The 72,089-nt window shown below is 30.6% G+C and overlaps 1 protein-coding gene across 1 annotated transcript; it reads left to right on the forward strand.

Moving 5' to 3' along the window:
- The first annotated feature begins 2,716 nt into the window (after nt 1-2,716).
- LOC148308695 (uncharacterized) lies at nt 2,717-54,725 on the forward strand. The gene is made up of 8 exons (XM_088261255.1): nt 2,717-2,720; nt 6,815-6,862; nt 7,816-7,889; nt 12,406-12,611; nt 16,361-16,388; nt 19,878-19,962; nt 48,171-48,368; nt 54,383-54,725. The coding sequence occupies exons 1-8, from the start codon at nt 2,717-2,719 to the stop codon at nt 54,622-54,624; spliced, it is 885 nt and encodes a 294-aa protein (XP_088117381.1). The 3' UTR covers nt 54,625-54,725.
- The last annotated feature ends 17,364 nt before the right edge of the window (nt 54,726-72,089 follow it).

A 72,089-nucleotide genomic window follows, 5' to 3' on the forward strand; every position in this document is an offset into this window, starting at 1 on the left:
ATCATAATATTTTCAAAGACACTTTCCGGTGTTAGAAACATGTGTGTAAATAACTAAAGTAATGCCGATCAAAGTGTCCCCGTGTGACATAAAGTATACTCAAACCACGGTAAAAGCTCGCAAACTTATGAAACTGCTGTGGGGTGAAATAAATAAAATAAATAAAGCCCTTGAAGTTTTCAACATCATTATAGTTTGAAGAATGAAAGTTCATAGCTAGTTCTGAATTACTTTCATCCAAGTTCCGGTGGAAGTTCAGTCTACTTTTAAAACGATTTATTTTATTTTCTTCGTAGTTTTTAAATTATAATAATAAAAAAGGGACAGCTTGTATGATTTTCTTCTTCTTCTTTATCCTATTTTCGCCTCTTAAGTGGAGCATATCGTAGTCATACAGGAGAAAGTTACCAAGTGCATTGTTTTACAAAAACGTGATCATTGGCTAGTTGATATCTTACTAGCTTAATATTGCCCTGAAAAAATCCCAAAGGATTTTAAACTTGGATGTATAGTATATTGACTTCATTGGTGTTTATTTTCTTGCCAAGCAAAAGTGACTTAAATTGCCCTCCTGAACATTTTACGTTTTGGTAGTTGGTCACTTTCTCCTGTACGACTACGATATGGTCAGTACGAACCGTCTCAAAGCTTTCAAGACACTCCATAGATAAATAAATTGCAAGGACAAATAATGAGTGATTGCACATAAACCGCAAGCTCTCGCGTTGAAAAACTACAAAAAATTCCGAATTTTGGGGGAACGAAGAACAGTTTACACACATTGGCATTTTAAAAATCTAAAATTTAACCATAATTTATACTGTCTCATTTTTATATATTTTTTGCAACTAATTCATAAAAAAATTGTAAAACTTCTTATAAATAATTCGTTTGTTACAACAAAATGAATCAATCCAATATTTACAGACAATTCACACTTCCATTCATATATATTATATGTGAGTTCTCGGCAGCATCTTTGGTTGAGTGAGCTTTTTATTTAGCAGAGACCCTCTTTAAACATATTTTAGATTCTTTTCAAATTATTGGACATACTAGGAGACGGCCGAAAACATATTTTTAAATTTTGATAAACCTTTCAATTTGACCAGTTCATTTATTAATTTTTTTTAGTGTGTTCAAATAATTTTAATTGTATACATATTTATAAAACGGTGTATATAAGTGCATGCGTTTGTGTCTTATTAAATAACTAATTATATTAGAGACACCGGAGTCGATGAAGACATTTATAGGAATAGAAATCCCCTATCTAACTAAATCATTTCTAACGGGTGAAATAACACGACCAAACTCTACAACATTTCCCTGGATGGCTATATCAAATAATACACTTTTACACCCAGAGTGTCGACTTAAGGGATTAAGGGGTTTATGTAATAATGTCTTGTGGATATGTTTTTCCATATAAAATGTAATATATTTTCACAAATATAAATCTCATCAATTCATTTTGATAATACGTTTAATCAACAACTGCGAGTTATTCTTTGTAATTTAATACACATAATCTCATCGCGGCATTTAACGGTAAATGTCAAAGAAAACAAATCCAATGTCAGATTAAACCGAAAGCCGAGTTTGGACAACAACAACAACAACAAAAAATCTGATATTTCAAGTTTAGCATTGTGTCAGCTGGGCGACTCCAGGCCGGTTCAATTGTAAACTTTTGATATTTGGCCCCGCTTTGTTCGGAGTAATCCGGAAGTTTTGGTTGACTGTAATTTTGACAAAGAGCGTGGCTGAGAGGCGTGTGAAAGAGAGGAAATATTAATCTGGGTGGGAGTGAGGGAGATAGTGTAGTCGACTGGTCCATTCATGGGTCTCTGGATCGATATAGCGGACTCTCTTTTGGGAGAAAAACTGTGGCTCGCGGTGGGTTATTTAGTTTTTCCACTAACGTCTCATTGAATGCAATACACCATATAAAAAAATCTTGAGAGATTTGTACGACTCCCATTAACGATTAAAGATACATTTTTTTCATGAATACTTTTGATCATACCGTGTTAATAAATTTTTTCCCGATATTAATAATATTTTGGGTATTTATAATATTTTGAGTGAGTCCAAACTTTTGGTTTTTCTACAAATTTAGTTATTGAGTTATTTTTAAATTTTGGCGTCTCAACGTAAATGTAGAAGAATATGGAAGTTTGAGTATTTACAGGGTTTATGACTTGTAATAGGCTGTTTAAGTGATCACTTTATACACGTGTAATATGCACTATTCTACCTTATTGACAACTACACTTCTTAATTATTTTGAACCCAAATATAAACAGACATGAGTATGTTATTATATAACAATGATATGCATAAGTTTATGTCTAGTTTTGAGTACATTTGGTATTTTCTGTTGTTGTACTAGCATTGGTTTTTTTATTAAATATTTTTATTGCTTGCCTCCTGAAACACTTGGATATAATAAAAAGCAATGCAATGTTTGTTTATGTGTCGCATATTTTCAAAATCAGCCAGATCCATGTAAGTCGATTTTACAAAAAATGCAAAATTCTCCGGCAAAATTTATGTTTTAAAGATATGTCTATCTTTAGATAAAATAATATGAAATAGAGAATTTTACCATTTTTTTAAGAAAAATTTTCAGTATTAAAAAAAAACACGAGATTTAAACTGACAGTGAGGTCATTTTAATTTTTGACCTATCCCCTCTCTCTGATTGGTCGATATGGGTCAGAAGGCAAGTTCCATGAATATAGCGGAATTTGAAATACAACGCTGTTTTTAAGTATTTTTTAGCAGAATCTTCAAGTATTTAAATATTTTAAACAATAGAACCCACAATTGGCATTCCGATAGAGTTTTTATTTCAAAATCTTATAAAATTGGATCTGGCGGATTTTGAAAGTAGGGTTCTTATGTTTGTAACTTTTGTGTTTTTATATCTAAACCATAATTTAAAAAAATATGTTGCTATTATTAATCTTGGGTAGAATGGTAAATGTTTCACGTGTAAAAAGTGTCCACTTAAACCAGACCATCACTCGTATTAACCCAGACTTCCATGTTCTTCTTCGTCTATGTTTAGATGTCAAAATTTCAAAATAACTCCCAAGCGGAGAATTCCAGATATGTGTAAAGGATTTGGACACACCTAAAATGTTGCAGCTTTTATTTTATCTGACCATTGACCGGATTTTGTCCTTGCTGACATCGCGAGCCTGATGATGTCGGTAACTACGAAACCCGGTCACTGGATGAATAAAATAAATTTGGAAAAAAAAACTTTATAAAATTGTTCTCAATATTACTAATATTTAAAGCATTTACTTTGTGGTTATTATATTTGTGGTCATTTTTACTTTTTTTTACAAAAATGTTAGTAATATCAGTAAATAACCACATACATACAGCATGCATACCTAGTGCATGTTTGATCTCGGCTCGTAACGCAAGGTTGTGCTGCAACCTTTAGTGCATGTTGGTCTTTGGGTTGACCAAAAATCGCATGTGTTAAACATTTTGTGTAGTTTTAAAAGTGTAAATAGTGCTATGGTAGTATAGTATTGTATTGTTCGCATGCTGTGGTAGTGATTGTCCTGACGAAGAGACGGGTACGCCTCGAAACCGGTAGACATAAAAATCTTTGTGAGTGGTTATGTACTAATGTTACCAATAATTTTGTAAAAAAATAATAGGTATATAAGAGTAGTAGCCGTTTTGTTACATAAAATGCAGTGCTACCAATAAATGTCCGTACAAAACTAATATAATGAAATACTCGTATACAATATGGATAACAAGTTTTCAGGACACCCTATACCGTATTTAAAATATTGAAATCCACTCAAACTATTCGCAGCCCAAATAAATAAAAAGTTTTGAAACTCGTGAGTAGCACGCATTTTCGGTTAAATTTTCAAAATTTTGTGGATGTTCAAAATTTGAATTTCAAATCGCGGCCTTCCGATTGAGGGGGGAGGTTCAAATCTCAAATTCAAATTCGGATATTCTAATTGTTGAAAGTTTGATCCTTAATGACGTTCAGTTTTCTTCTAAGGTGAACTTGAATGTCAACAAATGCCTAAATAAATCAACATTTATTACTTAGCTTATGAATTACTTATTTTTCAACGGGTTTACATCGATCATCCAAAAATCCATTTTATATTTTACGCAAGTACTTTATATGTGTGGAATTTCAAAACTAAAAAACCAAATTTCACAAACTTTGAATTTGGTATTCTAAGTATGTAATATGATTAATATCACTGATGTTTTCAACAATAAACTCTCATTATCTACAGATAGTAGACAATTTATGTGATTACGTTAAGGAATATGGAGCATATGTCGCTTACTCCTTTCAACAACGTCATTTATCAAAACACTTGATTTTTCAGGAGATTGTTTGTAAAGTTTAATAATATAATAAAATGTATTCAAAATAAATAGTAAGCCACTAATTGAACTTTTTACTGTGCTACAGATCTTTTTAGGTAAAACCTAAAAGTTTTTTCTTCATTTGAAAAATATTAAGTACTTATATTTAAAAAAATAATTAAACAATACTTTTACAATGATTAAAGAAAACACTTGTTTTTTACCACTTGAGTTTTATTATAGACTACATGTTTCAGAAGTTAATCTTCCAACATTCAGGTTTGTATAATAACTAAAATTTTAGTTATTATACAGACCTGAATGATGGAAGTTTAACTTCTGAAACATGTAGTCTATAATAAAACTCAAGTGGTAAAAAACAAGTGTTTTCTTTAATCATTGTAACATGTCTTACCACAAAGTTAATGCCGAAACAATAAATAAAATAATACTTTTTCTTCAAAATGCAAAAACAACGCTTTCTACCCTGTAGCGGGTAAATATTAAGTTAAAAATATGCCGCTTTTGCTGGGATTAGTACATTTTCTGATCATTTCGAAAACATGCACAAATGAAAATGGACAATTTTTGATGTATGACGTTGTTGAAAGAAGTGAGCGATGTGTATGCAAAGTAAAAGCACACAATATTTTGAGTGTCCAATTTTGGTTCATAAATCTGGGTTTATCCACGTCACATTCATAGTTAAACGATGCATGTGGATAAAAATGTTTAATAACCACCCTGTATATTTTTCATCCCATATCATGAAACCTACCCTTCACTAATGTATTCTGTAACGCGTGTATTAATTTGTAATTTTAATGAGGAGATCGCTATGTTCAAACTCACTTGTTCAAAATGTAGTTAAATTTAACTTACAGCTTCCGCGAGATAATTCAAATTCTCAAACTCCGGATTAAAGTTCAAACTAGATTGAAAGAAACGTAACGCGGCAAATTATTTTTCTGTGAACCAATACTTGTGGTTTTCATCATACACATTTAGGCATTGTAACGGGCGGTTAAAGGTTAAATTTTGACTTGGCCCGTGCCATGCTGACATGTATGTTAAGATGAGTAGGGTCTGTCGACACCCCTAATTCCTTAACCCGTTATAATTTCATGTAAAACTTCTACCCTTATTAAACTATGTAAAATTTCAAGTCGGTAGAAAGGGATGTGCCTTCAAGGATACCCAACGATAATTTCATATCATTATACGGTATATATATATATATATATATATATATATATATATATATATATATATATATATATATATATATATATATATATATATATATATATATATATATATATATATATATATATATATATATATATATATATATATATATATATATATATATATATATATATATATATATATATATATATATATATATACAAATGTACATAAACAAACACGCATACATTTATATAAACATAGCTTTTATACATACAATTTTTAATTTTTTGTGGAGACCTATCTAACCGTCGTATACGTCTTGTCGGTTGAGTTATTTCAACATGTATTTATTTATTGATTTAATAAAATTACAATAAGATATTATGTTCAAATTTATATGCTAGACTATTCATGAATTTGCTATATACTTTAAACATATCTTAATTAAGACTTTATAGAGACTTGGACTCATTGTTTATTGTTTATACTTATGAATGATATAATTATATTATTTCGAGAAATAAAAATACTTTGTGTTCTGATCCACTCACATTTTATTAACCAACTAGTTTCGGCAACAACCTGTTGCCCTCTTCAGGGTTTCATTTATTACTAGTATATAGTAATAAATGAAACCCTGAAGAGGGCAACAGGTTGTTGCCGAAACTAGTTAGTTAATAAAAATGTGAGTGGATCAGAACACAAAGTATTTTTATTTCTCGAAATAATATATCAATATGATCCACAAAGTTAATGCTTTCAATATTAAAAAAAAAATGATATAATTGTTTTTTGTATTATTTAAACTCTGTATGTTTTTTTTTATTAACATGTATGGAAGGCATTTTGTTCAATTTTTGGAATAATAAAATTATTTTTTTTTAAATTTATACATTTTTTACAATATTAACTTTCGAGTATTCCTGTATTTTGCCTTTGCTCCATATTCAAGTTTGCCCTAAAAATGCTCGGAAATATGTATTGAAGTGTTCTACTTCCACATTTATTGTTCACTCTTGGGACCATCAACCCTTTGTGTGGGTAAAGCGGGTATCAAACTGGATATAGGATATTTTCCTTACTATGTCAAATTTCAACAGGATTTGTTAAACGCCTATTGCTGTGGGTAAATCCTAGTTAATCCCGAATTATCCCGACAAAACATTAAAAATCCTATCCACGAGTATAAAATTATAATTCTATATCATGTTTTAATATATAAAGCTAATGCTATGTCTGGTTTTTGTTTCAGAACACGGTGGAGCACAAATCAAAGGGGGTTACATGTTGCGATATAAAAGTGAGCTTTAATTTATCTATATAAAAAGTCTTAATTTGAAAATCAAACACTTGTTCAAATAAAAACATTCTCAATCTTACATTGATAGGTGCTGTGAACTCAAATTAATCATATATTTAGGAGTTCCAAAAATTTAAGTGGTGTTATTTCAATTTTAATTTTTCAATTTATTCAGTAAAATCAACAGACTAAATTAACATATAAAATTAGCTTAAAATAGGTACATTATAAATAGTATTAACAAAAAAAATGAAGTAAACAAGAGCACTCTTGTTAAAGATGTAGAAGAATCCCGCTTTGGAATACCTCCTCAGACACATGGAATAGATCAGTTGTAAATCATGGGTAGAATGGTAATGTCGCACGTCTGAAAGTGATCACTTTTCAATAAATTGTTATTATATGAAATGATTTTTTTTATATAAACTATATTTTTTTTTGTATACATAAATAAAATATTTTTGCAGTGACCCACCAAGTCACCTTGTGTGTCTTGTCAGTGGAGTTCTTTTAAATAGGTTTTTTTTAACTGTTTTTTTTAATTATAATCTAAAAAAAAATATTTTTTATTATTATTTGAAACGTAGTTTTTTTACATAAACTGTATTTTGTTTTTTAAATGTTAACATATTCAAAATATTTTTGCAGAGACCCACCAAGCCACCTTGTGTGTCTTGTCAATGGAATTCTTTTAAATACGTTTTTTTTTTTTAACCTAATATATAGACAAAAATGAAATAAAATAAAAATAAAAATAATTCCATTTTACAATTTTCATAGAATCGACTCTTGTTCATTTAAGCATTCCTTTGTTCCATATTTTATTTTGATCTCTTACCTCCGTCGGCAAAAAATTAAAAATTAAAGTAAGTGAATCAAAGAAATGTCTGTCCAAATCATTTAGCATGGTTTTTGATGTAAAATAATACCATCATATGTTTATTTTTTTGCAGAAAGACTGTTTTGGGGCACATGGTCTGAAGAGTGGGTTGTACTCTACGATGATTCCACAATGGCGTGGTTTAAGGTTTGTAACATCATCTCACCTCTTCTCCACAGGGGTAGGCAGAGAGAAAAAACGCCACACCACTCTGTCTTTGCAAACACTCTTCGCCTCCGCCACATTAATGCATCTCCTCATGCATTCCCACATATTTTTACCCACCTCGACCTGACTACGTCCAAGTATTCGAAACACATAATCATGCCAAGTTTTCTTTAGTCTTCCTTTGATTCTATTTCCAAATAAAATTTGCTTGATATTTTTTTCAACTGTTGTTTTATACTCATTTGTTCTACATGTTCAAACTTTCTCAACACTCTTATGTTAATTAAATCGATAATGCTCTTCTCAACCTTGCATTCTTTCCCTATTTCACCTTTCGAAAACCTATCAAATGTTCACATTTCATCCTTCTTTTTCCTACCCATGTTCTACTTTGAAAAACAAAAGGGTTAGTACCAAGACTCCGTTGTATACTGCCAGTTAAGATTCTACCTTTTAGATTTTATTCGCTATTAATTTTCTACTTATCAATTACTACTCTTGCTTTATTTTATTTTTCATTCCGAATAAAGAAGAGAAAAAACTTATAACAAAAAATAACCGTAGATAATGCCGCGAACTCACTCACGAAGTGAATTGAACCTGTGAATTATATGAAAATATGGTATATCCGAGTTCCAAAAATTTGGATTGTGTGGTAGTCAATCATGGGTAGAATGACGGATGTTATACCTTGTTAAATATTACTTAAACCAGCCTTTGACGGGTTGTAGGCCCTGTAATTAACCAGACCTTCATATTCTTTTTTATATGTGATGATATTTTGAAATTGAATTACAATTGTTTGCCATGAAAGAAACGTTTTTTACTGGCATTTCACGCCTTTGAAAAATACATTTTAAAATATAATTTAATGCTTTAAAGCTAGGTAAATATTTTTTAGCTTTTAAATTATTCAAAACGTCTTTTCGACGAACATACCTCAAAAGAGAACTAAAACCCTCCTCACACTCGGTTCTCATTTGTGAGCAAAAAAGACCCACCTACAATTGAATTAAGAGGCCAGTCTACGCAGAGCGTTCATTTTATATTTATTTTACCTTTTGAAAAAAGTTTTTCGACTGTAAAAAATAGTAACGGAAAAATGACTCAGAGTATAATAGTGTCTAAAAAGCACATAAAAAAGATATTTACAATTTATTATTTATTATTTTTGATTTTTTTTATCATGTCCGCCTCCGTAGCGTAATGATCAGCACTCTCAGCTACCGTTCTGGAGGTCCCGGGTTCGATTCCCAGGGGGAGGTCAATTATACATATGTAAGTGATTTTTTCACTCTAATATTTTTTCGAAATGATAATAATTAAATAATGTTATAATATTAAAATATTATTTCATTCAATATTACCAAATTTACCTGAAGCGGGGGGCTGATCATCTTTCTTTCATGTGTTAATGATCAAGATAACACTGCGTTTATATGATGCTGTGCCCTATGCACCATTGGGTGTGGATAAGGGGTTGAAGAAGAATAATTTATCATTTATTATTTATTATGTTTGATTTATTTTGTATTATTTATTATTTATTATAAATTAATTTTAACTTTAATTATTTATTTTTAATAGTTAAATGTTTATCATTTATGTATTGTTTATTATTAATTTATTTTTATTTATCAAACACAAGATTATTCACGCTATGAAAGATATATTAATAATTTAAGTTTCTAAACTTGAGATGAAAGATCTATCTATCCCGGGGGTTAGGACTGGTGTTTGACTGGCTTAAGTGATCACTTTATCTAATAAACTAATTCTTTTGCAAAACAGCTTTTAGACAAAATAAATGATTTCAGTTAAATGATAAATCGTGTTTTGATTTTTATTAACAACATGAGTTTTATGTTCTTTCCACTTTGAAATAAAATATTATTTATTATTGTTGTTTTTATGAAGCTGAATTCAAGGTTTAGGGTAGATATACAATTTTTTTATTTATTTATTTATTCTCTCGTAAATTCATTATATGGACATAGCTAAAAGCGTTCTAATGAAAAGAAAATGAGATATAATTTTTGGTATTCATAAATTATCTCAGACACTCGAAGCGTTTGGGAGTTTTCAGTAATTCTTAAGGGTAGAAGAGAAAGGTTTTAATATGGCGAAATAAAATAATTTTTCAATAAATAAGAAAGGTGTGATATAAGTTATGTTTTATAAGCAAACCTACAAAATAATATAGTTGCGTTTGCAGAAAAAATATTTTCAAGAGACCAGTCTAGTCTTGAGATTTTTTTGCATATTTTTATTTTTAAGGGATTTTGATTTTCTAAAGACACGAAATTTACAGGTCTTAAGTTTCATGAATACACAGACCTCAAAATATATATTATTTATTAAAAATATGTTTCTTTGGAGTGTGGTTAGTTTTAGAATGTTTTAATTTATTCATGATATACATACTTTATATATATTTTGTTATGTAATTTATTGATTTGGCATTAATTTTGTAAAATAATTTTGAAGAAAAATTTCAACTAAACGTTTAGTAGAAAGTGTTTTAGTATTAATCAGGCTTGGTAAAGAAGCAGTTAGCTTCGAAACCGGTAGACATTATAATTAAGTTATATAGTGATTTTAAAACAAAGTTACATTTTAATTAAAATTCTTTTATTTATTGTATTTAAATCATTTCTGGGTCTCTTCGAAACAAGTTCTTATCAATAGATTTATATTATCCACTGACACTTCGTGATGGAATTGCATTTTTAATTTATTATTAGATTAAAACCAATATTTTTAGCTTTTCCACTTTTTTATTTGACCAGCGACCGGGTTTCGTCGTTACCGACATCATCAGACTGGTCAATGTCTGATGATGTCGGTAACGACGAAACCCGGTCGCTGGTCAAATAAAAAAGTGGAAAAGCTAAAAATATTCGTTTTAATCTAATAATAAATTAAGTTCTTATCATTGAAATAATGTTAATTCATTTTTAAACTGTTTTTTTTTAATAAAATTTCTGAAATAAATAGCGAAAATTTTCCCTAATTTTGAAAAAGTATCAAGTTGCTCCGGGATTTAAAAATAGGTCCTTTTAGGAAAGATACCCCTTATATTTACTAAACTAAACAGGCTGTTACTATCACCATGAAAGTAATGGATAATATTTATGTGTTAAGTACCTACATACAAAGTCCTTCCCACTTTATTGCTTCGAATTAATAAAATGGGTAGTTTTAATGGACAACCAGGTCCATAACAATGGTAACTGGGGGTTTTAAAAGTCATTACCTTGATAAATTCACGGTTAGAGGTTACCAAAGAACTAAACACCAATAGTTTTTTTAATCCTTTGGCTACCAAGACTTTTGAAGTTACAATGTTAGAAATACCATGATCTAAAGAAAAATAATTCAAAAATAAAATGTGTCTGAAAATTAAAAAAAACACTAATATAACAATTCATATCGTTTTTCTTTTAATCATTTGGCTACCAGCTTTTGAAGTTACAATGCTAGAAATACCGAAATGTAAACAAAAATAAAATATGATTAAAATTTTTTAAATATTTTCTTTAAAATATATTTCTTGTTTCAACTAAGATAACTTCAGTTAACCAAATGTATGCAATGTTATAAAAAAAATCGACTAAGAAGTAAAGTTCTGCTCGTTTTATATTTACCTTCTTTTTACGCCGTGTGCAAATTAAATGACTTCCCAAACTAATTGGCGACATCTGGTGTTGAAGAATATAGAGTAGGGGCGTGAGAAATTAACAAAAAATATACATAAATAAGTATTTATTTTTTGGTAATGCAATATTTATTTTTTATTTATATCAATTTATTGCATATTGTTGATTAATCTTGGCACGTAAAAATCTATATATGTGAATAAAATCACAGCTTTATGGTACACAATGCATATGTATGGATTGTTTTAACATACAGATGTTTGACTTTTATATATATATCATAATTTTTACTGTCAATTTTGATTTTTTAAGAAAAACACTATTAAATAATGCATTACTCGTACCACCATAACCAATAATCCAATACAGTAGAGAAGACTGACATTGGTATTTTATGACTTTAGGGATATTAGAAACAGTTTATATACCTTTGTTGTAATTTTAATAAACAAAGTTCTTTTGAGTTAATTTATTACATTTTGTTTGATGTGTTTCTATGTTATATCTTGTGGTCTTCTCCGTTTCCATAAAGTGTGTTCATTGTGATTTTCTAATCTGGTAGTTGCTTTCTAAGGATATCCTGTCTTGTGATATGATACAATGATTTTTTGTTCTCTACAGAACTCGTTATGGAAGCGTTAAGTTGACTAACTTCGGTGTTTAATGACTTTATAGATGGTGAAAGCAGGTTTTATAATTTTATTGCATAAAAATCCAACTTCTTTGACCGAATGACTGCATAAAGCGTGTTAATTGTGATTCGTATACTTTGATGAGAGGTGCTTTTTTATGATTTGCTATCTTTTTCATATAACACCAAACTTTTTTTCTTACAGGACTCGTCGGGGAAGCGTCTCGCGACCCAGAAGCATCTGGTGAAAGAGTCCCCCGAGATGCTTGCCATGGCAAAGTGGACAGGCCAGGTGCCTAGACGACCACCTCTGCCCGCGGGGACTTCACTCGCCCAACTGATGGCCGTGGGCTCACGCAGAGACACGGCCTCTGTGGTGTGGATGCTGGCCAAATCTGAGGCCGAGATGAGGTCAGTAGGGGTCATTAAATTTACAAATAGTGCAAATCTGAGATCTTAACTAAGTAAATTGTGTCCGGTTGTGGTCCCGAGGCTAATGTCGTGGACTTTCGAATCAAGAGTTTCTCGGTTCGAAGCCACACTATCATAATTAGTTAGACACATACTTTTAATAATGAGCCGCTTAGGCTCACAGAAAAAGTGTGAAATTGAAATATTTTGTTAGTAAAAAAATATATAAAATAAAAAATAACTAACGAGTGTTTGATAATGTCTTAATAAGACCAAACGCGTCTTATATTTTCATATATATGTAAATAAAGTAGAATTTTATCCGATAACCTTGTTTAATTTTGGATTTATTATTATTTTGTTTAATTAGTTGTATCACAAATGAATATTTAATATGATCTCATTTGGGCTCAATCAAAGATTTTTCTACTTGGCATCTATTACATAAGGTTTTGGTACGTAGATGCCATTTTTTCGTCTCGAAACCATATCTAAATTATGGACAAAATGAGTTTTTCCACCTTAGTGCTATCAATTTTGGAGAGCCGATTCTTACAGATTGCCGATACATTTTCAAATAGGTTTATCTCTGTCAAATTCTTGACCAGTCCAACACAGTTCATTATTTTTGTGTGAAAATTTTTATAATTATTTTGGATTTGTGACAGGGGGTTAAATCCTACTGAAATATTCCATTGCCATTTGACCTTCGTTTGTGTATCTCTTGTAGTTTATTTTTCCAGTAGAATTGGGTGATACTTCATCACTAAAAGATGCCCTGGTCCATAATACGAGGAACACCCCCAAAACATTTTTTTAGAGGGTGTTGAAAATACGAAAATAAAGTTTGGTTTCAATTAATCTGTTCGATACTGTATATGTATGTATTACGGAGGGATACAAAAATTCTGAGCCCTGTCTATTGTATTTTATATTGATGTTCTCATATTCAAAGTCGAGTTGTAGTAAATACATACCACCGGAAGGGGAAGGTTATTATACGAGTTTTACTACGTAACATGTTAGATGTTACAAGATATTTGCCTTGACATTCCTCACCTGAAAATATTCATAATATTTCAAAGTTTAGCAGAATTTCCGACACTGAAATGACGCAGTTATGAAATGTGCCAATCCTCTTCGTGATTGAGGCTGAAATTTCATTATGGAAGATTGTGTTTATGATATACGCACATACGAGAATATAACATTTACATATAACAAAGGAAGCATGCCTCAAAGCAGGGCTGGCAAGAACACTGAATATATTACATTCGTTATTGATGTTTTAATTTTCATATTTTAAATGTGACCATGAAGCGCTTTAGGAAAATGTAATACAGGATGTATTTTTATAGCTTTCATTAAAATATCAAACATCATTTAAACCAGAATCTGACTTGGTCAAAGACGATTTTACAAAGACGATTTTAGAATGCCCATGTCAATAGAATGCAAGAAAATAAACTGGCCCGAATGGCTTTTCAAGAGAACCTAGGCGGAAGTAAATCTAACAGACAATCCACTTCACAAGAGACGGGTAACGGAATAGAAAAATCATCGGAATTATAATAAAGAACAAGAAGAAAGAAGAATTTAAACCAAACGTAACATCTTAAATACAAAAAAATCATGTCAGATAAGTTCCATGGGTTAGATAACTCCTGAAATGTGGCTACTTCCTAGAATACTGCTGATTTCATGGACCAATATTGTCAGCAACATGGATATGATCCAAATATCAAGAAGACAGTTGCTGACTTATATCAAAGTCCGGAAGAAATCCTATCTGGAGCATGTACTTTAAGGAGAGAAGTACGAGCTATTGCGCCTAATCATGAAATACGTACAAGAAGGTCGACGAGGTGTAAACATAAGGTAAATTTCCTCACTTCGGAATATACAAGATCAGACGGAGATCGGGACCATTTAGGAGCTTTTTAGAGTTGCTCAATACAAGGACAATTACTCTCAAATACAACCATATTTAAGAGTACAGACACGCACAAATAAAAATACAAAAAAGCACCTCCCAAGATGGCCTTCTTAAACTCAAAGATAAAGCATCATGAGGTTTATGGTATATATATATATGTATATATATATATATATATATATATATATATATATATATATATATATATATTTATATATATATATATATATATATATATATATATATATATATATATATGTATATATATAAATATATATATATATATATATATATATATATATATATATATATATATATATATATATATATATATATATATATATATATATATATATATATATATATATATATATATATATATATATATATATATATATATATATATATATATATATATATATATATATATATATATATATATATATATATATATATATATATATATGTATATATATATATATATATATTTATTTATATATATATATATATATATATATATATATATATATATATATATATATATAATATATATATATATATATATATATATATATATATATATATATTTATACATATCAAGCATACGAGCTCAGTCCCTTTTTTGGAGAGGCACAGCGAATCTAAAACTTTATGTTTGCCATATGTATAAAGTGGTCACTAAACCAGCCTATGATAGGTCATAAACCCTACAGACATCCATCTTCTTCCTCACCTATGTTGAGATGTTGAAATGTAAAGATAAATAAATACTTGATCGGAGCTTTAAGACGTCGCTACCCTTCAGAAAGCCACCCCTAAACGGTTCCCCGGATTAACATTAACTTAATTACATCATCATCAAGTTAACGTGTCTTGCTTACGTCACAACGGGGATTTTATTAACCTATAAAGTGTAGGAAATGAACAATAATTAATTTCATTGCCAGAACAATTCAGCCATAAAATGGTGGCTAAATTCATTCGAAGATATTTAACTCGAGAACTCGTCTGACTTTACGACTCGGCAGAGCAGAGATGAAATCTTAGGACATACAAAAGTGTGTTTTTCAAAAGTACTTACGAAACTTACACGTGTCACATTTTTCATTAACTGACTACTAACTATTGCGCTGCTGTTCCGCAGGGGCAGGCAGAGAAAACAGAACGCCACACCACTCTGTCTTTGCAAACGTTAGATTTAAGTTTTGTATCAACATTTTTTGGTGGAACTGCATTTTATAAAATACAATAACAATTACATAGTTTTTTACGGGTCAAATAAAATAAATATTTAAAAAAATATGTAATTGTTATTTTATAATACAGAAAAAATAATAAAACCGGTTTTTCAATATTTTGCCTCTACAAATTTCAGATTTAATAAACTTATCATCGTTTAATTTTCTGTATTACCGCAATTAAAGTCTTCAAATAGTGTATGTATAAAGCATAGTTGACCTGATGAGGGAATGGTTATTCCGAAACCAGCAGTTATGAAGTAGAGTTTTTAAGTGGTATTCTTCATCTTCTTGGTGTAGACCATATGGTCTGTTTTTAAAAGAGATAAGTCTCATGCGATGTCGATTCCCAATCCATCCCTTTGGTTGTCTGCCCTGGAGTCATCTACCTTGGAGTTGGCCGTGCAGTGCAATGTGGGGAAGTCCTCACATGACCATACCAAGTAGTATAACATAGTGTAAACAATGATAAGGAGAGTGTTAATATGTGTATACGTAATTTATTTATTAAAATGCAGTGTCTGATTGAATAAATGTAAATAATATCCTATTTTTATTTTTTTCACGCTAACTAGAGATTGGATGACTGCCATATCTAAAACTGTAAGTACCAATTTATAAGTAGGTATAAAATTATATAAGTATGTATTTTTTATCAAAGCCTTGTGATAATTTTATCTGATAATCCAAAAATTACACGTGAACTGAAGCGGGGTACCAAAAGGCCCCAGTACATATTTATATGGAAATCGTAGTACGCAGCTCGCACTAAGTACCAACTTGCCGCCAACTGAGTCATGGACGGCACGTCTTTTAGAACGCGCAGCCAAGCGTTGACTGATGCCTCCACCCAATAAGCGAGAGGCCGGTAGTCGGAACAAATGAAAGCCTTATAGTCTTACTGTCTCGCTCTCTCTTATGGTATGGATTTGAAATTATAAAAAAAGGAAAAAATCTTTTTATTATTTTCAAGATTATAAAAAAATATGGAGTAAGTACCTCTTATAGTACCTACTAAAGTTATCGAATCAAAATTCATCCATTTTCATTCAAACCCTTATCCGCACCCAATGGTGCCTAGGGTACTGCATCATAAAAACACAGTGTTATCTTAATCGCTAACATATGAAGGAAAGGTGATCAGCCATTCGATTCAGGTACCAGTCCAGGGTAATACTAAATAAATTCAGGATCTTTAAAAACTGTGCTTCTCTGCACTGTATGTATGTTCCTACTAGAATCACTCAAAACACACACACACACACACACACACACACACACACACACACACACACACACACACACACACACACACACACACACACACACACACACACACACACACACACACACACACACACACACACACACACACACACACACACACACACACACACACACACACACACACACACACACACACACACACACACACACACACACACACACACACACACACACACACACACACACACGCACACACACGACACCCTCTTGCACAATGCTATATAGTTATATTAAAATTACTTTTAAGTGAAAACCTGTAATTGGAGTTTTATTTTATTTAATTGTATTATATTTGTTTTTTTTTTAATATTCTGTTGGTTTTCCAATAAATAAATAAATAAAATATTACAGTGAAATATCACATATATTAACTGAACCCGCGACCATTACACTACGGAGACAGAAATTCATGCATAGGAGATTTAAATCCCTCTGTTAGTGCCAGGTAGTTAAAAAAAAATTTAAAAATTTAAAAAAAACTCCAACCGTATTATTAATTTTCATAATTTCTACCGTACATGGCATATTCAGTGTCGATAAATAAATACGAGTAGCAAAGACAAACAATGGGCGTTTGCGGCTTGGACATGGAAAATCCACGCTTTTCTCACGGACAATTACCATATATGCCGCGAGCTCTCGCGTTGGAAAACCACAAAATCCATTTATGTACGCAGAATCTGGCAAAACAAATAACAAAGTGCACACATTAGCATTATAATAATCGCTTCTAATACCATTTTTTTTTTAAATCCATCCTTTTTCACTTTTTTTTTATTTCATTTTTAATTTTATATTTACTTTGTATTTCTTCTTCTCCTTCCTGCCACATTATTTATTTTATATAATACCCTTCTTTTAATCTCTGTATGTTTTTTAATAGTTTTATAACATAAATGTGGAATTATTTATATAATTTTTTGACATCTCATCAAAGATGAAGAAGAATACGGAAGTCTGGGCATTTACGGGTCTAACGACCGTCATAGGCTGGTTTAAGTGATCACTTTACACACGTGTGACATTCACCAATTCTACCCATTATTGACAACCACACTACTCAAATTCTTGGAAGTTCTATATATATGAACCAATTTAGAAACCTTGTTCTTGAATCACTAGAACTTCACTAGAGACATCTTTTGGTGAGATGTAAAAAAGCTTTTTATTAAGCAGAAACTCTTATATTAAAAAGCTTCTTTACATCTCACCAATAGATGTCTCTAGTGAAGTTCTAGTGATTCAAGAACAAGGTTTTTAAATTGGTTCATATATATAGAACTTCCAAGAATTTGAGTAGTGTGGTTGTCAATAATGGGTAGAATTGGTGAATGTTACACGTGTGTAAAGTGATCACTTAAACCAGCCTATGACGGTCGTAAGCCCTGTAAATGCCCAGACTTCCGTATTCTTCTTCATCTTTGATGAGATGTTAAAAAATAATTTGAAAATAACTCCTGTAATTGGAGATAATCCAGATTTTGTGAACAAGTATTTGGACACACTCAAAATAATGGAATTGTTTAATTGGCTTTTTTTTAACGTAACTATTTTTTGTTAATGTAATGTAATGTTTATTATTGTTAATGTAACTATTGTTTATTTTATCATTTTTTATATGTAAGGTGTACAATTTCCAAATAAATAAAAAAAAATATTCGTTTGAATAAAATAAAAATGAAGCTTTATTCACAGAAACATTTATTTCCAAAAAAACTGTCAGCAACATATGTGTACATAAATAAGTTGTTCATTTAATACGTGGACATTTAACACAACAATTTGAGTGTGTCCAAATACTTGTTCACAAATCTGGATTATCTCCAATTAAAGTATTTGTTTGTCATATTATTTTTTTGATATCTTAACATAAATGAAGAAGAATATAGAAGTCAGTACGTCCTACGAACGTAATTGGTTGGTTAAAAGTGATCACTTTACACACGTGCAACATTCACCACCCGTCTCCGTAATGTAATGGTCAGCATGTTCGACTACTGTACTTGGAGATCCCGGGTTCGATTCCCAGGGGGGGTCAAGTAAATATATGTGATTTTTTTCCCTCTAATATTTATTCAATATTACCGTGGACTGGTACCTGAAGCGGAGGGGTGATCACCTTTTCTTCATGTGTTAATGATCAAGATAACAATGCGTTTATATGACGCAGTGCGCTATGCACCATGGGGTGCGGATGAGGGTTTAAAGAGAAAGAAGAACATTCACCAATGCATTCATCGTAAATACCCAGAGAGATGTCAAAAAATAATATGATATAATGACTCCTACAATATAATTGGAGAAAACGCAGATTTGTGAACACGTATTTGGACACACTTGTGTTGTTGAAAAGCTTTTCGTTTATTATCAACAATCTAGCAAATCACATGCATCTACTTTATTTCTAGATTCCTCATTTAAAGTACGGTTAGTTCACGTGTGTTTGAGATTTTTTAAATGTCATATATTCATAAATCTTCTTCTTTTTCTTCTTCTTCTTCTTCTTCTGTATTTTAGGACTAAGTTTTGTCGTTCTCTGGTCCGCTCCTAGGAGGTGGAAGTCCAGCTATCCCTTCATCGTTTAGGTGGTCTTCCTGGGGGTCTGATCCCGCTTATGCTGCTGTCCGCTGCCACCCTCACCACTCGCTCTTCCATCCGAACTCGCTCTTCCCACATGATTTCTCCAGAAACGTCTACTTTCTCTTCCCCGTCGCACAACATCTTCAACATCGCAGATTTTTCTTATTTCACAGTTTCTAACTCTGTAGCGAAGTGTTATTCATATATATTGTATTTTATTTTCAGTTGCCCCCGCCACCGCACATAGAGCTAGTTATGACCTTACCACATTTGAGAACTGCCTTCAAACGACCCATGGTTAGAGTCAGACGTAAGTACAATTTTTATTTAAATTTGAAATGCACGATATTTTCTCTTCGTTTAGTTATTCAAATGTTTTTTAATTTAAGTTTTACTTGGTAAATACCATCATTTATTAAAATCTATTGTGTCACGTGTTTCGATGCATTCCGCATTATTTTCAAACAGCGTGCGTGAAGCTTTTTTTTTATTCATTTCATATATTTACATTTTTATTTATAACATAATACATTTGAATCATTTATACATATGGAGAACTTTTATATTTCGATTTTCTGTGCCTCTCCATAAAAGAGACTTTGCTCTTGTGCTTGGAGAGGGACTTACACTCGTGGTTTAATGTTATATAATAAAAGACATAATAGTTTTTTTTTATATTTTTTCAAGATTTAAATGTTTAGAGCTTTAATTTTTTCTCAAGTATTTTTATATAATCTATTTCTTTTATTTCTTTAGGGAGTTTATTGAAATGTTTGATTACCAAATATTTGAAGTTTTGCTGAAATCGCTTGGTGTTGCATTTTGGAGTAGAAAAATCGTTTGAGAATCTCAATGATATTTTTTTTGTTAAATTTAAATAATGGATTAAATAAATAAAATGGATTCTATATTTGGGACTAGAAATTTTTTAAATAATAATTTTGTTGGATATTTGTTTTTTTTTTCAAGATAACTTTAATTATGGTTTTCTGTACTATTTTCACTGAGTTTAGTATGTTGTTGTATGAGCCTCCCCATGCAATAATGCCATACTGTAGTAGTGAGTGTACGATAGCATAGTAAACTCTTTTTAGGTTGTCGATGGTTAGTATGTTTCGAATTCTAAAGCTAAGTCTAAATATTAAAGTTGAAGCTCAAGGAGGGGAAGTGTTTCTTAATTTTATTTATTATTATATTTTTAAGTTAAAACATAGACAAAATTTTACAAAATCTTAGTTATTCTCAAATTATCAATTATGGAATTATTATAATTTATGTTTTTATTAATCTGTATTTTTTCAAAATGTTGCAGTTCAATGATTTTTCGTCAAAAATAATTTTCTTATTCTTCTTTTTCTTCAAACCATTATCCGCACCTATATGGTGTGTAGGGCACTGCATCATATAAACGCAGTGTTATCTAGATCGTTAACACATGAAGGAAAGGTGATCAGCCCTCCGCTTCAGGTACCAGTCCAGGGTAATATTGAATAAATATTAGAGTGAAAAAATCACTTTAATTTATTTGACCCCTACCCCTGGGAATCGAACCCAGGACCTCCAGAACGGTAGTCGAGCTTGGCGACCATTACACTACTTTAAATTTTTTTTTTGTACAAAATTCTTGAGCCGTATGTTAACTGTTAACCATATCATTTATATTATCTGGTAATATAATGAATAGGACTGCACATTTTTTTTTTAATACTCATGGATTCAAAGAATTGTATTCAATCAAACACCTACTTTTATATTTTTTCATTTAATTTATATAGGTTATCAACATTGTCAGACTTGACATGACATTGGAATGACCCGAGCTGGATTCGGGCAAATCACTATAAAAAGTTTCGTGTACGATGTGCCCGAACTGGATTCGGGAAAATTACTGTGTCAGCAAAATACCTACCCGAATTGTATTCGGGCAAATCACACAAGGGGTTAATAAATATTACTTAAAGAATAGGAATAAGGTTAAGTCTCTTTTCTGGATTACGATTTCACGAAACCATTTTCACATTTGAGTACTTTCAATTGTTTTCTTTTCCAAATTGAAAGGTTTAGCGTTCAGTCGTTTTTCATTCCCGTTTGATGGAACCATTTTGTGGAGTCGGCCTGATTATGTACCGGATCTCCTTTATCTCGATTCGCCTAAGTGAGTCAAATCTCGCAAAGCTGTTTTGGATTTCTTCACTCCCACAACTTTGGCCTTAGGGAATAGGGAGGATCTTTGTAAGATAACATCTATGCGGATTCTACGTTCTGCGCATATCAACAAAACTTTGGAAAAGCTCTAAGAGTCATATTGTTGTTTTTAATAAAAATAGGTGTCTCAACTTGATTCAAAACATTTTTAAAACATTTCTTGATCTATGTTTTTCAAAGATACTTTGTGGCACATTTTATAAACTTTATGAAATTAAACAAGTTTGTTTTAACCACTTTTTTTAATTTTTTTATTATTATTATAAGTACACTTTAACCAACCTGTTTCGTTAAGAACCTTGTCATCATCGGGGTTTATTAAATTTTTAAACATTAAAATACTAAAAAAAACATTAAAATACTCATAGTTAATTACATTCCTTTACCAAAAACTTCCACACACTCCGTACATTCATGTGAAAATATGATTTAAAAAACATGATTTAAAGTATGATTTAAAACCTCCTAAATGTTATTTTATTGTGTAAACAGTTTGAGTGCGTCCAAATACTTGTTCGCAAAAAAGATATCTCTAGTAAATTCAAGCATTATGTTTCGAATTTCAAAAATATATATTCGTTGTTTTCCCGTATTCGTAGTTTATATTATAAGGTCCCCTTTAAAGCGATAGATATAGGTTTCACTGTAAATAAAAGTTCCAAGAATTTAAGTTGTGTGGTTGTCAATCATGGGTAGAATTTATTTATTTATTGATTTAACATTTAATATGTAGAACTCCATTTTAATTTAGTGAAGCAGCGTGATGCTTAGTTATTTTGTTGGTTAAAAGTCTAAGATCACCTGTATTTACATAACGCCATTATCTTTCTAAGCATCCAGGATTATTATTTTTTAGGTAAACTAAACAAAACAAAAAGCAAACAATGGATTTGTAAATTTTAACAGGATAATTTATTGTTCAAGTTAATAAAACCATCAAAATTCGCGTTGTTGTTTTTTGTGTTATTAGGCTGTGGTCCCTGAAATTCAATTATGTGTTTACAGAGACCTTTAAATCATGGACGACAAGTAAAAGTTTTGGATAGCAATTAAAAGTTTCGTTACCGTGTAGCTGTTAAGCCATACAAGACTAACTTCAGGTACAGAACGGAAATTATACAAGTCTATATGAATTGTATACTGTGTATGTACGAGTGTATAAGGGTCGCAAATGTTGCTAAACTTCAAAATGAAGTCGTTTCAATTTTATAAAACTGGATTAACATAATACATGTATATTGCGTCAGGTTGTGGTCCCGTGGTTAGTGACGCGGACTCTTGAAACAGAGTTTCAAATAATGAGCCGGTTAGGCTCACAGAAATAGTATGAAATTGAAGTATTTTTATAAATAATATATATATATATACATAAAATATAATAAAACCCTTATCCGCACCCAAATGGTGCATAGGGCACTGTCATATAAACGCAGTGTTATCTTAATCGTTTATACAAGAAGGAAATGTGATCAGCCTTCCGCTTCAGGTACCAGTCCATGGTAATTTTGAATAAATATTACAGTGAAAAAATCACTAATATTTATTTTACTCCCCTTGGGAATCAAACCCGGAACCTCCAGAACGGTAGCCGAGCGTGCTGACTATTACACTACGGAGGCGGACAATGTAAATAATACAAAACACAAATATTTCTCTTTTTTTTAAATAAATTTTCTTAAAGGTGGTATGGACATGTGGAGTGAATGGATAACGAGACAATGACTAAGAAAGTATTATATATATGCTTATGTGAGTGGATGAACAGAATGAGGACGGCCGAAAACGACTTAGCACGATCTGATCAAATCAGAACCTAAAAAATCTAGTGGTGTCAAAAGTCTGCTTAATCGGAAGGTATGTATGTCTAGATGTGTGGAATACTTATTCTTAAATGTATATCTAGATGTATGGATGTAAAGGAAGCGAGGAGTGTATGTCAGGACAGAAGAGTGTGGCGTTTGATCCTCTCTGCTAACCCCTTTGGGGAAACGGCATGATGATAGCTCTCGTAGTAGTTTGACCAGTTATTTTGTTTACAATATATTAGGTGTGTCCAAATTCTTGTTCACAAATCTGGGTTTCTTCACTAACAAGTGAAGAAACCCAGATTTATAAACAAGGATTTAGACGCACCTAAAATGTTGAGAATAAAAATTTGTATGTTAATTGCGAACCTTTGTCGCAAAGTTTAACGATAAGAAGATAAAAATTCTCTGATTTTCTCTTCTGGAGGGAAAAAATGCCATCATCGGGATTTAAATCTGGAATCTTCGACTTTCTAACCCTCGGCTTAGCTATCAAGCTTACATATATTGAAGATAGGATATTTTCAAAGATTTTTTTTGTAGAAAAAGAAAATAGAATGAGAGAAAAATCCCTCCTCCTCCATATAAAATTGTTTCAAGCTTTCAAAAGTTTACACCCGCCACTGCTAAGATAAACAAAATTTGTTCGGAATCTGTTTCAGTAGCTACCTAAAGAGGAATCTGTGGTACATTCAATAAAATATTAAAGGTTTTATTATACGTCATATGTTGAATAAAGTTTGTTTTAAGTAAGAAATTCAATTCATTTTCATCTTGAATGAAATAAATTTTTAAAAAGTTGTTCCCCAAAAAACATGTTTTAACCTGTACAGGTGTACCATATTAATATAACAAACACCTGAGTGTTTGAATGCAAGCTGTGCCCAAAATTTTAAAGCTATTGGTGATTTTAATAATGACTTTAGGAGATTTAAGATTTTGAACGATCAATTTTCATTTTTTTAGATAGTATTATTATTAATTAATTTGGTATTAAATTTATGGAAAAACATGATGACATAATTTTTTTTGAATAAACCCTTGTATCAGACCAGTTTTTGAGTTTTGAGTTTGAGTTGTAAAAACGACTAGCTTCGAGGTGATTTACAAACTGTTGTGAAAATCTAAAATAAAAAGATAGAATGTATTTTCAACTGTTGATGAGAACATCTGTAGTTTTTAAAACTAGTTGTGGTTTCATAAATAAACTAAAAAAAGTGACATAATAAATGTTATAAAGCTTTTTCTTGTTATATTTTTATGTACGTTATAATAATGTTTATTCTGGCTGTTAAGGCAAGCCCAGTGTTGACCCGAAAAATTTAGATATTTATTTTTTTCTTCATATTGTGTATGTATAAGGATTTTTTTTAAAAGAAATATTTGTGTTTGTATTATTTAAGAAAATTTTTCAATTTCGTAAACCTGTTTCTGTAAGAAATATAAGAAATGTCTCACTATAAGAAAAAGATATCAAATTGTGGTTGAGTGGGTTCGAACTGAGAAATTCGGAGTTAAGAGTCCGTGACACTAACTACAGGACCACAACCCGGGTCAATTCTAGTATATCTCCCATCATATATTTATTATGTGTTATTATAATAAATACCCTTCAGTTTTCCATTTTCATATGAAAACTGAGTTCAAGATCAAAAGTTTAGCACTCTCCCCTATCCAGTGCGCCAATAAGCAAGACTTTTTAACTTTATAAACCTAAATACTTTGGAATCGCCATTTCGCCTCCGTTCCAAGTGAAGCTATTGACAAATAATATTTATTCTCTCTCATATAAAAGTTTCAGCTGAGAAGAAACTCGAATCCAAAGTTCTGAAAATATTCCAAATCCTCCCAAACAATTCAAGGTTCCGTTAGGTACACAAAAGACGAAAAAAACCTCTAACCGCTACCGACGGAACACCGGATCTTTGGAAATTACTTGGTAACTTCATGTTTTACGAAATATATATAAATATATATATTATATATATATATATATATATATATATATATATATATATATATATATATATATATATATATATATATATATATATATATATTTATATGTAAATATATATATATTTATATATATATATATATTTATATATATATATATATATATATATATATATATATATATATATATATATATATATATATATATATATATATATATATATATATATATATATATATATATATATATATATATATATATATATATATATATATAAATATATATATATATATATATATATATATATATATATATATATATATATATATATATATATATATATATATATATATATATATATATATATATATAAATATACATATATATAGATTCAAAAACCATACCTTCGAATTTTTGTTTTCAAAGTGATTTCCGTAAGATTAATTCAAAACAATTAAAACGACTTATAGCTTTTCCACGTCCAACGTCATAAGGCTGGTGACAGTTGAAAGAAATATTCAATTTCGATCGACGATCAATAAAATCAAACCAAAAATTGTATATTTATTTTTAGTTTAAAACATAAAAATAATCTTACAAGTCAAATACCTTTCGTTTAGTTTATCAATGTAAAAACGAGTAGTTTCGATATTTATGGATGTTCTCATTAACAAGTGAACATACAAACAATTTGTATTTTTGATGAAAAATTTTTGTAGTTATATAAACTAGTCGTTTTTTACAATTTATATTTAATTTGTGATTTTTCCATTTCATAATTGAATTGTTACACTGTTTTAAAATCACTACAAATATTGTATTATAATTTGATTGTAATGTCTACCGGTTTTAATCAGTCTTGATAAAGAAGGTTAGCTACGAAACCGGCAGACATTACAATTAAGTAATAATAAAATATTCATTGTGATTTTAAAACAAAGTTACATTTTAATTATTGTCGTTTTTTCTATGATCAACTCAAAAATGTAATCCTTGACAAGTATTCTTATATAAACAATAGTCGTTTTGTTATTCTGCAATTAATACCAAAAAAAATAATTATTTTTTACATGGTTAATACCATTTTTTCTTAAAATCTATAACGAAACGTGTTTTGATGCGTTTAGTATCTGCGTAAACGGTGTTTTATAATGATCCTTAATACTTCGAAAAAGGTTTCAGAATAAATTTTTAGAAAAAGTGGTATTTACGAAGAAAAATGTTAAATAAAAAGGAAAGCATTTTCATGAAAGTGATTGCCGAAAAAATTCATGAAATTAGAAAAAGCTATTAAGTAATTTGACAAAATCATAAAATTTAAAAAATAACATGATTACATAAAATGTCATACATATTGAATTAAAAGATTCTTGTAATGATAAAATTTCGCACCCTTGTTGGAAAGCTTTATTGTAACCCTCCAAGTCACTACTCAATTCACGGAATTTTAATATCAAAGTAAATGATGAACCTACTAAGGCTTGCAAGGAATATCTCACCCCAAGGCCTATTTCCTTCTGTCTGTGATGTGAATAACCAAATAGGTAAAAATCTAATTAATCAATTCCAAAGCCTGGTTTAGGGAAATCGGTTCCAACAAAAGGTCGAATTAATAATGTGATCAAACTCCAAATTTATGAAAATTGTTTTTTGTCGAAAATAACAATGTTAAAATTTATGAATTTTCACAACATTTTAAGTCTGTTCAACTTGATGATAGCAAGATGAAGATGAATATAGAAGTCTGAGTATTTACAGGGCTTACGATCTGTGACCTCATAATATGTGAGTTTTCGGCAGGATCTATGGTTAAATTGAGTAAGCTATTTATTTATCAGATACCCTTATGAAATTTTTTGTATGATTCGTCGTAAAATAACATAAAATTGGTGAAAAAATATTTAGTAAAAAAAACTCATTATTGATACCGTTAGTATCCAAACCGTTGGTAAGTTCAAAAGAATGAAATAATATAGAAATACGATGTCTGAGACAAATGTGCAGCAAAACGATGTACGATAAATGTTCGGATGATAATGAAAAGAAAACAGCGTCATGGTTGGCAGGTAAGTCAGAAAAAACCTCGTTTTTGACATATTCATTTTCATGAAATTTTCTGAAAAATGTGAAAATTTCAGCATTCACAATCGAAAAGGTACTTTGCTTCCTAACACGTGACACTCCCATATCGACACTTCCTACACCCAATTTTGCGAGAAACAATGACCTCTATTGTGCTCGCTACTAGGGGCTAAGTTTCCCTGGCTGTCCTTTGTCACGCACTGGGATGATTTATTAACAGCCTTAGCTAATATCCTTAGAAATTTCCTAGACAGGGGTTGGTAAAAATGCTCCACCCCTTGCGAGAATTGTTTAGGATGAACTTGGCTACCATGTAGCCATTTATTTTATGGACGTGAATACATTAAACTTAGGGTTTTCTAAAAAAAAACAAGGAAGTATGAAAATACGAGTTCTTTATGTGACAAATAAATATATATATATATTTATATACATATATATATATATATATATATATATATATATATATATATATATATATATATATATATATATATATATATATATATATATATATATATATATATATATATATATATATATATATATATATATTTATATACATATATATATATATATATATATATATATATATATATATATATATATATATATATATATATATATATATATATATATATATATATATATATATATATATATATATATATAAATATATATATATATATATATATATATATATATATATATATATATATATATATATATATATATATATATATATATATATATATATATATATATATATATATATATATATATATATATATATATATATATATATATATATATATATATATATATGTGTGTGTTTCATATATATGTATATGACATAAATAAAAAAATTTAATAAAATACTTGTATTAGATTTTACTCTTCAGATTATTTATGTAAAGAAATAAAAATTTTAGAAATACACATATTGTTTTCAACAAGTTGAAATACAAATTAAACGTTTATTGTTTCTCTTTTTGATGAGATCATTTTTAGTTCTCAAAACTAGTTGTTTGGACATTAATTAACTCAGAAAAGGTCTCTTACTTTAGTGTTTAATTTACTTTTATATGGTAATCTACGTGTTTTTCCACAGAGTTAATGCCAAATCAACAAATAATATAATTTTAGATACACTGAAATACTTGTACATATTATGTGAGTAAAAAAAACACCTTAATGAATAAAAACTTTCTTATATATCGCTCACTCCTTTCAAGAACGTCATAAATCAAAAAACTTGATTTTTCAGGAGAACGTTTTTAAAGTTTAAAAATATAATACAATATATTAAAAATAAATATCAAGCCACTAACTGAACTTTTTACTGTGCAATAGATCTTTTTAGGTTAAACCTGGAGGTTTTTTCTGCATTTGAAAAATATTTAGTGTATTAAAAATAATAATTAAACAAAACATTTTCTTAAAAATGCAAAAACAACACTTTCTGCCCTGTAGCGGGTAAATTTTAAGTTAAAAATATGCCTCTTTTGCTGGGATAAAGTACATTTTCTGGGCATTCTGAAAACGCGCACAACTGAAAATTGACGATTTTTGATTTATGACGTTCTTGAAAGGAGTGAGCGATATAGACTTTTCTTATGCATAGTTGTGAAGAGCTGTAATTGGTACTCATGTTTTTTTGTATTCTTATTTATCATATATTGTGACTGTTGTTTTTCCTTCCAAAAAAAAAATTTAATAAACGTATGTTAGTTTCTCAAAACGTTTTTTTTTTAAATTATTTTCTTAATTAAAATCAAAGTATGTATGAAATATAACGCTATAAGATAAATTTATTTAAAGCTCTGAAAAGAAAAAAGAGATACTGAAAAATTATTAAAAAGTATAAATAAACACGATATACATATTTAGCATAATTAGTTTTCCGTCTTATCGAAATTCGGCTTTGATAATCAAATTTAGGCTGGATTATGGTATTTATTGGACGTGATTAAACGTCCAATGTTATTAAACGCTTATCCAATGTCATGAATAAGCGTTTAAGCACGGTCCTATAATTATTATAGATTATTTAGTATCTGTACAACAAATCTTCCTTAATCCGTTGAGATTTTTTGCGAACCTTTGTTGAACTTTCATCTTCTTACGTATAAAAACGATGGAGGATTCGTTTCAAAATGAGACACTGGGAATATTTATTGATATTTCATCCGTAAGGTGAATTATCCTGTGTCTGATAAAAAAATAACGTCTCTTTTTCATCCATCGTTCACTTTGTTTAATACCACTTTTAAAAAACACCACTTCGTGAATAACTGGTTTCGGAATAATCATTCCATCATCAAAAAAAATTGCTTTTTAAATGTGACAGGTACTGTGGCGTAGTTGGGTTGACGCTTGACTGCGAAACTGGCGTCGCGCGTTCGATTCCCGCCAACTTCAAAATGAATTCAAGAAAGATTCATTTTCAATTAGTCTGGATGTTTGTGATGTATTTTTCACATTAATATTCCCTTTCCTTACTACCTACCTGCTGACAAGCCTCTTGAAAGAGGGGCTTTGCAGGTTATTCCTTTAAAAAATGTGTATAAAGCATTGTTAACTTTGTGGTATGGTAATATAACACTCCTCTTAATCATTCATCGTTCACTTTGTGTAATACCACATTAAAGTAAAATTACACAAGGTGAACGACGAATAATAAAAAAGTGTTAATTATCTTCTTGCTTACGTATCAGATAAGAAAGACAATGTTTTATAATTCATACATTCCTTTATTTAATGTAATGATATTGTTACGAAGAGTTATCGTTCATTAAGTGGTAAACAAGATCACGTATGATACAAACACTTTTGTTTCCTCACATTCCCCATACCCGATCAACTTTCCACCTCTGTTCACTGTCCCCATCTTAGCTCCACATCCCCACACTGGTTCTAGGCCCACCCCGTTCCAACCCCGTCAGACATAAATCTCCGGCTAAGGGGTGAGAATCGGTCGAGGAATAATATAGGCCACGTACCGCGAACGTGTCGGCGGAGAGCAGAATCTGGAGGAGGTATAAGGAGCTTTCTCAATGAGACCAAACGAAGGTAGAATTTGGTGATGTGAATGAATTCGAGACGAGATGATAAGATGAGAAACACGTCCACGTTGAACATAATGCAATTCGAGACGGCGAATTTTCAAATAAATATTTCAATGTCATTCAAAACTGATCTTGAAAAAAGTTCTTTTATATCAAAAAAAGCATTTCTTCAAAGGAAATTTTCAAATAAAAGAAATGATTTATTGAAATAAAAATACTAAGCCGATTTCGCCAATCTATTGAAATTAAATAATGTGAAAAATTTGAAAATCACATAAATTTTATTTGACATTTTATAACAATATTAATCTCGTATTATTTTATAACAATATTTTATAGAATAAAATATCAACTGAATAGTATTTTTCACATGAATTTCATGACCAGCAACCGTATTTCGTCGTAGCCGACATCATCAGACTAGTGTCAGTTACGATGAAACCCAGTTGCTGGTCAAATAGAATTCATGTGAAAAATACTTCATAGTTGTTTTTTTTTTACTTCAAGAAATTTCAGTACAAAACATAAATCTAATAAAATATTTGATTCAATGGATAAATCATATGTTGATTTTTTTTCCTCAATGCGTTTCTTTCGTCGATAAAAAATATCAGATACAAGTATCGCTGTATAAATTTTTCGTAAGTATCGATATATTTATGTCGTTATTCTTCTATTAAAACATAGATTTAGCTTCACATACAGTATTTGACAATGATGCGGAATGCATCAAAGCACGTGTCGCAATATTTTTTAAGAAAGAGTGGTATTAACGAAGTGAAATTAAAATCTATTTTTTTTTTTCAAAAATAAATAAATAATAAAACCCTTATACGCACTTGAATGGTGCATAGGGCATGTTATCTTGATCGTTTACACATGAAGGAAAGGTGATCAGCCCTCCGCTTCAGGTACCAGTCCAGGGTAATAAGGAATAAATATGACAGTGAAAAAATCACATATTTATTTTACCCCCCTTGGGAATCGAACCCGGGACCTCCAGAACGGTAGCCGAGCGTGCTGACCATTACACTACGGAGGTGGACTTTTTTTACAGATTTTTTTTTACCCTCATCCTAACTCAATGATGCACAGTGAACTGTATCAAATTTATGCAATTTTAAAATTAATTTTTAATTTTTAATTTTATGAAGGCTAAGGTAAGCAATAAGTACGATTTTAGGGTATTATTAATAAAATATTAGAGTAAAAAACATTCATAATGAAAATATAACTTTTTTTATATCACAATAATTAATTTGTAATAAAATCACGATATATTTATAATGATTTTAAAACACAGTTACATTTAAATTATAAAATGGAAAATCACAAAGTTAGTGCTTCAAATATAAATTATAAAAACCTTTATATTTATTTTGACCCCCTTACAAATTGAATCTAGGACCTCCAGCATGGTAACCCAACGCACTTATCACTTAACTATAAATACGGACATAATTAAGTTGATAGAATTATATAACTACGTGTACGTTGAAAAAAAAGTAAAAAAATATGAGAGAGAAATAAAAATATGAGTAAGAAAACCATAATATCAGCCACGAAAATAAATTAACACCTACAATCTAGCATTAAGGTTGATTGGATTTGTCTCATAATAAAACATATCACCGTGAAAGCCTAACGCGTGAGACAAATCCTGAAAGCTGTATGAAACATTTCAGAAAAAAAAACTAACTTACTAACATGTTATTTTTTGACATCTCATCAAAGATGAAGAAGAAAATGGAATTCTGGGCATTTACGGGGCTGACGACCGTCATAGGCTGGTTTAAGTGATAAGTGTAACATTCACCAATTCTACCCATTATTGAAAACCACACTACTTAAATTCTTGGAAGTTCTATATATATGAACCAATTTAGAAACCTTGTTCTTGAATCACTAGAACTTCACTAGAGACATCTATTGGTGAGATGAAAAGAAGCTTTTTATTGAGCAGAAACTCTTTTATTTGTATGTGAGGTCCGAATCCTGGATTATAATCACACACATAAGAAACGCCAGAAAATATCTTTTTCATTTGTTATTATTTAACATGATAATTTGTCCAGATAATTTATTTACAACATTTTGAGTGTGTCCAAATGCTTGTCAAAAAATAACATGAAAATAACTCCTGTAATTGGAGATAATCCAGATTTTATGAACAAGTATTTGGACAAACTAAAAATTTTGTAACTAACTAACCATCACGCAGCCTCTCTGCCGGAGTAGGCAGAGAGAATAGAAGACCACATCACTGTGACTTCGTAAACATTCCTCGCTTGCTCTCCTCATACATCTTCTTCAAACCCTTATCCGCACCCCAATGGTGCATAGGGCACAGCATCATACAATTGCAGTGTTCTCTTGATCGTTAACACATGAAGGAAATGTGATCAGCCCTCCGCTTCAGTTACCAGTCATGGGGAATATTGAATAAATATAAGGGTGATAAAATCACTTATATTTATTTGACCCACCCTATAAATCGAACACGGGACCTCCAGAACGGTAGCCAAGCATGCTGACCATTACACTACGGAGGCTCATACTTATTTCCACTTCTGACGTCACCGTTTTCATGTATTTTACATGCTTAATATTTATTTTCTCGATATCTAATTTTTGCATAAATGTTCTATTTAATTTAATTAATCGCTGGATAGATTAATAATAAATGCAGGAGTTCCAAAAATTTGAGTAGTTTGGTCGTCAATAATGGGTAGAATTGGTGAATCTTGCACATGTGTAAAGCGACCACTTAACCAGCCCACGACAGGTCATAAACCCATTAAATATTTAGATTTCCATAATCTTCTTCATCCTTGTTGGGATGTAAAAAAATCGTGTTTTATTACGAGTAATTATTTTTTAAAGGCTTTCATTTATTTAATTTCCCAACCAATGTTGCCAGTTTCGGTGTATTATTTTTTTCCCAATAAATGGTCTAAAGATCGGAATTTTATAAATGCTAATTACGTTACCATGATATTAAAAAATTCTCTTTGAAAGACCCCAAAAGGTCAAAAGTCCTTATTCTCCACGTCCAAAATATAATACGGTCGTTAAAAATGTTTGCTAACGATAAAGTCCTTCAAAGGATGTTTTTCATTTTACTTATACCTGATAACTAGCATTTGGAGGTTAAACAAAAAATTATTCTCTTTTATGTTCAAGTAATATTTTATTTTTAACATTAAAAAATTAATTCAAATTTACAATATTTTGAATGTGTCCAAATATTTTTTAACAAATTTTGGTTTTGTCCACTTTTATGTTATTTGTATAGATCTTTCAACATATATTTAAATGAAAATAGAAGTTGTAAGTATTTAAAGTTTGTACGATCTGTCATAGGCTGGTTTTAGTGATCATTTTACATACGTGAAACATTTTCCATTCCACCCATGATTCACAACTACACTACTCAAATTTCGAAGTCATATATATATATGTTATATGATCAATATTATAACGTTCCAAGATTGAGTTCAGAGTAACCATCTATGATTGGATTAAGAAAGCTTTTCATTGATCATTTATGTTCAATTTATATTGTTTTTCCTTCAATCAACCCTTTTTACATATTCTTGGTATTACTAGCATATCGCCATAAACTAAACTCAGCCATAGATAGTGCCGAGAACTCGTATATGAATGAAGGTGTCAAATTGAGTTACTGAAATAATAGTTAATTTTGTATTTCTTTAAATAGGAGTCCGTTATTCGTAATAAAATCGTGTTTTTAAGTGGTATTACATAAGGGAACTATGAATGATAAGGATTATTTATTGTTTTGGCATTCATTTTGTGGTAAGACATGGTTAAATTAAAAATAAAATACTAGTTTTTATTACTTTAGCATTATATTGTTACGACTAATTTCGGAAGCTACAGATGCTTACATATGTATATGTTTATATGCAAACCCGTTGATAATAACGATGAGTTCTGTAACTAGTCGTTACAATTATACTTAAGTGGTAAATAAAAGTTTTTTATTTTTAATTTAATGATAGGGAGAGTGTAAAAAATATATATTTATATTATTTAAATATAACTTTGTTTTAAAATCACTTTTAATATTTTATTATAACTTAATTATAATGTCTACTGGTTTCAAAGTCATCAGTCTTGATAAAGAAGCGGTAAGCTTCGATGTAAGTTATTATAAAATATTCATAGTGATTTTAAAACAAATTTACATTTTAATTATAAAATGGAAAATCACAATGTTAGTGCTTCAAATATAAATTATAAAAAAATATTTAAAACCAATCAGTTACATATTGATACATTTCAATAGGTCAATGAGTCGCGAATCGTGGGACGTTACAACGATCGAATTACGTAATATAACACACAAAACAAAATTTGGTTTCAATATAAGGGCAAAAGGTAGAATTTAAAACCGTTTGTACTTGAAACTCACAAGTGGTAGACTTCTGATATCCGGAATTCAATAAAAGTAAGGTATGGTCCCACCGTGAGGGTTGGTGGAGGTTTTTGTGGAAGGGGAGGAAGGGTGGATCTGGGGGTGGCGTTCAGGAAAGAGTAGACCCGGTATGATCATTCACCGGAAAGTTTATCCATTGGTACCAAACCGATTTTTCAATACCACTTTGTGTAATTATTTATAATAATTGCTTTTTCCTTTTAAACAGTCCGCCTCCGTCGGCTTTGGCTCAGGAGTGATGGGGGAACCGCAGTCACAGGGGAATATCGGTCACCGAACTTTCTCAATTTTTATAAGATGCTTTATATTTTATCCGAATTCATCTGAGAATAAAATGATAACATTTTAAAAATATTTTAAAATATTGACTCCAAATTCTGTTCGAGAATATATTTTTTAGGAATGTTAGATTGGCCCCATTTTTGAGATATTTCTTGTGTTCATTGATATATTTAGCACCAATGAATATATTTTTGAATAAAAAATGGATTCCAGCATAAAATTTGAAACAATATTTCCCGGCAACTTCGTTTATAAAATCATTTTTTGAATTGTTTGGAATTAAAAAACTTTTTTTATTAATTGATTTGGCAGTCACTTTGTGATAAAATCGATCCAAAATTTAGAATTAGCCTCACATACGGTGTTTGAAAATGATGCGGAATGCATTGAAATACGTGCCACAATAACTTTTAAGAAAAAATTAAGAAAGGTAATAATTAGAAATTATGTTCTTTTTAAACTTATTAAGTTTTGAACATACTCGTAGATGTCACCGATGATATTTTTCTTTGTAAATCTTAATTATACCTTTTAACGAACACAAAAGTAAATTGAGTTTCAATATTTTGGATGACTCCATAAATTACCTTTAAAAAATATAAATATCGATATTTTGGTGATATCTTTAAAAAGTTGAAGGTCTTTTGAAGAGTATTGTAGACTTTGTACTTTAGTCGACCTACATAATGTAGTGGTTAACATATTATGTTGGAGGTTCTGGGTTCGATTACCAAATGTTCCGCTGTATGAAGTGGTCACATAAACCAGTTAATTTATGTATTTACAGGTCGTATACCATGTAAATACCCAGCCTTCCATAATTTCCTCATATCGCTCACTCCTTTCAAGAACGTCATAAATAAAAATAAAAAATTTCAGGAGAACGTTTTTAAAGTATAAAAATATAATACAATGTATTAAAAATAAATATCAAGCCACTTATTGAACTTTTTAATGTGCATCATATCTTTTTGGGTAAAACCTGAAAGTTTTTTCTCAATTTAAAAAATATTTAGTGTATTTCAAAAAATAATTAATCAATACCTTTTCTTCAAAATGCAAAAACAACACATTCTGCCCTGTAAAGGGTAAATATAAAGTTAAAAATATGGCGCTTTTGCTGGGATATAGTACATTTTCTGCGCATTCCGAAAACATAAACAACTTAAAATTGACGATTTTTTATTTATGACGTTCTTGAAAGGAGTGAGCGATATATGTTGAGATGTCAAAATATAAAAATAACTCCCAATAACAGCAAAGAAACACAATTTTCAACAAGGATTTGGACACAATGTGTAATATTCATTATATATCCATGATTGACAACCACACAACTCGAATATCATTATTTTTTCATATTCTTTAACTGAAAACATCGTTCGTATTTTTCGAGTAAAACTTTGTATTGACATCATAAATAATTCACCTACTTTAAATATAAGCATTAATAAAAAGGTACTTTGATAAAAGTTGGAAGTATATTAAACGCTTCATAAATGTGCCCTTTACATATTTTTCGATCCGAATTCCGTTCAGCAATCGCTATCGAGCTCGCATTGAAATTTTCATTTTATCTTCAATACCTTTCTCGTTCACAAGTCAGCAGAGGCTAATATAATATAAGCAGGGTGTGTCAAAAGTCAGGTACCGTGAAATAATTCTTTGGAAGTCCCTATAAAATCCATAAAATTAATTTTTAATTAAGTATTACTTGGTAAATACCGTGTTTTTCTTAAAATTTATATTTTTACGTATTTCAATGCATTCCGCATCATTTTTAAACGCCGTGTGTTGGTAAATTAAATACAATTTAGAAGATATTACTACTTTGTGACTGCCTAACATATTTATTTAAATGGACAATTTTACAACATTTTGAGAGTGTCCAAATACTAGTTCACAAATCTGGATTTTCTCCAATTACAGGAGTTATTTTCATAATATTTTTTGACATCTCATCAAAGATGAAGTAGAATATGGAAGTCCGGGCATTTACGGAGCTGACAACCGTCATAAGCTGGTCTAAGTGATCACTTTACACACGTGTAACAATCACCAATTCTACTCATTATTGACAACCACAATACTCAAATTCTGGAAAGTTCTATATATACGAACCCATTTTGAAACGTTATTATTGAATTATTAGAACTGCACTAGAGGCATCTATTGGTCGTCAGCCCCGTAAATGCCCCAGACTTCCATATTCTCCTTTATCTTTGATGAGATGTCAAAAAATAATATAAATGGACAATAATACTTTCTAATTTTTGTTCATAAATCGTAACTTAGAACTTATCTATATTGATATCCCAAAATAAACGAAAAAGAATATTAAGGTGTGGGTATTTAAAAAGCCTTCGACCTGTTTAGGCTTGCATTAAAAATAATTTAATCTACCCACAAACACACATTTAAAATTTCGAAAGTCTTATTTTTGCTTACTTTGAAAGATCTTCTGTATGCTATGTACTTCTTAAACGACGTGTGTGATTGAAAATAGTTAGTCTTTTAACTAGCAAAAACTTCATAAAATGTATGTAAAATTCTTCCAGAAAAAAATTATTATTTGAATAGTGTGGTTGTCTATCAAAGGTAGAATGGTGAATATTTCATAGTATATAAAGTGATCAATTAAACGGGGCCAGTGACAGGTCATGAGTCCAGAAACAACCAGACATTCACATTCTTTTTCATTTTTGTTTTGATATTAACAAAAAAATCTTGATATAAATAAATATAAGTGGGGCAAATCCACAATACGTCAACAAAAGTTTAAAACACTCTTAAATACAAGATAACGTATAAAAAATATTTATAAAATATTTATACAATATTTTTAAAATTAATAACGGCGTCCTGGTTCCGACCCTAATGTATGGAAGTGAAACACGGAGTTGGCAAAAGAAGGATGAAAGTAGACTGAATGCAGTCGAATGCGATCTCTCAGAAGAATGTGCGACAAAACGATGTATGATAGATGTTCGAATAGTGGAATAAGGAAGGAATGCAAAACTGAGATAAGCACTATCGATAAAATTAAGAAAGGTGTGTTGAGATGGACATGTAGAACAAATGAGTGAGGAAAGAATGGTAAATCAAATTAATGAGGTGAATCATTTGGGAAAAGGAGCAAAGGAAGACCGAGAAAAACTTGGCACGATCAAGTTTGCCAAATACTTGAAAGTGGTCAGGTTAGGAGTCGAAACAAACGGCGGGTATGTATGAGGAGATGCATGGAGATGCATACATGACGTGGAAGAGGCGAAGAATGTTTTCCAGGACAGAGTGGTGTGGCGTTCTATTCTCTCTACCTACCCCTGCGGGGAAGCGGCGTGATGGTTAGTTAGTTTTTTTTTTTAAATTTATTTCAAGGCTTTCGAAATGCATGACTTTCGATTCACCTTGTGGTCGACTATCGAAGATCATGTCACCTCCCGTGAGTGAGGTCGAAATAGGGTATGTTATGGAGATATAAGGGATTTTCAGCCATACTTTATAATATAACCTACAGGACTCTTTCAGGGATAATTTCCTTATCAGTTCGGTCCAGTGAAGAACTTATATTGTCGTCCGTGGAGAGTAAAGGATAAAATATTATCGGAAAAAGAGGATTAAAAATACGTCATTAATAGGAGCTGAAAAATAATCCTAAAATATGAAAGATTAATGACAATATAAGCCTCAAAACCAAATATATCTAATTGATTACCTCTTTTCGTAAAAAAATTATCATCTCTGATGACCATCAAGTTAAATTCATTAGTGGTCAAAATTACATATTCTCATACTATGTTAAGATGTTAAAATATATCATCTCTGATGACCATCGAGTTAAATTCATTAGTGATCAAAATTACATATTCTCATACTATGTTAAGATGTTAAAAAAAAAACTCTGAAAAAAAAATAATAATAAATATGTGGAGATAATCCAGAGATGGTTTGGACATGTAGAACGAATGAGTGAGGAAAGAACGGTAAAACAAATTTATGAGGCGAATGTTATCGGGAAAAGAAGCAGAGGAAGACCGAGAAAAACATGGCACGATCAGGTATGCCAAATACTTGAAAGTGGTCAGATTAGGAGTCGTAACAATCGGCGGGTATGTATGAGGAGATGCATGAACGTGGAAGAGGCGAAGAATGTTTGCAAGGACAGAGTGGTGTGGCGCTCTATTCTCTCTGCCTACCCCTGCGGGGAAGCGGCGTGATGGTTAGTTAGTTTTTTTTAGTTAATCCAGATTTGTGAACAAGTTAGTATTTGGACCCACTCAAAATGTTGTGACTTTCCAGAAACAAGGATTAAGGGCTTAATATATATATTTTTTAAAACTAGTCAAATTATAAGCTTCATAAAAAGATGAAAAGAAGCCTTTTTATTTTTGTATGTGTGATTACAATCCAGGATTTGGACCTCACATACTAATAAAAGAGTTTTTGCTCCATAAAAAGCAATAACCACTTTTTTTTCATCTCACCAAAAGATGTCTTTTGTGAAATTCTAGTCATTCAAGAACAATGTTTCAAAATTGGTTCATATATATAGAACTTCAAACAATTTTAGTAGTGTGGTGGTCAATAATGGGTAGAATTGATGAATGTTTCACGTGTGTAAATTGATCACTTGAACCAGCCTATGAGGGTCGTCAGTCCCGTAAAAGTCTTCCATATTCTTCTTCATCTTTGTTGAGATGTCAAATAATAATATTTTTTTAAAACAATTCCAATTAAAAACTTTTACAGTATAATTCTAGTAAAAAAAATATATATTTTTTTTTTATTTAAAATAACTTGGTAAAATGAATAATACTGTCAGAAAATCAGTAATACGACGCGAATGTAATTATCAATATTAAGAAGATATTTTAGTTCAGGTTACTGTCAAAACAGGAGTGTATTTCCAAGACTGATTAATGAGTTACTCGTGACGTAATCATGAGATAATAATTCGTGCAATCGCGACCCATCAAAAGGGCCAAGTAAAAATAGCCCCATTAACAAAGCCACGTTCAAATAGCCCAATTACTTTATTGAAAATCAAATCACCTGAAGAATATAGAATCAACAATTTATTCGATTATCCGATATTTTTTCCGCCCCCGTAGTGTACCGGTCAGCACGCTCGGCTATCGTTCTGGAGGTCCCGAGTTCGATTCCTAGGCGGGGTCAAATAAATAAAAGTGATTTTTTCACTCTAATATTTATTCCATATTACCCTAAACTAGAACCTGAAGCGAAGGGCTGATCACCTTTCCGATACGATTACGATAACTCTGCGTTTGTATAATGCAGTGCCCTGTGCACCATTGGGGTACGGATAAGCGTTTGAATGAATTCGATAGATCTGCGAAGTCAAATACTTGCTTTATTACGATGTTACCTTAATTTTAGTCTGTATTACCATTTTTTTGTACAGTAGTAGAATAAATTATGAATATTTTTTTTACAAATTAAAAGTATAAATAAAAAATATTTTTTAAATTGTTAAAATATTTAGTAAACAATATTTGAATTTAAACTTTAAAGCAATTGTGTCATTTTTTAACAGACTCTGGATAACTTCACTAGACTTTTTTTTCGCCTTTCAGAGGATGTATATCAATATTATAGGTGTCTCTGAAGTCTGAGCATCCCAGGGCTCACCTGGCGTTTGGCTGGCTTAAGCGATCACTTTATAAACTTTATAAAATTAAAAAACTTTGTTTTAGCCATTTTTTTATTATCAGTACATTTTAACCTACCGATTTCGACAAGAACCTTGTCATCATCAGGGTTTATTGAATTCTAAAACATTAAAACACTCAAAATTAATTACATTCCCTTACCAACAACGTCCACACACTCCGTAAAAAATCCTAAATGATTTTTTTATTGTGCTTTGCTTAGCAACTCTAAATAACATTCAAGAAGTGATCAATTTATAAACTATTATAACTGAGGGCATATATGACTAGATGTATGGATGTGAAGTATGTCCGGACAAAAGAGTGTGGCGTTCCATCCTCTCTGCCTACCCCTGTGGCGATGGTAGTAGTTGTAGTATATACTCGTATATGTTTGTGCTATTTTGACGGAGATGTTCTTTATGGGCTATTTTTGGTGGCAGCCCTGAAAGTCGTCAAAGTCATTAGCTTCACGGCGCAGCTCTGGGCTCGAATATACTTAACGGGGCCTTAAGCCTACGCCCAATTTTAACGGGTAAAGTTTCACCGCGACAGATAACGCCCAAAAGTCTAAACACAGTTAAATATGGTTATCCTTATTCCAGCTCGCTTACGCACTGCGCGGTCAACAAAAAATATTTAAGACGGGCTCATAAAATATCTAACTTCGGCTTATGCTCGGCTAACGATAAACCAACTTTGTAATCGTCAATTTGACTTTCTCGACTCACACTTTGCAGGGATTTTCTTAACGATGTGTGCTTATAATGTAAAATATACCTTGAAATCTTTACTTTTTCAGCATTTCTTCTCCATGTTATAATGGATAAATTTAATAGATTTATATTATCCACTGACACTTCGTGATGGAATTGCATTTTTAATATATTATTAGATTAAAACCAATATTTTTAGCTTTTCCACTTTATTTTTATTTGACCAGCGACCGGGTTTCGTCGTTACCGACATACCAGTCTGATGATGTCGGTAACGACGAAACCCGGTCGCTGGTCAAATAAAAATAAAGTGGAAAAGCTAAAAATATTGGTTTTAATCTAATAATATATGGATAAATTTAAATGTGTTTCACTCTCTCTCGCTGCTCGCTGATATTGTGTGAAGAAGACGTGTATTTACCAGTGCTTAATATTTGTTATTTTATTATTATTTTATATTTAAGACTTTTCGTTTCTCTATTAGTGTATTCATTAGTATATTTTTATATTACATACTGTATATATGTATGTATTATGTTAAAGGCATTAACCGTTCAATAAATAAATAAATAAAGACCGAGCAGAGATTTTATTAGCACGACCGCCATGGATTTTCAGACGTCTTTCTTAAATATATATTGCATATTAAAAGCATTGCTAAATTTGTGGTATGGTAATACAACACTCTCCTTATCATTCATCGTTCACTTTGTGTAATACCACTTTAAAGTGGTATTTCACAAAGTGAATGATGAAACTAAAATATTGTTTCTAACGATTTATATTTCTGGTGCTTTTTTCCAATCGGTTTTCACAAGCAGCTTGTCATATTTGGGAAAAGTCATCTATGTAATAAAAGTACAGTACATATTCATGAAAACTTAGTACATATCCATCCCTGAAGATGACAAGGTGCTTGTCGAAACTCGTAGGAAATAAGTATCAAATATGAAAGCGGGTATAAACAAAGTAGGAGTTTTATTTTATAAATAAGTAAATTAGGAAAGGTATGTTGAGATGGTTTGGATATGTGAATCAAATAAATGAAGTTAGAATAATAAGACAAAATTTAAACGAATATGGTCGGTAATAAAAGCAGAAGACGACCGAGGAAAACTTGGCATGATCGAGTATTTTAAATAACTAGGCACTAGAAGACTGCGTGCAAAGATACATAAGTGTGGCGTTCTATTCTGTATGCCTACCCCTACGGCGTATCGTGGTTAGTTATTGGTTAGCTACACTATGCAGTCATCTCGTAAACTTTCCTCTTAAATTTCAATTATGTGCTTTTTCAAAATAATGTACTCATATCGTTAGTAATTGACAGTCATTAATATCATACATTATAATAAACGTGATGGTAGCTGACTCGTTATTAGTGATTGAAGGTTTGACGGAAAGCCCTCGGGATAAAGACGGTGTTCAATTTCATAGAACTTTCGGCCAACATTTCCTGAACTCAATTTATCCCCCAAATTAACATAGTTCGTAGGCATTAAATTAGATTTGTCATGTTGGAGTTCAATTTGCCTACAAACTCTTGTTTGCCCGATGATATTTGACTCTAATTGATTTGGAATCTCTAATTAAACCGTAAAAGTTAGGGATAATTTAAAGTCAACTGTCCGGTTTTGCAAAAATTAAAGCTTGTACCCATTTCCACACATTTCCGAATTGTAAATTGGTGTGCATGTGTTTGTAAATTAAGAATATGTTTAAATGTCATTTATTTATTTTATTTGTTTTGGGAATTATAATACAATGATAAAAGTCCTTCTTATGTATTGTTTTTCCATATATATTTATATATATTTATAATATATATATATATATATATATATATATATATATATATATATATATATATATATATATATATATATATATATATATATATATATATATATATATATATATATATATATATATATATGTATACACACACACACACTGTTGTCTTTATTCTTCTATTTATAAATAACATGAAACGCCCATATCGAATCCCTTTTTCAAAGAAAACTAGGATGTATTTCAATCTTTCTAATACAGCCCCAATAAATCGTTATTTACCCTCAAGCTACCAACTTGCTAATGTAAGTAGGGACTCACTCAATTAGTCAGCCTTGTACGGTAATGAATAACTTCATTGATTCATCCATTTGAACTTCATTTACCACAGGGACAACTTGACTCGCACTAAAGAGAAATAAATGCTAGATCAGGGGTTCCCAATCTTTTTCAGACCGCGGTGCACTTACAAGCTTAGAATTTTGTCACAGCGCCCTACATTAGTAAGCTTTTTGGAATAGACATTGTGACTATATATAAATAGGGTCATAAGCACACATTGTTTTACTAACATTAAATGATAGAAAGCACTTGAAAGCAAATGAAAGAACCTCTATGTATTATAGTCGGAAATAGGTACCTACAATAATAGTAGTTGGGTAGATGGGCAAAAAAATTAAAACATATACAAAATGAAATTGAGTTTTATTATATGTATTTGTAGTAATTCAGAATCAAGACAGAGAACAACAAAAAATAAAGTATTTGTGGTTTCGGATAATGATAGAAGATCGACTTACGGTGCCCCTCTTTACTTTCTACGGCAGAACAACAGAAATATTTCTCTTTTTAAAAAAACTCTTCCGGGAGTGAGTTTTTGCGGAAAAACTGTACCTGAGGAATGAGTTTTTTTGGTATTATTTTTTTTTACTTTTTGTATTTCATATCATAGTCGATGCTAAAACTGACAGTATACACTGGAGTCCTGATACCAACCTTTGTGTATAAAAAGGAAGCATGGAGTTGTAGAAATAAGAATGAAAGTAGAAACGATACATCAGACGAATGTGTTCAAATGGTGAAATACGAGAAGAATTCCAAACTGAGATAAGCATTTTCAATGGCGTTTGCTTTAGTTTGATTTTTGAGTAGTGATCATGTCTTTAAGAGCAGTGACCGTCGATGGTTGCTTCTCGTCGGAAGGGACAAGGTAGAGATTGAATTAATTAAAGTCCAGGTGTAATTATTTTATTGTAAAACCTTTATAATGTAAATTGTTATTGTATCTATTGTATGTAATGTAATATAACCTAATAATTAAAAAAATGTATGAACATGTAAGTATTTCGGCTGAACACAGGCCATGCCTAAAAATCCATAATACATATAGTAAAAAAATGTATGTATCTATGAAATAAATAAACAATTTAAAAATTAAAAATAAATTTGTAGAATGCCATTTAAATTCATGTATTGATTAAATATTAAAATCAAACACTTATTTTTAAGATTCTACTCTGTAGTATTTTATTATTAAAAACACATAAAAATATAATTTGTATCAATTGTTTCGCCTTATTACGGCATGACAATAGTTTTAAAATGCCATAAAAGGGATAACAATTGTCATTAATTTTATAATTGTATTTTTAATAATAAAATACAATTTAAATACTGTTTAAATCACTGTTTGATTTTAATTTATACATTCAACAAAAATAAAATTCTCAATCTTAAAAAAATTAAACGTTGATTATTTTTGAAGAACCTTTTAATAAGATAAATTATCAAATCAACAAACCTGCCCAAAAAACCGCAACCCTTTTATTTTTAATCGGAAAATGTTTTATGTGCGTTCATTAATTTTTTAAAACATTTACACCACGCGCGAGGGCTGTTCCAATCCCAAACCACATTAAACCTTCATTTTCTCCTCCCTTAGCTACCCGGGGTAGGTTTACGGATATTTACTGTCAAACCTGATTGGATTAACTTGAATCTACGTCACATTTCTGATAAATGCTCAATTAAATATTTATAACGCCAGTACCTACTTTACTCAATTTCCGCCCGTCAAACGTATCCAAAATTTATCGTCAAATTTCCTTATTTCTACAAAATTTTATTGATACACGTATACGACAGTGGGTATTTTGTGATATTGATATATGTATTTCAATTTTGAAGAGATGTCTTTAATTTTTATATCTTGGTTTGCGAGATGAGAGATAATATGAAAAGGTAGAATATTTAATTGTAGCATCTAAAATTATTCGTCAAATTTCCGTATCTCAAATTTTTTTTTGTTGTTAAATGTATACAAATCTAGGTATATTGATATGTCGATTCACATATTTTTGACATATCAATATAGATGAAGAAGAATTTGGAATTCTGGGCATTTACAAGGCTTACGACCGTCATAGGTTTGGTTAAGTGATACACATGCGTAACATTAATCAATTCTACCCTTGATTGCCAACCACACTACTCAATTTTTGAAAAATGTTGTTATATGGATAAAACTCGCAACACAGTTTGTGCGAGTTTACAATAGCCATCTATGGTGGGATAAAAAAAGCTTTTATTAAACAGAGACTCTTCCGAATCCTGTATTATATTCATATACTTGAGAAACGCTTGAAATCATGATTTTCAACTCATATTTGCTTACAATTTGACCAATTAATTTATTTACAACATTTTGAGTGTGTCCAAATACTTGTTAACAAATCTGGATTATCTCTAATAAGGAGATAGATTCGGTAAAAATAAATCCTTATTGGAGATATTCAATCAGATTAGTGAACAAGTATTTGTACACACTTAAAATGTTGTACGTAAAATTGTTCCACTGTCCTATGGCTGTCATGGAATTTTTCACATAAAATTATGAAACTAATCGCCACATTTATATGTTATTTTTTGTTAGTTTTTAAATGTGTCTAACAGAAACTTTTGTTTGTTTCCATCTCGTTGAAACGCTTAATATATTATGTTTCGTAATCCACAACCTGACAGGCATTATTTAAAATGACAACATTATAATGCGTTCTAATAAGCATATCTATTGTGAGGGCCTCGTTATCAAGAACAAACAGTGAAAGGTTCCATTGTTGCTGTTGTATTATTCCCAGAATGGCGGTTTATTAATCGCGGCAATTAAATTTTGAGAATCAAAAATTAATTACGAAGGGATGCTGTAACCGTCAACTGATGATCTCCTGGGGCTTAGCCTAACGGAAACCATAATTATCTGTCAATTTCAGGGACCTTTCTTATTTGCCCTTGATATTTTGTATGTGTCCGTATCTTGTTAACAAACCTTGGCTTGTCTCCATTTTGGAATTATTTACATCAATTTTTTGTTGATATTTCAATAAAGAAAAACAGACATCTGGGCATTAATACGGCCTACGACTTGTCACAAACTGGTTCAACCGTTGACCACAGCACTTGTTTCAATGTACCTTAATATGGAACAGCCGTAAAATGTACGACGATAAGAAAAACTTTAATTTTACCGGAAACGTTTACATAAAAAAATTGTGCAACACTTCTTTTGAGAATTTTATATAAAAACTAACATAGTGTCGTGGTAAATAATAAAGAAACTCGCTACTTATTACCATATTCTTTACATGTGTTGCTCAGTGATCCACACAGATTGGATATAGCTCTTAAATATTACGAGTGCTTCGTAATCTAGGGTTAAGTTATCTTTTTATACAAGTGTAAATATGAAATAATTCGGAATGCATCATTATTAATATATTTTTCAAGGTTTCAGCTAATTTTAAACAAAATTTACTGAACTCAATCATAGATTACGCTGAGAAATAGCATGAAAAACAAAGTGTCAATTTAAGCATAATATACACGTTTATAAAGTAATTACTTAAGCCAGCCTAAAATATGTTGTAATCCCTATAAAAACCCAAACATCCATATCATTTTTCATCTTTGAGGTATCAATAAACATTTATCTTACATATTCTCACTATCCTATAGGGAAACATATAAAAAAATATAAAACCCTTATCCGCACCCCAATGGTGCATAGGGCACTGCTTCATATAAACGCAGTGTTATCTTGATCGTTTACAAATGAAGGAAAGGTGATCAGCCCTCCGCTTCAGGTACCAGTCCAGGGTAATATTGAATAAATATTACAGTGAAAAAAATCACTTATATTTATTTGACCCCCCCCCCCCCCTGGGAATCAAACCCGGGACCTCCAGAACGTAGCCGAGCGTGCTGACCATTACACTACGGAGGCGGACAAAACAATAGGGAAACAAGCATGTTAAACAGAAGATTAGAGGGTTTTTGTTTTAATTCAATACAAGGCGATCAATCTGCGCTGAAAATCTCCAGATCGAGAATTGAATTTTAACGCAACAAAGGCTTTTCAGTTTTGATTCTGGAGCAATTGAAGTAGTTTGCAAAACTTAAAACATTTTATCCATTCTTTGTTTCAGCTGCGACCCCACAGGAACTAGCAGTCCGGGAGATGCGGAGATGCCACGGGAGCAGCGTCGGGGAGGGCGTCGCGACGGGCAAGAACCTGGTGGCACTCCTCAAGAGACAAGTTCCCCTGGCTGGTCAGCTGCACCGGGAGCTGGAGTGGGGACAAGGATGGGGATGGGTCACTCTTCCGAATGGCGTGTGGAGTGGGAGTAAGTCAATCATTGTTTTGTAGCTCTCGTGATGAAAATATAGAAAATTCTGTGATTTTTGTGTACAGTGACAATTTGTGATGAGGCTTCTGCTTTTGCTATTTAAAAAGGAGATTACGGTATGGATGGATCTATTAAAACAGTGTGTTAAATAGAAGTAGTTCAGCATTTATTTGTTTTAGTGAAAATATGATTAGCTCGAGATCCAACCCCTGTGGAACACCTCAAGTGCTATTTTTCATAGAGATATGGTATTTTTACATTTTTTTAAATGCCTAAGTGAATGATAACATTGTTTTATCGACATGTCGGAACAAATGCCATTTGTTATCATTTTCTGCTGTAGTTTCAATCTTGAGGATTGGTTAGCAAATAAAGTAATGTCTTACTTCACTCCTCTAGGTCTTCAGCGATCCTTTTTACCCCAGTATAGGAGGTACGGCTATATTTAATACTCCCGACAAGGATTGGTAATCAATCTTTTTATTATTTCCTCCAATATACTAAATAGGGGATCTTTACACTTCGATAAAGTGTTTAACAGGTACCGGTTTCTTTTATCCTCCCAAAAAACTAATCATTTAAAATGTGTTCTCTCTAGAAAATTCATTGCATTCGTATTATTTATTCTTATTATTTTTCTCTTCTTTATCAGCCGTCTCTTTACTTCTGGTTGTAGGCGTTTTCTAATCTTAAAGGCTTCCAATCTACTTCGATTTCTTTCACCTATTAACCACATCTCGCAGCCATAAATCAAAACACTCCACTCATATGTCTGGATTAATTGCTTGCGGAACTTTAACTTTAACCGTGTTGTTGGTTTAGAAGAAACAAACATCCACTCAATGATTTATAAACTTTGTACATAATAAATACAACTCTCATCTAAAAAAAAATATTATTGGACTTGTTGTTGATTTTAGTCTGTTAATTTTAGTGTCGAATCCTATCTTTGCCAGGACTATGACAAACAGCATGCAAACAATACTACACGTCACTACCATAGCACTATTCACACACAAGATATTAATCACAGGCATTTTTGGTCGACCCGAGGACTAACATGTACACCTTTCCTCCTGTTGGTTTTCGTGTTAAACCAAAAACGCGTGTCAATAATATTTCGTGTAGCTGCAAGTGTGTCAATAATGCTATAATAGTGACGTGTAGTATCGTTTCCATACTGATCGTCCTTCCATGCAGTGATCGTCCTGACAAAGAAACAGATACGTCTTGAAACCAGAATAATAAATTCACGGTAAGCGGTTATTGGAAAAAAAAAGTTAAAATAACCACCCACAAAGTAAATGCTGTAATTAAAAAAATATAACTAATATGAACCTTTCTTTTCGCTAGGTTATTCATGCTTTAACCAAAAATTCGGCCATTATTCGTGTTTCAGTACGTACTTAAGCATTGCGTCATTAATAAATACTTTGATGTCTTTTATTTGTAACATATCTCTTATTTCCAAGCTTATGGCCATAAAATGTATCCTGGTAAGGAACGATTAATTAATATCCCCATTTTAGGGCGTTAAACCGGATGTTAATAAAATTAATATGATACATAAAATATGAAATGCCTTTGGAGCGTATTCCATCAGTTTTTCAAACACACATCTTAAAATCCAAATAAAGAAAAATGTAGATATTCTTAGATCTTTATTCACCGATTGCTTTGAAATTTTGGCGCAACGTTGCATTCGAATACAGGCGTGTATTTATATACCTGCAACACTTGTTTTTTTTTTAAATTTAATTTAATTGTTTCTTGGTATATACCAATATTTTTTTCTATTGTGCCGTGTGCAAAGTGATCACTTAAACCAACCTATGACGGTCGTAAGCTCCGTTAATGCCCAGACTTCCATATTCTTGTTCATCTATGTTGAGATGTCAAAAAATAATATTAAAAATAACTCCTATGATTGGAGATAATCCGAATTTGTAAACAAGTATTTGGACACACTCAAAATGTTGTAACTTGACTTTTAGTTAATGAAATCTAATCAATTTTATCAAAATTGCATAATTACAAAACAAACTAACATTTAAGGCGTGTATATTAAAAATGTAAGCAAAAAGACTCTTGTTAAAGATGTAGAAGAATCGAAATACCCCCTCAGACATCGCTCACTCCTTCCAAGAACGTCATAAATCAAAAATCGTCAATTTTCAGTTGTGCATGTTTTTGGAATGCCCAGAAAATGTACTATATCCCAGAAAAAGAGGAATATTTTAAACTTAATATTTACCCGCTACAGGGCAGAAAATGTTGTTTTTGCATTTTGAAGAAAAGGTATTGTTTAATTATTTTTTTAAATATATTTAATATTTTTCAAATGAAGAAAAAACATCAGGTCTTACCTAAAAAGATGTGTTGCACAGTAAAAAATTCAATAAGTGGCTTGATATTTGTTTTTAATACATTGTATTTTTAAACTTTAAAAGCATTCTCCTGAAAAATCAAGTTTTTTGATTTATGACATTCTTGAAAGGGGTGATCGATATATGAAACAGATCAACATCCGGCGTCATATTGTTCAGCATAGTATATTTCTTATTCTTCTTCATCTTTGTTGAGATGACAAAATGTAAAAATAGCCTCTTAATCGAGGATCCCAGTTTTGTGAACAAGCATCTGGACACACCCAATATTACCGCCTACTGTTTGTTTTTCTTGGAAAACTTAAGTATATTTTCAGCATAATAATGTATGGGGTCTTTTCTCATAGTCTTTTTTCATTAGCCATTTATGAGGCTCCAGAGAAAGAGATCCGATTTCAGAAACCTAAAACGAGAATGGAAATAAATGAATTGTCATTTATCTTGATTTATTTTTTGGTAGACTTCGCACAGTTTATCTCCTCCGGGCCCATATTTCTGACCGCATTGTCGAGACCTTTCACGAGATTTAAATCACCATTTCATTGGTAGAAAGTTACCCAATTTTCTAACAATAATTAATTGCCGCAATTTTATATGTTGAGATTGTTTTTTAAATTGTTGGGTCATATCGCTCACTCCTTTCGAGAACGTCATAAATAAAAAAAACGTCAATTTTCAGTTGTACATGTTTTCGGAATGCCCAGAAAATGTACTAAATCCCAGCAAAAGAGGCATATTTTTTACTAAATATTTACCCGCTACAGGGCAGAAAATGTTGTTTTTGCGTATTGAAGAAAATGTATTGTTTAATATTTTTTTTAAATAAAGTAAATATTTTTCAAATGGAGAAAAAACCTTCAGGTTTTACCTAAAAAGATCTGTTGCACAGTAAAAAGTTCAAAAAGCGGCTTGATATTTATTTTTAATATATTGTGTTATATTTTTAAACATAAAAAAACGTTCTCCTGAAAAATCAAGTTTTTTGATTTATTGACGTTCTTAAAAGGAGTGAGCGATATATCCAAAACCAAACAAGGTTTATTGGATTGAATTCTATATTTATTTATGTATATGTTAATACGTGACGCGTTCCGTCTTATTAAGACATTATCTAACACTCACAGAGTGTTTGATAATGTCTAACACTCACAGAGTAATAAATTAAACCCTGAAGAGGGCAACAGGTCGTTGCCGAAACTAGTTGGTTAATAAAAATGTGAGTGGATCAGAACACAAAGTATTTTTATTTCTCGAAATAATATATCAATATGATCTACAAAGTTAATGCTTTCAATATTCAAAACTCACAGAGTGTTTGATAATGCCTTAATAACACAAAACGCGTCACGTATTAACATATACATAAATAAATATAGAATTCAATCCAATAAACCTCGTTTAATTTTGGATATATTACCCAACAATTCAATATGGAATTCTACCAACTGTCTGCAGTTACAATAAATATGTTTTTAAAATGTGGAAATAGGAACAGTGAAAAACATTGTTTAATCAATTAATACAAATACTTGAAAGTGTTCAGGTCAGGAGTAAGAATAATCGGCGGGTATGTATGACGAGATGCATGAATATGGAAGAGGCGAAGATTGTTTTCAAAGGCTGATTAGTATGGCGTTCTATTATTTTTGCTTACCGCTGCGGAAAAACGGCTTGATTGTGATTTAGTATGATAGTTTAAGATCCATTTCTAAATATGAATCAATACCAAAATGTATGAAGAAATGCAAAAAATTAAAAAATCAGAGGTGTATTTTTTTATCAAATTTATGAATTCTTCATGCATCAAAGGTTTTGTAAAAATTACGATTCATGATTATGGGTACAATGTAACATTAAAACGAATGAAAAAATGATACTTATGGTGTAAAGTAACACTAAATAAGGGTGACTACACGTTGGAGCCTAGCTGGTTGCATACTAGCTGCTTGCCTGGTTGGTAGCCTAGCACAAATTGCGTACTTCGTTCATAGTATATCTGTTTCAAACTAATAGTTTTTGCATCGTATGTTGTAGAAAAAATCTAAGGAAATTTTCTAAATGGAAAATAACTATATATTGCTTAGTAATAGAACTATAAAGTATAAGGAATAATGTTCCAAATTAACGCCAGATAATGCCTCTTGGACAATGTGTAAAAAAATTCCATTTGTCCATAATGTGGTCCATAATGTGTGCACGCACAAGGTATCAATAGTGGTCCATAATGTGTGCATGCACAAGGTATCAATAGTGGTCCATAATTTAAGCGCGCACAAACAGTTAAAAGTGAACCATATTATATCGTAAGTGGTCCATAATGTGTGCACGCGCAAGGTATCAATAATGGTCCATAATGTTTGCACGCACAAGGTGTCAATAGTGGTTCATAATATGTGCACGCACACGTACTTTGCGCATGTGAAATCTCTAAGTGACTATCATCTCTGCATCCTGCCAAGCTATCAGCGCTACTTGATAGATGGCCAGTAGCTACCGACCAGCCAGCATGCGACCAACTGGACTCCATCTTGTCTATGCCCCTAGAGCACGTGTAAAGCCTGGCGTTTGTCAACAGATAGAACCCCGCCTGAGAGACAGGTCCCATTCGCAGGACAGCTTCACAGAGAACTGGAGTGGGGTCAGGGCTGGGGGTGGGTGACGCACCCCAACGGCGTGTGGAGTGGGAGTGAGTTCAAAATTTAAAATTTCAAAATTAAACTTGAGACAAAATCTGTCTGTTCGACTTATTGGCCCAACGGTTTTGATGCGATTGACATCGGATGCACTATCGGCGAACGCCGACAGTGAGTCCGGTGGCTTATGATTCGATCACTCCAACGCCGTTACATTCAAACCCTGGCACCTTTTGCGACGACTTTTCACCGAAGACTTTTCATAGATTTTCATTCATTGATTCGGCAGTCACTGTGTGGTAATATTTAACCATGTTTAATTTATGTTTTACTTAGCAAATACCACTTATTCTTAAAATACACTTGTTTCGATAGATTCTACGTAATTTTTAAACACCGTATGCGAAATCTTAATTTTAGAGTTGTGTAGTTGGGACATTGACAGATGAAGAGGAAGTAGTCCTAAGGACACAACTCAAAAACTATACCAACATAGTTTCACATACGGCGTTTGAAAAGAATACAGAATGCATCGAAACACGTGTCATGATCTTAAGAAACAGTGGTAGTTACCAAGAAAAACCTAAATTAAATCCTTTATAAGAATAATGCCGCTTTGAAGATTGACAAACCTTTTTTTATAATCATTTGACATCGAATAACAATATTTTAGTTTGGACGTTCTTTATCTCTTCAATATCCTTACAAATAGAATTTGAATTAGCTGACAAATCCTTGACAATGCCAAAACATATTTACATATATACATCACATCTTTATTTTATAACAATTTCGAAAATCGTTTCTAAAATACAAAAAAAAAATACTTGAGATGTGATGTGGACAACGGGCATACTTCGAAAATATCGGGACATTAAATGTGCACTTAATTCTGTTATTTTTTCCCAATTTTTAAGTATGGTATAGTTTAGTATGTTCATACAAAAGCGCGGTCTGTCGCGTGAATTACTTTAGTGCTTCTCTTCAACAGGGCTGACCTGGTCTCAGGAGGGTGATGACTTCGCTCTGCACGCGACCCCGTTGGTCCACCACAGCAACGCTGTAGCTGCGGCAGGTGCCTGCGCTGGTCCCGACGGCGCAGCGCTGTACGAGGGCGCCTATGAGCGCTCCTACGCCGACTACGGAGGAGTCAACATCAGCGACTACGACGATGCGGGGGGTGCAGCTGAGGACATGGACTTCAACGTCGACTGTGGAGACTTCATGATGTAAAAATTCAGACACCTCAATCGTACGAGTAAAATTCAATTAAATAAACCAGACCAGCGCTGGTGATTTTCAGTATTTTACGTAAGTAACGAACTTTCATACGATTATAAACTGATATCGCGATCTTTCACAATCATTACAAACTTTTTTTAGTCGTACGTAAATAATGAACTTTTAAAATATATTAAATAAATCGTAAAACGAGTATCAAAGGCGTAAATCAAGTCGTAAAGCTTCAAAAAAACATAGTAAATTTTTTAATTTGTAAATTAAAACAAAAAACTGTTATTTTAAGAAAAATCTTTTTTTAATTTGCATTATTGATCTCAGGGTTTTAAAGTTTTGAAAGGTCTTCATTGCGAATTAAGTTGACTCACAAAACGTTCCTAATAAGTCCATTTAATTCACAATAAATATTTATAAATCTTGCTTACGTAAAAAAAAATACATAAGTGCAAAGCACAGCTATTTTTTGAGCCTGAAAATTCTTTCAGATTTTCAAACAAATAAATTTCCATATATGTATGAAGATTTTTTATTATATTATCTTGGTTTTTTACCAGCATTCAAATATTTAAGCTTTGGTTTATTTTGAAAATGAAATGCTAGACATTGTGAAAATATAACACTATCATGTTTTATTTTTAAACTGTTGGGTGAAATAACGTGAATCAGTTAGGTATGCATGACTTATTTTAAAAGATTTTAAGCTACATATGTACTGTGAAACTGTTGAATGATTTATATTGAAATTGCTACAAATTTTAAGTTTTAATGTTTCAATTTTCATTCATTGTGAAACTGTTTCAAAAATCTGTTTTACGTTAAACATGAAGAAACGAACAAATTTATTACACCAGATATACACAAATTATATTCAATCAAAATATTATCTTATGAAATGGATTTTTATACCTTTACGTAAGAATGTCGTCATCTTTCAAAATTTACGTTATATGTAATAAAAGTATATTGAAGTGAAGTATTGCGAAAATAACATAAAATTTGTCAATAAAACATGACGATTTTCTGTTATTTTTACCTTTTTTTAAATCAATGTTTCAGCTTTTAATAAAAGCTCAAATTAAAGTGTATTTTTATGAATGTTACGAAGTACAAGGAGTTTTAATTCCTAGTAATTTGTAACAACCATCGTATAAAGCAAATTTCAACTAACTTATTACTTTTAAAGTCCAATAAACTTTGAGTTTAAATAAATTATAGTATTAATATAAACAATTAGTTAGTGCATGAAAATCATCGTTAAACGTTTGATGATTAACTGAATGTAGAACAATTCTAAGTAGATTAAGAATAATTAAAATTGTACTATTAGGGTCTTAAAATTCGATATTGTTAAGTAAAAAGTAAATTACTTTACTTAGGTAGACACTATGTGTTTCTGTTACTTTGTGTATGTGTAATGTGTATTCATTAAATTTAATTCATACCGAGCTTTTAATTTTGATTATAAACATCGTGATTATAAATTTTGGTTTGATTTTTTAATCGTTTTTCATTAAATATATTAAGGTTTATATTTTTATTTAATGGTCAAAAAAACATTATAAATATTTTTTTCATCACTTTGCTTCGTATCTTTTTTTACAAAATCGAGTTTTTTATTTTACAGAAATAAATCAATTTATTTGTAAAAGACCACTTTTTGGTTTGTTAATGTAAACTCGTTTAATTTTGAGAACTATAGATGTTCTCAAAAACAGCTGAAAATACACAACTATTCAAATAAATAAATCCTTAATAATAATACGAAGGGAATGTGATTAGTCCTGTACTTCAGGTCCTGAGAGATATTAAACAAATATGAGGCACATAAATTTATTCAAAAAAAATATATTTCAACCTCACAAAGAACCAAACACAGACAATTTTAAACTGTTTTGTATTTTAATCCATTGATGAAAATACTAGACGTGTTAAATAATAATAAAACCCTTATCCGCACCCCAATGGTGCATAGGGCACTGCGTCATATAACGCAGTGTTATCTTAATCGTTTACACATGAAGGAAAGGTGATCAGCCCTCCGCTTCAGGAACCAGTTCAGGGTAATATTGAATAAATAATTACAGTGATAAAATCACAAAAAAATTATTTAAACCCCCCTGGGAATCGAACCCGGGACCTCCAGAATGGTAGCCGAGCGTGCTGACCATTACACTACGGAGGCAGACGTGTTAACATAAATGAATTGAAATATGGTATTTAACGAGTGTTTAATACGAAATTTTGGCTGTATTAAATCATCAATTTATTTTACAAATTAAATGCCAAATCAATAAACAAAACATTTTTTAGTTTCTTAATTTAATACATTGGTTGCACAACTTATGAGGATCATCAAGATATTTATCTTAATGTAATAAATCATATTTATTAGGCACATCATTTAAAAAATAATAAAGCGAGTTTCAAACAAGATTTAAAGATAATAATTTCGGTTAAGTAAATCACGTTTTTTTAAATAAATTACTTTAATCAGCTTTTTTCAGCGTCTTGAAATGGTTTTCAGATTCCATTATATGATAACGTTTATCATTACTTGGCAGACATAATTCTTTAGAAAATGAAGAGCCGACTCTTCCACGAGAACCGTTTTAATGAAGAGCTTAAACTTACATTCATTTGAATTATTTGAAAAAAGGATTTTATTCAATTTACGATGAACTGAAAAATAGTAAAACCTAGAACGATGAAAATTAAAAAAAAAAACAAATCCTCAACTATGATAATTACTTAAACTCATGGTGTTTTCTATTTAATAGCAATATACAAAAAGAGATTGTTGACCTATCTGTCTTTTTTCTCTTTTATCTCCTTTAAATCTACATACAGGGTGGCAAAAAAATAATCACCCTATCGGAAGATGTTAAAATTTTTGCAAAGGGCGTCGTACGTCAATCAAATTTGACGTTTGTGAACAAGACAACTGCAGTACACAAAAAAAAAAAGAAAAAATGGGCATAAATGAGTATCTTCATTTGCGGCAGCCACTTTACGAATATCACATTTTTTACTGAACCAAAAATAATTGTAAACATCGGTTTTAAAATTTATATTATATAAAATATTTTTTTTTAAAGTTATTTATAAAAAAATGATTTATTTTGCACCACCTTGAATCTGTTTGTATAACCTGAATCTGTCTTGCTTAGAAATGTCAAATATAATTAACGTACGACGTCATTTGCAAAAATTATAACATCTCTCGATAGAGTGATTTATTTTGCGCCATCCTGTATATGTAAAACATGTTGAACATTACGTCAATCAAGTTTTTTTTTTAAAGTTAGTAATATTTTATTTTATATTATGCAAAGCAAATCTTATATCATTATACTTTATCCGAAGTTTAAACAAACTTTGTATGTACGGGGTACTTAGCCCTAGCGTGTTAACGTACGACGCTATTTGCAACATTTATAACATCTTTTGATAGAGTGATTTCTTTTGCGCCACCTTATAACATACATAATAAGCTTTACGTCAAGTAAGTTTTATTTTTTACAAAATAAGTAATATTTTATTTTATGTTATGTAAAGTAAATCTTACACTATTATATTTTATACGAACTTAGTATTAATGTACAGAGTACTTAGCGCTGGCGTGTACCTTTAGATTTTAAGCAAGAACCTTAGATTAATATATTCGTATACATTAATACATAAATGTGTCAATCAGTATGAAATTCATAACATTGTTGTCGTGTATTAGAAAATTAACCATTAAATAGTTTCCACTCACCCCCGCCTAGAATAATAAATTTACCATCCCTTTACTAACAAAAACACACAAGAATAATTTGTAAAGAAATTTCAAGATTTATTAAAATCAAAGATATTCTAACATTTATTTAAATTTGAATTATGACAAAATAAACAATAAATTCGAAATCAATTCCATTTTATGATTTTTTTTTATTTTTGAAAAATACGTTATAAAAATTCATATGCTAGATATCTCAACATAGACATTTTATATAGTTGGTTATTGCCGGTCTATGAAAACATCCGTAGTTTTATAAACTAGTCATGCGAAATGAAATAAAACTCAATAAGTCTTACACAAGCGTTTAATTTATAAAAATCAACATTTCATTCCACAAATTAATGTCAAATCAATTATCAGTATCAATTTTATTTGTCGAAATTGAGATCTTTATTAAAATGTAAAGTTATTGAGGCTATCGTACTAAATTTAGGTGTTTAAGTATAAAATACATTTAAATTATGCTTCCAAACCTATCCAAAGACTGCCCGACAACCCGGTAGTTTAAACTGTCGTGATCCCTCTGAAATTAGGTTGAATAATATAAAAAAAAACATAATATCGATGTGCCCTGCGTAAAATGCTTTTACTACAAAACATTTTTGTCAATTTTGAGATATTTGGTGTATGTTATCAATTGACTGTTATCTACAAATATAAACAAACAAAAAATATACATACAAAATAAATTACGCCTAGTTTTCAGGCGTATAAGATGCTATCTACATCGAATTTTCGAAATGAACTGAACTCCTAAAACGATAACTACTTAATTTTGACAAAGCATAAAGTTTTAAAACGATTTAATACATTATTTTATCGTGTTTTTGAATACATAATGCTAGTTTAGAATTTCAGATAAAACCGTTAATTAATAATAAAAAATATATATTGCAAAATCTTCTAAGCTCTCTCCTGTAAAGTAACAGCTTTGCAGATAGAGTAGGTAATTTACGTGGGGGCCGTCGATATATAATATTATATAAAGTAATTGTATCTTAATATAGCTTGTGGTGTTCGTATATGAATCGATGTCTAAGTGTGTATGTGTTTAGATAAAGTGTAAATTAAAAGTGAATAACCTGTAAATGTAGGTAAGTATTTAGATAAACTGTAAATTTCCAACGTGAATAACGTGTAAATGATACTCGAAAAGCTTATTCTAAGAAAAGTAGATATTGAATGCCGCGTCTTAATGACTGCGATGCAGACAATATGTAGTGTTATAAAATTAAATATTTTTGTAAATTCGATGATTATAATTTAGCACCTTTAAATTTTACACAAATTACAAGATTTTGAATAATATTTTTTACATTAAAATAACAATAACAAACTAAATAACTTACTTATGTCAGGTTTACAGAGAAAAAAGAAAACCGTACTAATGTATTTGCGAACAATCTTCGCCTTTTCCACATTCATGGACCTACTCATACATACCCACTATTTATTCCAACTCTTGACCTTTCCACTGACAAGTATTTAAATATTTTATGAAGCCAAGTTTTCTTTGGTCTTTATCTGCTCCTATTTCCAACAACAATAACATTATTGTCCTTTATTCGTTACATGTATCTAAACCAAATTTTACACCGTCCTGAATGTAATCGATAATGCTTGTATTGCATTGATTCGTTTATTTCACCATTTTATTTTTTACCTTTAAAAATATATTTCAAGTTGCGTGATTGAGTAAATAAAAAAATCTCATATTTCCCTATCTACACCCAAACGGTGCATAAAGCATCGTATCAGATCAATGCGGTTTCAACGTCAACATTATTGTTGTCGGAAACTTCAATGCGGTTTCCAACAACAATAACTTTAACAAAGTTTTCATTACTATTCTTTCATTTTTCCTGAATTAAGATAACTAAAAATGACATTGTTCTAAAAACCTCATATCGCTCACTCCTTTCAAGAACGTCATAAATCAAAAATCGACAATTTTCAGTTGTGCATATTTTCGGAATGCCCAGAAAATGTACTATATCCCAGCAAAAGAGGCATATTTTTAACTCAATATTTACCCGCTACAGGGCAGAAAGTGTTGTTTTTGCATTTTAAAGAAAAGGCATAGTTTAATTTTTTTTTTAAATATACTAAGTATTTTTAAAATGGAGAAAGAAACCTTCAGGTTTATATTATCCACTGACACTTCGTGATGGAATTGCATTTTTAATTAATTTTTAACCAGTCTGATGATGTCGGTAACGACGAAACCCGGTCGCTGGTCAAATAAAAAAGTGGAAAAGCTAAAAATATTGGTTTTAATCTAATAATAAATTAAAACCTTCAGGTTTTACCTAAAAAGATCTGTTGCACAGTAAAAGTTCAATAAGTGGCTTGATATTTATTTTCAATACATTGTATTATATGTTTAAACTTTAAAAACGTTCTTCTGAAAAATCTAGTTTTTTAATTTATGACGTTCTTGAAAGGAGTGAGCGATATGTGGAAAAAACTGAAACGTGTTTGTGTTGTCAAAGAAACTCTTATTCCACTGTACACTAGTAATCCAATTTACTATTTGTAATATTTTGTCTGTCCAATGTATCAGAAAAACATCATCTCTATACTTGTTTGGAGAATCTTCTTCTATTTTAATCAAATAAGTTTTTGGCTCCCGTATAACTTATAATGAACAAAACGTATTTACGTGAAGAAATCTGGCACGCTCCGCGGAGCGAAAGCGGAGGGTCCGATTCCTGAAAATCAATGAAGAAAACTTTAGTCGGATGCCTCCCTTACGATAGTTTTGTTTGAGGAAATTACTCTTCTGATACTAGTTTTACTACACCATAAAGATAAAAACGTTATTACTCACGTTTCTCGTGAAAACAGCTAGCTAAAATAAAAGCTCTTTTGATTTACAAATCCCGCTACAGCGGGATGAATAAAATCGCAACTTTTTAATACACACTTCCTTGAAAATAATACTTTGTTTCAATATATGTAGTAAAATTTCGATGTTTATTTTTTATAACACATAAAATTTGGGGCCCGTATAGCGTATGTTTGGGTATACTAACAGAATGTATTAAGTCATATAAACAGAAAAGTACCATAATGAAAGCAGTAAAAGACGATGTTTGAGTTATATTTCATAACGTTTATAAAATGTTTCACAAATTATCGGGAAATATATTATTTATATAAATTAAATTATTATATAACTTTTTTAAACACTTTTTTCAATAATTTTGTGCATCATTTTGAATACGTGTGTCCAAAAGTATATTTTAACAATTGTATGTATGTAAATAATTCACGTTCGGGTATTTTTTTAATGTGTGTAAATTAAAATCACTGGTAAACAAGTGAGGGATTATAAAATAAAATACGAAAAATGTTTTATGAAAACATTGAAAACATGAATCAATGTTTCACATTTAAATACACTAAAAAATTATATTTTATTAAGAAAAAGTAATAATTAAAATAAACAACAGACAACACTCTCCTTCTTATTTATAGTTCACTTTGTGTAAAAACACTTTAATAAACACGAATTCGTGACTGCCGGCTATGGAATAATCATTCCATCATCAGATAATTAAAATGAAATTATTACGGTCTTACATTCATTTAAAAATATTTCTTGAATGTTTTTCGTAGATACTTTGTGGCACATTTTATAAACTTTATACAATTAAACTACTTTGTACAAACCACTTTTTTATTATAAGTACACTATGAGTATTTTAATGTTTTAGAATTATGAGTATTTTAATGTTTTAGAATTTAATAAACCCTGATGATGACAAGGTTCTTGTCGAAACCGGTAGGTAAAAATTGTATAAATAACAAAAAAAGTGGTTAAAACAGAGTTGTTTAATATTATAAAATTTATTTCGAAATAATTTAATGTGAAAAATAAAATAAAACAGTTAATTTGACGCCTTTTACTATATTCTATTGGAAGTCTGGCCATACATCAAGCAATTTTCTCTGGCGTTTATAACCATTAGCTTATGACTAGAAAAAGGACGAGACGCGCATAGAGGAACGCTTTGTCATACATACGTATTGTATATTATAAACCTACGAATATACAATACATTATCTTCTAGGTACATTACATAACTACTCCTAGAGCGTGGAATCTGAAAGTTGCTCGGGTAGGAGCTCTCTAAAGAGGAATATCTCAAGGGCGTGGGGTGGCATCTCCAGTTAAGTTATTCTTGCCCTTTATTCAGAAACTAGAGATCACGCTCATGCAAGACACTTAGTTACCTAACTAATGACAGGCTGTTTTCAACCGACACCACTGAAAAAGGGTGAATTCATTATTCAACTGGATAATACTCAAATTTACCCTACAAGTGTAACCTTCTCCAACCTTATAGGTATCTCAACTTGAGACAAAACAGCAATCGTTTATATAAAAAAAAAAAGATAGAAGTCTGAGCATCTCAGCATCCCAGGGTATACGACCTGGTATTTTGGCTGATTGATGTTATCCGTAGGGTCAAAAATCCAGTGTCTAATGCATTTATATATATATATATATATATATATATATATATATATATATATATATATATATATATATATAGATTACCTCTTACCTCCTCTTACTTAACGTAATATTTCAAACGTAACCTAACATCATAGCAACAATATATTATAAAAGCATTAAGACAAAAAATACTTCTTACAAACTTTAATGAAAACCAGTCTGTTGTTGTTAGTTAGTTTAGGAGTATCAGAATAATTTCCAAGATCCACGTCCGATCCATGATGACGTTTGGCATTGAATCACACTGACGACTCTATTTTGTAGATCCGTCTCTTGAAATATAGAAACGAGTAAGGGTTGAAATACATTAATACGTTCAAGTAGTGGGATGCAATGGTTAGTCGGGGAAAATAAAGAGGAAAAAACGGTCAACGAAAGTCTTCTTAAATCCCCATATATATCAAAACCTCAAGGGATTTGAAAAGAGAATTAGTTGGGAGTACAAGACGTAAGAAGCAAGAGAAAAAATCTGTTGTGTCAACCGATATAAACCAAGCAGTTTTTTTTCAATGTGCAGTTAGAGTTGTCAACTAAGGTTTCTGATTCATGATTGTAATTTACGTATAAAAAATTATTTCTTTAAAAAATTAATGTAAAATGCTTCTTAAAACCCTTACCTCTTTATAATAATTATACATTTTTTGTAAACACTACTTCAATTAATTCAATTTTTAAATTCATTTTGTAAGAAAAATTTAATAAAATTGTGGGTTATAAACCTTTAATTTGTTATGTTTATAATATAGACTCGTCTAGCGTTCCCATCAGTCCGATGATGTCGGTAATGACAAAATGAAGCCATTGGTCAAAAAAAAGTGGAAGAAAGATTATAGTTTTATGATTTTTTTCAATGATTTAATAAAAATCAGTACATTTTGTTAAATATTTTTAAATATATTTTGTAACATTCATTTGGAGCATTGAATTTGGAGGTTATATATTACATGAAATGAGATCGCGTGAAAAAGGTGTAATTTACCATAGCTCATAGACCAGCCGTTAATTAGAAAGGTTGTAGGGCTAAGGTTTCTATTCCCAAAAGCACAGCTGAAATTTCATGTCTAAAATGCTGAAAAACTAATGATGAAAATCATAAATAAGTAAATCGGGGCGTTTATCATAAAATAATGATTTGATTCTACAGTATCCGATTACAAGTTTTTAATTACAATATTCTTAACAACAACATAAACATACTATACGCGAGCGTGGTAAACTTTGAAATTAAAATTGATTTATTTAACATGTTTATATTTTACTTCTCATTACTAAGGGTTATGACCCTTGTCGAAGCATTGACTCTTCTCCAGTTACCCTTTGATTGCACTGCACGTAGTGCTCTAACCACTGAGGTTTCTGCTGCTGTCTTTACTTGATCGATCTATCGTGTGGGCAATCTTCCTCTCCCTTTCTTCCCCTCCAGGCTACCAATCACAATCAGTTGTTCCAGGCTATCCTTATTGCCACCATCCCTCATATACAGACACTGGCCAGAATCAAGCCAATCAAGTGCAACACCTGACTAATTGGATAGTTGGTGCGTTTAGCTGTCCATGAGATTCGAAGTATGCGCCTCCAACACCACATTTCAAGTTCGTAATTTTTTCTTCTTTCTGCTGATTTTATGGTCCATGTTTCAAGATCTAAGAGAAAAATGGAGTGGATCCAACTCCTGACAAGCTTTAAGCTTGCAATGCATAAAAAACCTTTTGGAAATAACGCAGTTAGTACATCAGTCGCGAAATAATTTTCTTTAGAGGTTTTCTGGGACAAAAATGTAAAAAAGACAATGAATGGTCGTGAAAATAAATTGCACCTCCACGTGAATAATGACTTATCTCAAAATTGTGAAATGAACGAATATATTAAGGCCGTTTTGCCGTTCTCATTTTTCAGGCATTAAAAAACGATGTATTTTAAAGAAAGCTGGAATTTATTTTACAACTCACTGTGTCATTTTGACTGATGATTTTTTTACTTTCAATTAATGTTTATATCTATTTATATTTGTACATATCGCTCACTCCTTTCAAGAACGTCATAAATCAAAAAACTTGATTTTTCAGGAGAACGTTTTTAATGTTTAAAAATATAATACAATGTATTAAAAATAAATATCAAGCCACTTATTGAACTTTTTACTATGCAATAGATCTTTTTAGGTAAAACCTGAAGGTTTTTTCTCCATTTGAAAAATATTTAGTATATTTTAAAAAATAATAAAACAATAACTTTTTTTTCAAAATGCAAAAACAACACTTTATGCCCTGTATCGGGTAAATATAAAGTTAAAAATATGTTTCTTTTGCTGGGATATAGTACATTTTTTGGGCATTCCGAAAACATGCACAACTGAAAATTGACGATTTTTGATTTACGTCATTCTTGAAAGGAGTGAGCGATATGTTAGTTCCATTTTTAAGACGTGAATTATTTGAAGGCGATCCTTTATTAAAATTAATAATTTATTTATTTGAAAAACGTTCCTTGATTATTAACAGGAATGGTGGTATGTTGGTGATACACTAGTGACAATAACATAGCCGCAATCGTATGGACTGGCAAGCACATTCTAGATTTTTCTCTCCAAGAAACCAGTCACTCACTTCGAGCTAGTAATACTTATTAGTCTTCTGCCTTAGTACAAAAAAATTATCAAACATATTACTGCATTTGAGAGATGTTATAAAAATATTTTGAAACAACCTGAGCAAAAAAATTTTTCATTGATTTTTCAGCCAATTTTAAAAAGATATATAACAAAAAACATTGTTTTATTTTAAAATCTTTGTTTACAGCCCACAATTATTGACTCAAATATGTTTTGAAATATGCATTATTCACGTTTTGTACCTTTTCTTGTTACACCTTTTATTATTTAAATACTTTTCCTCGAAGTGAGAAAAAGAACATTTAATAACACGTTTATTTTAGCCCTTGAGCGTATTCATAAAAGATGGTTTTGTGACTTGAGTCAGTATTCACGTCAGCATGAAAAATGGCGAGACGAACATATAGCGGAGCTGGGAGTGAAAAGGGTAAACGAGATAGTTTATTGCGGTGCAAAAAATTCACAACGCCTTGCTATTTTCATGCAGGCAAACGGTCCAACGTCTCGCACGAACGAAATAAACGAAAATAAATTTCATATTATTTTTTGACATCTCAATAATATGGAAGAAGAATATGAAAGTCTGGGCATTTACTAGGCTGACAACCGTCATAGGCTGGTTTAAGTGATCACTTTACACACGTGTAACATTCACCAATTCTACCCATTATTGACAACCACACTACTCAAATTCTTGGAAGTTCTATTTATATGAACCAATTTAGAAACCTTGTTCTTGAATCACTAGAACTTCACTAGAGACATCTATTGGGAAGATGTAAAACTTCAACAAAAAAACAGACTTCCATATTCTTCTTCATCTTTGATGAGATGTCAAAAAATAATATGAAAATAACTCCTGTAATTAGAGATAATCCAGATTTTGTGAACAAGGACACACTCAAAATGTTGAAAATAAATTTAATTGATTTATACGGGTGTTTTGAGAAGATATACATATTTTGGAGAAAAAAATGTTTATAACATGTAATTTTGCATATATTTTCATACAAAGGTTCATACACAAATCTTCACATTAAATAGACAATTCTCAACTATTATTATCATCACACCGTTTCCATACTGCCCTGACATACACTCCTAGCTTCATTCACATCCATTCATCTAGTTATACATGCCCTCCGATTACGCTGACTTTTGACACCACCAGATTTTGGGTTCTGATTGATCTGATCGTGTCTTTTTTGGCTGTCCTCGTTTGGCCGTCCTTGCCACATATCTTTTCGTAATAATCGGCGGGTATGTATGAGGAGATGCATGAACGTGGAAGAGGCGAAAAATGTTTGCAAAGACAGAGTGGTGTGGCGTTCTATTCTCTCTGCCTACCCCTGCGGAGAAGTAGCGTGATAGTTAGTTAGTTTTTTATCTTTTCTTAGTAAATCTCTCGTTATCCGTTCGCTGGACATGTCCACAACACCTTAAAAAAACAGTACTCAGTACGGTAAAAATATTTTTAATTTTTTTAATCCAAATTTCTCTTTTCTGATAACTTACATTCGTACTGATTGATCCATAGGGCACCGTATCGGAGTAAAAAGTTATTTTCTTGTCTCTTTCAATCAGTCAAGCGAGTCAGAAAAATATCCGTTAAAGTAAAAATATTAAACATGTTTTTTTTAACGAAACGCATTTTTCAAATCATAATATTTATTTTTTGCATTTAACCTTAAAAAATAAAGAAATAAAATAAAAGTAAAGAAATGGTTTTATAACATCCTATAAAACACCTCCTACCTTGGTTTGAATAACAAAACGATCGCGTTTCCCGGGAATTCCCACTGTGAAGACTTGAATTAGCATCTGGGTGTCTTTTTGTATGTAAAATGACCGATTTTTTATCATGTCCTTTTTATTCAAATTTCTCTAGGAAAATACGGTTAAAAGCAGCCTGAAGTGAAAATTTCTGCTGACGTAAACTATATCCGTGATAATGATATAACATCTAAGAAATGGTACATTTTTACGATAAAACGATACTTAACGAAAAATTTGTTTTAAACTACGTTAATAGAATTCCAATGTTCGATTCCTTTCTTAATTGAGCAGAACTCTTTTAGTATGTGAGGTCAATAAAAAGCTTTTTTTTTAATCTCACAAATAGATGTGTCTTGTGAAGTTCTAGTGATTCAAAAAACAATGTTTCGAAATTAGTTCATATATAAAGAACTTCATATATATATAACAAGAATTTGAGTAGTGTGGTTGTCAATAATGGGTAGAATTGGTGAATGTTACACGTCTGTAAAGTGATCTCTTAAACTAGCCTATGACGGTTGTCAGCCCCGTAAATGCCCGGACTTTGATGAGATGTCATAAAATAATAAGAATATTATTAGTGTTTTGCGTTTTCTGATAATATTATATAAAATTCATTAGAATGTCGAGGGGCTATGATGAAACAATATAACCGGATATTTGAGGTATCTTTCAACTAGAAGGGTCAACTGTATACTTCATTCAGTCATTTTTTACACTTAAAGTGTGTTTTTTGCAAAATTTCTCCTACAGAACTACTCTTATGGAAATATTTTATAATTTATCCATATATGTACGATGTGTTTAGCCCTTTCCAATATTGAATTGAAAAAAATATATAAATGGTGTAATTAACTGCATGAAATGAATCTTAGTATGTGTATTCCAGGTTATCAATTACTTATAAAATGTTATGATTAATTTTAATGATATCTACTCAATTACTTGCCTAAGAGTGTATTTAATTTTAGAATGCATTTGTAAAAAAAAATCGCATTGATGTTTGTTACATGAATGTGTATGTGTGTCTTCTATGTATAGTAATTTAGAAAAAAATATTTCATTCACGTGGTTTTAGTATTCAATTAATTCCAATAAAATTGATGCAAGGACTTGATTCTCATTTAAATTACTGACAGAGATTTTCACGATCAACATCAATTTTAATATAAAGTAACACTCTTAAAGTGTTACCGCTTCTTTATCAAGACTGATTAAAACTAAAACTAGTATTAATCAGTCTTGATAAAGAAGTGGTTAGCTTCGAAACCGATATAAATTATAATTAGGTTATAATATAATATTTATAGTGATTTTAAAACAAAGTAACATTTTAATTATAAGCCTGTTATAATTTTTTATTAAACTTCAAATTAAATAAATCATCGTATTCAAATGAGAATCAACTCGACAAAAATTCAATTCACCAAATTAATGATAATTTAGATAGGATATAAAGTCTATGTGTAATGTACGAGAAACTAAACGTTTTCTATGTAATTTTTATTGGTAATTAGATGCAGGTCATCAATCCATGTTATAAAACATCGCCAAATATATTTTTATGTTACATAGTTTTTAGTATAGAATAAGAAAAATACTTAAACCGCACGCTATACCCGAGTTACCCTCAAAAACGTCGGAAGAAATAGTTTCTACAGTCACAAATCAAATAGGGGTTTATTGAATACAGTGTCGTTACATTATAAAACCCTATTTTTAAAACTGTTATATAAATATGAAGATATGTTATATTTCACCATACAAAACACAACGCACACAAATATTCACTTATTTTTCATTAAAAATTAAGACAAATATTTATGAATAATAAATATTGAACGAAATTATGAATATTTAAGAGGTATAAAATTTTAATCGAAAAAAATTTGAAATATGCTTTTCAAAATATGTTTTATTCCAATTTTCACAGGAAAGAAAAAGGTCGAAGGATTTATTATGACGTCAATCAATGTAATGACCTCATCTATGTATACAAAGAAAGTTTTATGACGTTATTATTTTTTTCCTTATAATATTTCAATTAAAATAAATGAGCTATCTGGCCTGGTCACAAATAAGGGATGAGGATATAGGTTTTAATTTTTACTTTAGCACAATAGGAAGTTTTCAACATACGCAAAAAATATTTCTTCTAACAGCAAAAAAAAAATTAATTTATGATTTGGTATTCGAAATGGTGCCAAAATTTATAAATTCTAAAAAAAATATTTTTAAATTCAATATTTTTTTACTCGAAAAAAACGTGTGTCATGAAAATTTTAAACGAGAATATGCATGTTAAAAATATGTTTTATTAAGCTACACTTTACACCTCAGATATGTATTTGATGTTGAAATTAGCGGTGAAAATAAATGGATGTTTAGTTTTCCCATAAAGTGTGTTAGGAAATTACCCCAGACCATAATATGTGTTTGTACTGAATAAATTAGTGGAAAATTTTTAGAGATATATGCATCACACCCCATATGACGTAGGCGTGAATCGAGATTCAATAAACAACAGAGGGTTATTTTGCTTTTATTTAAAATGGATTTTTTATCCAATATTTTAATTTTCAAATGTGAAATATATTTATTTATTACAACAAAATAAGAAAAATGTAAAATTTAATCAATTTATATATAAAAATTAAATTCAATGTATGAAGCTGTTACACAATTATTTTTTTCATTATTTTATTACTCATAGAATAAAGTGTATTAATAAGTCGATAATTTCTCCCTCAAAAATTAGCTGTTGGTTTTGAGAGAGAAATTATTTAACTCAAAAGCGATCGACTTTATAATTTAATTTTAATTAGAAACATAGTGATTTTAAAACATTTATTTTGTGAGTTATGAAATGGAAAATCAACAACAACAAAAAATACACTATGTAAAAAAAATCGAAGGTTTTATTTGTGAATTGCTATTGACGATTAATATTAGAAGTTAGTATTTCTCCCAACGAAATATGTGACTCAGAAATGAAACCATACGATCTTTGATATTCAACAAAAATTATTTGCAAAAGTATAATTGTATCTCTAAAACTACCTTTTTATCAAATACAAAATACGCAAATATTAAAGAATTCGGAAATTCTCGAAATTTTATTTTTATTTTACAAAATTACCTTTGCATTGATCTATTATTAAAGTTTTGTTTTATAAATATGGATTTTACGCGTTTATTCCTTTTGTAGCATACACAAAACCAAAATTTGTTTTTACAGCCAATGTACTCATTATGACAAAAATATATTTCGGAACCGAAAGTATTATTTTATTGATCTGAAAGCATTCACATTTCGAATAATATTATCATTGATTAGAGTAGTCTTATTAAAAATTAATCATAATCACTGGTCCCGTGTGGGACCGCAGGGCATTGAATGAAAAATCCACGGTCCTCTACGGGACCACTGGGCGTATAAAGGTTAACTAAGTCCTATAGAACTAAATATGCAAGTTTAAGTAAAAACGTGTTTGACAACAATACGACTGAACGCTTTATCATTTACCACACATAAATAAATTTTGAGTGAAAATTTATCTAACATCCAAACTAATAGTATTTTATTTTTATTTTAAAAGATTAATAGGTCTTGTTTGATCGTTTCTACCCTACATTACCACACACGTCTTGTCAATTGGGGTTTGAATGTGTATATATGCATGTTTCTACATTGGGTGTATTAAAAATCAATACCATTGACTAATTTGGTATAAAAAGGTATAAAATGATTATACTATGAATGTTTGTATGTACATTTTATAAAAAAAGTAATAAAAACTATTAGACTGATGGATTCTTTTATTTCAAAACCTTTCCTTTTATAACAAAGTCAGCGGAAGGCCATTAAAGTCACAGCAGAATGGATGCAGTCCCCGATGTATACCAAATACACAATATCATTAAGACTTGCTGCCTTTTATTATTTATGTTTATTGTAAATGAAAACATTTGTTGTTTACCACTTGAGTTATAGTTATTTTAACGACTAGTTTCGGAAGCATCTGTAGCTTCCGAAAATAGTCATAATAATAAATAATAATAAAGTGTTTTCATTTAAAATTTCATCATGTCTTACCACATAATTAATGCTGAAAAAGTAAATAAAAGGTTTGTATTTATTGTTTTTATTTACGTCTTTGCTTCAATTTTTAACTGTGTTTAAACAAGTGTACTTGATAAAAATAAAATAAAACATGATAACAAACTCAACATACATAGATGACGAATAACATGCCCAGAAGAATGTCCAGGCTCCAATATTCTTCTTCATCTATGTTGAGATACCAATAAAAAATTATGCAAAACAAAACTCCAAAGTGGTGCTAATGTTCAAAATATGTTAACAAAATTTTGGACTCACTAAAAATATATTGTCTTTATATTATGACCATTTTTCATGAAGATCTTATTTGTGGAAGTCTTCGCGAAAAAAACTTTCTGATAGATTATGTTCCTACGAGTATCATAAAAGCCACGAAGTGTTTTTGTGTGAACTTTCACTAAGAGATTTCATGCCGAACTTTCGAGGACCATTAAAAGTACCTATCTGGGTTCATTCATAAACTACTTTCGCTGACCAACATTATGTTAACAGAAATAATTTTGCCCCGTTTTGCGGAAAATGGCCTTAATTTAGTCACGGAATGACTCACGCGGGGAAAATAAAAGTGGTACCTACCCAACTCGCATTTCAGCAGTTAACTAAAGCAAAGCCAAGCATACAATAAGTACCGTAGAACGGGGCT

The sequence above is a fragment of the Brachycentrus maculatus genome, unplaced genomic scaffold, assembly GCF_059751285.1.
Source record: "Brachycentrus maculatus isolate JH-2025_06_01 unplaced genomic scaffold, ASM5975128v1 h1tg000152l, whole genome shotgun sequence".
Taxonomy (NCBI): Eukaryota; Metazoa; Arthropoda; class Insecta; order Trichoptera; family Brachycentridae; genus Brachycentrus; species Brachycentrus maculatus.

What these genes read in the sequence shown, in the direction of transcription:
- LOC148308695 (XM_088261255.1), top strand. An exon ending in CCACAATGGCGTGGTTTAAG is followed by an intron (nt 7,890 to 12,405) that starts GTTTGTAACATC and finishes TTTTTCTTACAG; the next exon opens with GACTCGTCGGGGAAGCGTCT. An exon ending in ACCCATGGTTAGAGTCAGAC is followed by an intron (nt 19,963 to 48,170) that starts GTAAGTACAATT and finishes TCTTTGTTTCAG; the next exon opens with CTGCGACCCCACAGGAACTA.